At 33.7% G+C, this 66221-nt stretch overlaps 2 protein-coding genes across 5 annotated transcripts; both read left to right on the top strand.

The window, feature by feature from the left end:
• The first annotated feature begins 17121 nt into the window (after positions 1–17121).
• LOC117917995 (CBS domain-containing protein CBSCBSPB3) lies at positions 17122–45755 on the top strand. Its single transcript, XM_034834502.1, has 14 exons — positions 17122–17605; positions 18320–18488; positions 18583–18715; positions 21067–21237; positions 30515–30593; positions 30699–30812; positions 30970–31036; positions 32172–32277; positions 32347–32405; positions 39222–39328; positions 39412–39542; positions 42020–42102; positions 42172–42261; positions 45210–45755. The coding sequence occupies exons 1-14, from the start codon at positions 17472–17474 to the stop codon at positions 45384–45386; spliced, it is 1620 nt and encodes a 539-aa protein (XP_034690393.1). The 5' UTR covers positions 17122–17471; the 3' UTR covers positions 45387–45755.
• A 10114-nt stretch (positions 45756–55869) lies between these two features.
• LOC117917867 lies at positions 55870–61624 on the top strand. 4 transcript variants are annotated; one of them, XM_034834311.1, is made up of 4 exons: positions 55870–55922; positions 57648–57766; positions 58841–58918; positions 59099–61624. In XM_034834311.1, exons 2-4 carry the CDS (start codon positions 57665–57667, stop codon positions 61550–61552), a joined length of 2634 nt encoding a protein of 877 aa, XP_034690202.1. In that variant the 5' UTR covers positions 55870–55922; positions 57648–57664; the 3' UTR covers positions 61553–61624. The 4 variants fall into 4 exon arrangements, with proteins under 4 accessions (XP_034690202.1, XP_034690204.1, XP_034690200.1 ...); XM_034834313.1 differs by having other exon boundaries at positions 55890–55922; positions 57639–57766; XM_034834309.1 differs by lacking the exon at positions 55870–55922 and adding an exon at positions 56465–57515.
• The last annotated feature ends 4597 nt before the right edge of the window (positions 61625–66221 follow it).

Here is a 66221-nt window from a genome sequence, read left to right as displayed (position 1 = left end):
AATTTAAATTGAAAATTTATGATTGAAAAAACCTTTTTAATGATAAGAAAGCATGTTAAACATGATTTTTAATCTTGTATGAATTAAACTCATTTTTAGTAAAAATCATCAATAATCTATAAATGAGTTTTTTTAAAAAGACTTAACTTTTAAAGGTTAATGTTAAGACATATTTATATCCTCATCGAATGGCACCTTGACCTAACCTTACAAGAGAATCTACACATAAAAGCTTTCTCTTTACCTACACGTCCATTGACTTGTGTAGCTTGTTCTTGATTGGTCTAAGGTTTTTCTTTCCTATCAAACTTGAAATTAAATATTAAGTCCAAACATTGATTTTGTTAAGTTTAACCAAACCTTAAGCTAGCAAAATAGTTAAGAAATTGAGTCTACTTGACAATTGCTTTTAAAATAATTTTCTATTGTTTAAAACATAAGACAATTTTCCAATTTCAAAAATTAGTTTAAATTTTTTTTATGAGAAGCAATTTTTTAAAAAATTTTAGAATAGAATAATTTTTCAGAATAAATTTGATTTTTTTAATAAAATATTAGAAAGAATAAAAAACACAAGTAGGAAGCCGAGAATATCATATTTGTACATAAGAGCAAAATGCCTCGTATGAAGAATAAATTGAGAAAACTATTTTGAGAAGTAAGTTTCCTAATATAATTTTATTTTTTAAGATAACATAAATCTTTTTTTAAAACTCTTATCAAAAAATTAATTTTTAAGAATAGTTTTAGAAAATATTATCTAAATTATTTCTTGGAATAATTCCACCTCAATTAGGTAATTGGATTTTTCAAATACTAAAGAAAATTTTTGTTAAGCTTTGGTGGATAAATCTTAAAAAATATCCTTGAAATGATATCTAATTAAGCCCAAGTATCATTTGCATTCCATCATAAAACATTTTTAATATCCCATTTATTTATCCCATTTTTTGTTGCTAGGTTGGCCCATACTTCATTAAATCATATTCATTCATTTCAACATAACAATCATAGGATTCATATTTTATTATTTGAATAATATGAATCACGTTTGATTGACAGGATATGACATGAGATAGGATAAACGAAAGGATACTATATCATATCCTATGTATGATATTCCGTCAATCAAACATAGCCATGAAGCTTTATTATCTAACTACCATTAATATAATATGTATAAATGAGGGAATAAAAAAAATCTACTCAAATTAAAATTTGCAATAAATACAAATATAAACTAATTGATAAATGCTTATATAAATATAAAGAAAATTCTAGGATTTGGGACAATTTCAATAATAAAAATTGGTTTAAGGAGAGGGAAAATTTATTGGAATTGACCCAACAAAATGGAATAACATCACCTCTTGTGGTGTCCAAGTTGGACCAATAAAGCGTATTTTTCATGTCAAAAGATTCCTATTCATACATCCCTCTCTTCAAAGGTGAAAGCCCATCATTCATTAGGTCACTCAGCAATGAACCCAGGGAAAAATAAATAAATTTCCCAAAGTCAGGAGGAATCCACTTGAAAGAGTCAACTTTTCTCCACAACCTAACAAACCATCCAGTAAAAAGGGTAGATGCATGTTCATGTCTTTTTCAGAATAAGATTCATCCTAGTTTATAGAATCATTGCCCCTGTGGGGCTGCCTGGGAAAATTGTGGAAAAAAGAGAGGAGTTTTGGAATCTTTTTCCAGAACAATCCCCAGCTCCCACAAGTTGTGAGATTTTACACTTGCGTTTCTTCCTTTTTTTCCTGGCAGCCAAACAGGTGCAAGCTGTAGATTTCCTTTCTTTTTTTAGTTACTCATGTTGACACGAGCCCTAGTGGGTAGCAGTTGTCAGCAATTACAATTGTCGGGTGGGTGATGCAAATTTGAAAACAAAAACAAAAACAAAATTATCCTAAAACTATTTTCTAAAAAAAATTCAACCAAACATGCCGTAACATTCTAATTTTAGTTTTCCTGTATTTTCTTTTCCCCAATTTTCTTAGAGTTGACCAACCGGCCATGTCCAAAGTCTCTAATTTCAGTTTTCTTGTGTATTTTCCTGCCAACCAACCGGTTTCAAGCCGTAAATTCCATTTTATTTTGTATTCTTTTCCTTCATATGTATGGGCTTTGAGTTTAAGCCCATTAGGGCCCATGGGCTTTGGGTTTAAGCCCATTAGGGCCCATGGGCTTTGAAGGAGGGCAAACATGAAACATCCCAAACCCAAAGAAATTTAGACCAACCATTTTTGAGAAGTATATAAATAAAGATATTTTTTGAAAATATTTTCTGAAAATGACAACTTTCTAGAAATATCAAAAGTAGAATCAATTTTTATATCATAATAAAAATAAGTGTATGTTTGGTAAAATAATTTCATGGTATGACTTAAAATAAAAAATAAATTTAAATAATAAATAAAAATAATTTTTTTTAAGTCCATATCTTGATTTTATTTTATTTTATTCTCATTTGTCTTAATTACTTGCATGATCTCCTTTACAATTTCACGACCTCCATTATTACTTGACCTATTTTGCTATAAAATTAATTTACGATGATAAATATGTCAATTTAATAATTTAGAATAAATTATAAGTTAATTTTATTAAATAAATTTAATATTTAAAGTAAAAATTAAGTAATAAGTTTTAATTCAATAACTTAAGGATAATTTAACTTAAAGTCAACTTAAATCATTAAGTAATAAATATTAAGTTTTATTAAACACCTCCTAAGTATGTTGATTTTCCTTTTTCGTGTTTTTATTTTCAAAATAAAAAGCAATATACAGGCCAAAAACTCATTTTAAAATTGTTTTCAAAATGATCAACATTTTCATTTTTATTGCTTTTAAAAGGGCAAGTATTTTATCCACCAAAAATAATTTTTAAAAACAAAAGATATACTTCTTAGTAAAAGAAAAAAAATAATTAGAAACATTTTGTTGCAACCAAAACCCTACCAAGCTAGGCTCAACATCACACTACATTCGCTTATTTGACCCAATCCCATTCCGATAAGAACAACATTACTATTGTAATTAACATTAACAGCAAAGAAATACACTAATTACAGGTTTAATAGAAAGCAATAACACTAAAAATTTAACTAAATGTTAAATTTAATTTACTTTCAAACTTTAATTATTTGTTTTTTACTTTTCTTTTACTTATTATTATTATTATTATTATTATTAATTTTTTAAATATTTTGACTGAATAGAAAATGTAAAATATTTGACATTTCATTGAATACTAAAAATAATTTTTTAAAACAACTAAAACATGATCCTCATCTTATTAATACTTAATATGATTAAGTTTTATTTAGAGTTAAGATAAATTAAATTCTATTTAAACTTTGGTAAAACAAACAAACATCATCTAGTTAAACCCTTAAAAACATATTGGTTGAGAGAATAGACTTTAACATGGAAAGAATAGAACACAATTGAATAATATTAATAAAGCAAATACCAAATTCACAATGATGAACCCTTTTTTTTATCGAACCAATTAGTCAGACTAGTCAAACCGTCGAACTGCATGAATCGGGTGGTTCTCCAAGAACTGCTCCAACTCATTTTTTCAAAAAAAAATTTAAAATTTGACTACCTTATAATTGGGCATATTGCTTCTACCCTATAAGAAGAATAGGTCAAGCCTCATTTTGGTGTATTGCTTTTGACCCATAAGCTTTTTTTACTGCATCAATGTTCCAAGGGTATTTATATCTGTGTTTTCTGTTGCATAGCTTGTCACTTTTCGATGTAGGATTTGTGTAGGAAGTGGAAAAATTTTGTTTACCCAAGGGAATTGTGAACCATATTTTTCATATACATCTCCACTTGATGGCAAAACTTGTTTTTTTAGTGAAAATCTAATTTTTTTTAAATCGGAGTTGCCACTTATTTTTATTTATTTTTTAAAGGGAAAACAAAATAATAAATAAAACCCTAAAAAATGACTTCTTATTTTGGAAAAGCGTGTCTTTAAAAACCAAATTCAAGTGCATGGACAAATTACTCTTTAGGAAAGTATCATAAGGTAGCACCCCTTTAAGCCCTAAAATAGTCTCTACTAAATAAGTCAATGTAATTATAACAATTGATTTATAAATCGATCGATACAATAAATCAAGAAATATATCAAAATAATAGTTAAAGCATAACCAAGAATATCCAAACAAACCATACACATTTAATAATCAGTAATTAAAGAGAGTGAAGAATGCACCTTATTAGCATGTTAAACGCTTCCATAATACAAAAAAGTTAATTCACAATCAACAATCTCATTATATACACAATATGCATTGCACCCAATATCAGGAGTGTAGATACAACAACATAGAAGTCAAGGCAAACAAGATGGATCTATCACGTAGAATTAAGCATGCCAATTAATAGAGAGAAGGAGATAAGAAAGTATACCTTGATAGCATATAATAGTGTTTGCATAGGATGAGGTTAATTCATAAATAATGATAATAAACTAAAAGAAAGAATCAAAGGCTAAACCTAAATATGCATAACATGTCTCAAATCAAGGAAATGAAATATGACAAAGAATAAACTCAAGAGAATAAGGTGCACTAATCGTGTCTTCAAATTCAAAATTTACTAATTCAAATATTTCAATAAATAGTAATTCACATAAAATGCAAATGACTAACTTTAATCTAGTGAAAGTTTAACTAATATGTATAATTTATCCTTAATATGAATCAATAGTCATAGGAAATCACAAGCATATTCAAAAGGTATCCAAATTATTACAACATGCAAATTAACATTAATTTGGCAAAATATTAGTCTTCACAATATAATTCACAAATAAATACTTAAAAGAGATTATTTCATAAAAATAAAAATTAGATGATTTTCTTAACTATGTATCAATTAATTCTAAGCTGAATTACAATTGTGTCCTTATACAAAATAACCAGCATATGACCAAAATCAGGAACTTGCATAATAAATCTTAAAAAATTATTTAGAGATGAAATTTTATCATAAAAAAAAAAAAAATTGAGAAGCCTCTCCTACATGTCTATATTACAACCCAATAAGCATAAAATTGCAATCAATTGGTAACAGAGTATATTTTTGCAACATGCACTGATTAATTCCAATCCATTGATTGGAGCTTTGAGCTTAATTTGTGTATCATAAAATCAAAATTCATTTTAAAACCTTTGAAAGATGCATACCAAATGAAATATGTTGTATTATCTTTTGGAAAATTGAATTTTCTTTACCTAATTGATCTAAATAAATTTAAATACAGAATTTAAGGATTCATTTTATTTTAGGAACAAATAAAAACATTTTTAACATCATTAAAACACATGGAAATAATTATTTATTTAAGGATTCAGCTGTGAACCATCCTTTACCGCACTAATCCATTTCATACCTTGCAACCGTTTGGATCCATTACACGACTACCACTTTCAGCTATTAAATTCCATACAATTCGACTATAGCAAGAACTATTAATTATTTATTTTCTACTAGCGGCAGCTGCAACTTTCTTCTAAGTACTAAACAATGACACAACTACAATTTCTCCACTTAAAAGCTTCCATTAACACACAAAAGCGGCTGTCATTTCCTCATTAAAAAAGTCCCCATGAATTCATGCTTCTTCACGAATCAAAGTGGTCAAAAGTGTGTTTGAGAGTGATTCTAAAAAACGTTTCTACTATTTTAATACTTGAATGATAAAAATTTTCAAGTATTAGAAAAATTAAAACGTTTTCTAGAATCATTGTCAAATGAGTTATAAATATCCTCAACTTTAAAGTTTACTGAAGATGGCTAAAATTTTCATAAAAAAATATGGCTGCATCTTTCATGAATTATTTTCCATTAACATGACACCAAAGTGGATGCAATTCTCCATTTGAATCTGCATAATATTCAACCACTACATTCAACAAACATAACCATTAAAATTAGCATTTCTCCACTTGAATCTACATAATATTCAACCATTATATTCAGCAAGCATAGCCATTAAAATTCAGCCATGAAAATCCATTAATAGGGCCACTTTTCTCCATGATTTCTCTACAAAATTCAGCCATAAAAAGGAAAAAAAAAAAAAAATCCATTACAAGGCTACTTTTCTTTATGATACCTCTTGCATTTTCGGCCATGAAAACTCCATTCACGACTTTCCATTAAAGCTCATCCACAACCAGCCACCATCCATGAATTTCTCCTTTGTCATTGTAAAGAAAAATCAACCACCACAAAATCACAACACAACCATGGAAATTTCAATTAAAATATTCAAGCTTAACTCCACAAACCAGTTGCCATATTAGAACCATTCATGGATGCCACTAGAATTCATTTCTTACTCAAATATAGAATGTATTCTTACCAATGTTCACAGATCTCCACACTACTGAAACTTTTCTCCATTAAAACACATCTGCTGCCACTTTATAAAATTGAGCACCAATATATCTCAAGTTGCCGAAATTCTCTCCATGAATCAAATCCTATGTGGCATTAAAGTGGCTGCGAATCCTTTCTTTTCTTCACTCAAATTTATCTCTCTGAGAACTTAATTTCTCACTTGCTAAACAAGTCTTTCACTCTCTAGTCTCTCTCAACTCTCTCCCAAAATTCTAGAGGATTCTTTTCTCTCAAACTCCTTCAATGGCCAAGACAAGTTCTAGAGAAATCTTATAGTTTCCCATTTTAGCTTCTTAAATCTTCTAAAAAAAATTCTAGAGACTTTTAAACTATCTCATTTAACTTAAAATTTTCTCCAAAAATTATTCTACTTACTTCCCTCAAAATACTCAAAATTCCTTCCAAAAAAGATCAAGATCTCTTAATTTAAAAAAATGCCCCTTCTAGAATATTCTCTCAAGTTGCCTTCAAGCTCATATGATCTCACATTAAAAAAAAAAAAAAAAAAAAAAAGCACTAATAATAAAAATATAAATTACACATTAAAAAAAAAATTTAAGCTAGTCACATGCAAAAATAAAATCAAGGTTGATTCTCATGCATTTCAAAACTAAAAATCAATCTCATGTAACTTAAAAAAAAATCTAAAACTCAATCTCATGCACACACAAAATAAATAAATAAATAAAATAAAAATCAAAACTCATGAAATTATAAATTAAAATGCCAATCACATGCATATCTAAAAATTAAAAAAAATTAAAAAAAAAAAAACAATCACATACAATCAAATATCAAAATATGTCAATTCATGCAATCAAGATCAAAATATCAATCCAATACTCATCCAATCCAACAATCATGCAATGGGAAAACAAAGGTCAAACGTAAATGCACAAAAGTCAACAAAACTAACAAAATAAGGCCTCACTAAAACAAAACAAAATCCTAAACTTAAAAAAAAAATAAAAAATAGAGGTGACTAATTATCACACTAGGGATCCACATAATCCTTGCAAGATATATTTCCAAAAGAGATCCAAAAACAGTGATCAGGTGAGTTATAGTGAACCACCAATGGAGACTTAATAATAGCTCGAAAAATGATACTAAGTGTACAATGAGAGAACAAAGGACAAATAAGAGCACACTCTAAATAGCGTATTCCAAGAAGACAAAATTGAAAGTCTATAAATATGCCAACCAAGACTTCAAACCTAAAAAGTAAACAGTTCAAGACTGACATGTCAACTGTTAGAATAAAAACATCATAATAAATACATTGACAATCTAACAAGCCTTACTATCATGGAAGATGTTGAACCCAAAGTCCAAAAAACATATGAAAACTTGACTAAAAAACCCGGGACTAGTCTACATCATCCTCTAATAAAAAAAAAGTAGGATACAGTCAATGTGTAATAGTGAAATGGGATAGGCTTAATATCAATCAGGCTTTGACATGATGGACATAAGGGAAAAGAATTCAAGGTATGAATGTCTGTGTGTGTAACATTAGGTAAATGGGTATCCAAATCGAACTAGATATGTTGAAAAACCTAAACCTAAAGTATCATCATCTCTATAATCTATCGAAAGCAACAATCATAAACAAAAGGTCTAGTCTCAATGTAAAAAATCATCAAGGTGACTATGTCCAGTATGAATACAACCTCTCAAAATGGGTAGGCTTCGAATAGAACAAACACCTCCAGAATTAATCATGGATGAGAAAATCATAACCCAACGTAGGTGAAAATGTAGAATGACCATACCCCATCTAAGATAACCTCTGGAAAGTATATGTCTGGTATAACTTGTCATCTCAAAAATCCATCATTGATGAGTGGACTATATTTCAATATAAGTATCTCCAGATCGAGCACAAGTGAGAAGTGTATCACCCATCATACGTCATGTGATCAAAATAAATCTCCACTCCTCAAAGTCGCCATTGTAACATGAAAGTAGTATCTGATCTTGTCTAAAGAATGAGCATGCCTTAGTGTGAGGAATCAAACAAAGTGGCATGTCTCAACAAAAAAATGCTCTCTAGCATGGTCATGCCCCAATGTAAACTAGTACTTCCAAGGTCAACCATTTATGAAAGGGTTTTGCCTTAGTATAGGGCAATCTCTTAATTGACTAAAATCCACTAGAAGCTTCCACAAGTGTCTATGCCATGATCCAATCATCTCAAAAAATCAATTAATACCGATGAGAGGGTTATACTCATGTATAATCATATCAAAGGAAATCACCTAATCATATCTCATACTCCAATGTGAAATGCAAATCTGATCACCTTTAAGGAATAACTATGCCCCAAAAATCCATTATCGACCAAGAGGAAAAGGAATATGCTCCTATGTAGAGTATATCAAATGAAATATGTCAATCATGTCTCATACTCCAATGTGAAAAAGATTGTCCAATCTCCTCTAAGGAATGGTTATGCCTAAAAAATCCATCATTGACTGAGAAAGGAATATGCCCATGTATAAGCACATCAAATGAAATCACCCATTCATGTCTCATACTCCAATATAAAAGGAAATATGATCACCTTCAAAAAATGATCATGACTCAATATCCATCATCGTCTGAGAGAGGTATGCCTCTGTGTAAACACATTGAATGAAATCTCTCATCCATGTCGCATACTTCAAAGTGAAAGGAATGTTTGATCACCTCCAGAGAATGGCTATGAATTAAAATCCATCATTGTCTAAGAGAAATATGCCCTTGTGTAAAGTTGACCAAATCAAACTATCCAACCACACCTCATACTCCAATGTGAAAGAAACATTTGATCACCTCCGGAGAATGGCTATGACTCAAAATCCATCATTCTCTAAGGAGGTTATATCCCAATATAAGTAATCAAGAATGAATCAACACCAATGAGGGGTATGTTCCAACATAGTCATATCAAATGAAATCACCCAAACATCTCACACTCCAATATGAAGGTAGTGTTTGATCTCCTCTAAAGAATGATCACGTCTCAATGCAAACTATCATCTCAAGAATCTATCAATGGCTGAAAAAGGTATGCCCTAGTGTAATACATCGAATAGAGTCACTGCATATCCAACAAAACTCTCTAAGGTGGCTATGCCCTAGTATGGAGTCATACCACAACTCCTGATCCATCACAATCAAAATGTTCTTTGACCAATCTCAAGTATTGCCCACATGAGAGCTATTAAACACAATGCGTGATGTCATGGCCTTAGGGTAGACTTAAGACACGGGACAAAATGTAGGCTAGGGTAATAGGGTGAAGAAACAAAGGGAAACTAGGCTGGAATAGTATCTAATTGACAATGGGGTGTAAGAATAATATGAGGGAATATCAGACACAGAACGTGAAAATATATGAACAAAGAATAATGTAGATAAGGCGACTTAAATATCATAAGAAAAACAATGAAATCAAAGGAAAGCAAATGAGCATTGATCCACTCAAATCATGATATGGAGAACAGTCAAATCAATAATGGATAAAATGATGGAGAAGATAATAATCCGGAGTCCCTAGGAAAAGGTCATCTATCTCTCACATACAAAAAATATACAAGATAGACCTAAGGGAGGTGAGAGACTAGAAAGCTCACATATGAACTCTCATTAATAATTGAACTCAACGGAATAACCCTTAATGGAGTAATACACTACATAAACACACACATGTGCATTTTTTTTTCTTAACTGCGCATACTTTGAATATTGATTGTTTCTAAAGAGACTAAGTCCAAATATACAATATTCCCAATTAAACTTATGGTATGTTGGTTTCGAAATGTAGATATTTTAGAACTTTAAACTAACTGTTTTTTGTAAGGTGTTACTTCCTTTACTATTCTTTTTAATTTTTCTTCTACAAATTGTTTTACATTATCTTTAGTGTTAATAGCTTCTACTATTTCCATGGTTTTATTGCTAAACTTTTTGGTTCAAAATGATTTATTTTTCGTTTTGTCTTAATTATTGGTTTTTCTCCTATACTAAAATTTTCAAATCGTTTTAAAAGGTTATTTCATTTTAGTTCTTTTGATGGTCCTGTCTTTCTTTGTTCTAGAAGTTTATCTACTTTTTTATTAACTTTTTCTAGTATTTCCTTTAAGTTTTGTTGTTCTATCTTTATTTGTTAGGAAAATTGTGTTTTGGGCCTAGTTGGGCCAAAATATTAACATTTGGTCTATATATCATGCATATTTAAGCCCAAGACCCAAACAAAGTATGAAAATTAAGATGAAAGATATTGTTTTTCATTAATACTTAAAATACCCTTAACCATTACATAGACACAAGTAAGTGTAAATTTCAATTTTTTTGTGTTTTTTTTTCCTTTTCTATTCCCTATTAAGTATTACTCATTTCTAACTTTTTTTTTTCTTTTTCTTCCAATCTATATTTCTATTTTATGTCAAATAAAAAGAAATAATGTTTTTTTGTTTTTCATTTTTAAAGATATTGAATCTTTTTGCTCTTACTATAAGCAATGATAAAATTTTTGGGATTTTTCATCCAAATATTTTTTATCTTTTTGTATTTATCTTTTAGTTTAATTTTTAATTTTTATTTTAAATTTTTATTGCCCTTTCATTTATATTTTTCTCTCATTTTTAATTATTTTTTATATTTTCTACATTAACCATATTTTAAAAAATTTAAAAATTGACTATCACTTCACTTTAATATATATATATATATATATATATATATATATATATATATATATATATATATATATATATATATCCTTTTAGCTTTTTAATTTTTAATGTTTTTATTTTAAAATTTTTAAAAAGATAAATTTATTGAAAAAAAAACTAAGATATGAAGTTCTAATAGTATATTAATAATTTTTCTTATCTAGATAGACTATTGCAAAGTATTTTGACTTATAATAAGAAAATTGTCAATATAATTTTTTAGTTAAACTTTAGAAATTAAATCTCAAATAAAATATATTATATAAAATTTTATCTAAAAATTATTAAAAGTGGTATTTAATTTTTTTTATTGACTTTCAAATTTATCTAATTTTTTACTTGAAAGGTAATAAAATATGTTTACAAAAAAAAAAATTAGTTTTTCATTTTTTAAATAAATGAGTATAAATATATTAAAAGAATTAAAGATAATCTTAGTAAAAATTTTGATAAATATGATTCTTTATTTCAAACTTATATTATTTCTCATATATATTAAATAATTTTTAAACACATCATAAAATATTAGTATTATTTGTTTGTTCTAACTTGTAAATTAGGTATCATCAAATATTATAATTTTTCAAATTTATAGAACATATAATAAATACTTTTTAAATACCTCATAATATTATTATTATTATTTTTTTCTAACTTGCAAATTAGACACATGGTGTTTATTATTTCCAAAATAATGGAAACACTCACATGCATATATATATATATATATATATATATATATATATATATATATATATATATATATATAATATTAATCAAGAAGACAATATTTTTAATACTAATTTAACCTAATTGCTCTCCACACTAATCCTAAATATTTTTTAATAAAGATTTAAATATTTAAAATCATTAAAATAAATATTTTCTTATTAAAGCAATTTTTTCAAAGTAATAAGATAAAAATCATGAAATCTTCAAAACTATAATTACAACAAATATTTTGAATTTTAAAACTAATTTCATAATTTAAATTAATGATTTAAAAAAATAAAATGTTATAAAAATAATTTTTGTTTATTTTTAATTCCATTTAAATATGATTTTTTTAATCTCTATTGATAACAATGAAATTATGTTTATAAAGGTAAAATAGTAAAAATATATATTTCATTTAGTTTACTTATAATGAATAATTCAAACATGATTGATTTTAATTTTATTTCCTATGTGTTAATATTTGTAGGGAATGTCTTAATGACATAGTTTGGTAAAAAAAAAGAAAAAAAAAATATCAATAATCATCTTAATGTCAAATTCAAGTTTAAAAATTGTACAAAACCTATTAGGAGTCTTGTACACCCTTGTACACTTAGCACATTTTCCTTGTACAGTTAGTGTAATACCATTGTACAATGACACAAATTTCATATTTCTCATAAGTTATATGTTCATGTAGGTGTATTAATAATATTTTCAATGGTTTGATTAAGAAAATGGTGAATGACTTAGGATCAATTTTTTTCTCCCCAAATATCATTGTTGGGGAAAATATTAGAATTTTCATGTGAAAGTTAAATAAAATGCATGACATAGGCGTACAATCCTTGGGTGACAAGGAAAATAAAAAAAAATGGTTTAGAATTGATTAAAATAATTCACAAAGAGTAATCTTGTACACCTTTGTACAATTATTACATTTCCCTTATACAGTTAATGTAATACCCTTGTACAATGTCACAAATTTCATATCCCTCCTAAATAATGTGTTCATGTCCACGTAAGAGTGTTTAACCATATTTTCAATGATTTAGTTGAGAAGATGGTGGATGACTTAATGTCAAAAAAAATTTCCCCAAATATAATTATTGGAAAAAGTATTGGAATTTCCATGCGGGAATTAAATAAAGTGTATGACACACATGCACAATTTGTGAGTGATAATAAAAATAAATGAATGTCTCATAATCTATTATAATCTTTCACAAATGATAGCCTTGTACGCCTTTGTACACTTAATACATTTTCCTTGTACAGTTAGTTTAATACAATTGTACAATGGCGCAATAAATGAATAAATAAATTTTTTTTCATATAAAAAAAATAGTACTAAACAAGGTTTTCAATTTTCATTTTTAAAAATAGTTTTTATTTTTTAATTAAACGTATTTTCAAAAAGAGACAATATAGAAAATAAAAATTATTTAAAAAAAAAAACTAGAAAAATATTTAAAACCAAACTCAAATATAACCTATATAATTTTTAGTTACTTGTTTTCATCTAAAATAAGTAACTATATCTTTCAACCCTTTTATATAAGAAAAATTCAATCCACTTCTAAAATTAGGTCATATGAAAACATTTTAATTGAGTACTTAAAATAAAAACTCTCCATCCATCATCTTTATTTCTTTTGCTTTTTCTTATTTTAATAAATTTTCAATTAATTCAAATCATTAAAAAAAAATCCTTTATAAACAAATTTGTAACATTTGATATAACTTATTACTAAAAGTCATGTTCAAAAAGTTATTAAAATAAGGAATGAAGAAGATTAAAAAAGAAAATTAAACTTTTTATTTTATAATAGTAAAAAAAAAACTTTAAAATACTTTTTAGTATAAAAAAAATTTAAATAGTGAATATATTTATTTTAAATGGTATTTTAATCATTAAATTATTTACTTCTAAAATGTAAAAGATAAAAATAAATGTAAAAGATAATTTTTATTTATTTAAATTAATATTTTTTTAGAAAGTATTTTCCAAAATAGTCTTTGAATCATTAACATAATTTTTGTTTATTAATAATTTAAAAATAAAAAATAATGTTAATTTTTGAATTATTTATAAAAGAGTTTAAAAAAATAATGAAAAATCCAAAAATGGTTAAATAAGAAAAAATAATGGCAAGTAGTAGAATAAAGACAAAAATGAGTCAAGTGGATATTTTTGTCGATTACTATCTCATATCCTTATCATCAATTATGGGTGATTGGATGACCTAATCTTAATTATGAACCCTATGTGGGTTGAAAACACAATTTTCCCTATTTGTTTGATTTCATTTCTAACAAATTTTGTTTTCTTTGACTAATTGTTTTTTAATGTAATCTAGGTTACTTCTGAATAGATTATGGTTTTTAAAGTCTTCTAGCTTATTTCCTAATTTCTAGGATTGTATTTAATTTTTCTAAGGATTTTCTTTGTCTTTTTTGGATTTCTTCTAAACAATTTATACTATTTTGGTTTTCTACCTGAATTTGTTCTTTATGTCCTCGTAATACTACGTTTATTATTGTTAGTTGTGTTTCTACCAAATATTTTAATTGTTTTACCTCTTGGGTTTGTAGATGAGGGTTCATGAGTTTTCAATATTTATAATAAGAGGAGCTAGCATACAAATTATCAATATAATATTTTATAATTTTTTTTTTAATTAAGGTCTTTGTAGTAAAAAGTTCATCAAAGGTTTCTTTTATAGCTATTTCATATTCACGCAAATATTTAAAAGAGGTTTAGTTTTTAATATCTCTAGTTAAATCTCTAACAGTAGTCCTTAAAGTATGCAGTCTATCACAGTTTTCTCAAAATTATTTATGTTGAACATACAACCTATTATTAAGTTCTTTTACACGACCATAATCTAAATTATATATACTAGGAGGATAAGGAATAAAAGACATTAATTTATATCAAATCAGCAGGCTAAATAAACAGATCAAGTGAGTATAATCAAACTTTTAACGGTGTAAGATAAAGTTCGATACTCAGAAAATTAAGTTGAATCAAAATTAATTTTCCTAATTAATACTTTAACAGTACACATAAAGCTCTGATACCAATTTTTTACATTCAAACAACATTACATTCCATTCGTAGAATCCATAAGGACATGAAAATGTTGTCCAATGGTTTGTTGTCTTCTTCTAATCTAATTTGCCAAAATCCAATTTTACAATCTAACTGAAAAAAGTATTTACATCCTTGAATAGAATTAATTAAAGAATCTTTATTCGAAATCTTATAGGCATCATCATATGTATTATCATTTAATAATTTATAATTAATAACCATTCTAAATTTTCCTATTTTTTCTTCATTATGGTTTCTAACTAAAAATGTTGAGGATCTATAGGGACTAAAGCTTGGTCTAATGATGTTATTTTGTAATAATTCTTCTATTTGGATTTAAAGTAAAGGGGGTCTTTTAATAATTTTTCTTATGAATAATATTAGCTTGATTATAATACATGTTAGAGTGAGTAAGTGACACAGGAGGAGATTCTTATTGTTGATATAGGAATAGGAATTTTTGGAGTAAAATCGACACTATTTAAATTTGTATTTGAACTAGAAGGTTTTGTAGAAAGAAAATCTTGAGTAAATGAATATTTTGAAGCTGGACGAAATTCTATTTGGACAGTACCATTCGTATGTTGTATAATTATTTAAAGAGTTGTTAGAGGTTTAATTGGTTTTGGATTTGTTAACTCTTATAATTCTCATTGACCTTCTTAAGTAATTTCATTCAATTTAAGTTTTTTAGGAACAAAGACTCAAGTATTATTAGGATTATATTGTAATAATAATGTTTCATCTTTGACAGATTAACATACAACTCTAGGATTTAATTGAGTAGTCATGACTTTATAATAAATCCTATAAATTATTGCTATTGTATGAACTTCTTCTACAAAATTCATATTTTTTGTTTTAATTTTTTAAGGTTGGACTTAACAAAATACTTGGATCATTTATATTTATGGAAAAGTTTGAAAACTATTTCTAATTGTAATACCACTCGATTCTTAAGCAAGTTCTTCATATAAGTTAAACATATTTGCAAATACTAAAGAATTACTAGCTACATCATATAATCAAATTTAATTATATTTATATAGGATTAGTTCAAGTAGCATCAAATTATACCTTGATTACAAGAGAGGGTTGTTGATTAAATCTAAATTAACAGCATAACCTTAGTATTACCTCAACTTATCTTATACCTACCATAACATTAGAAAACCTTGAAATACAATATAGTTTTTATTTTAAATATTGAAAAATAATATATATTCAAATTTTTTTTTTTTTTTTATGTTACAAACTAAATATAAACATAATTTAATATACCTAATTAAATATGCTACTTTAAGATATGATATTTATTGAATTTAAAATTATGTCCCATTGGAAATCATATCCAACTTGTTGGTGGATGATTGATATGTACGAGCGCCTCCACGTTGCACCGCGCATTAGCAACAAGGCTCATTATTGATGCCTATTATACAGTCCTAGACATGGGCCTTTCTTTCGATAGGTCAACTCTACTCTAGCTCTAAGATAGCTATTTCATTCTCTTTTTTTTTGTCTCGAATGTTTGTTACGCTGTTGAATAGATTGTTTGATCGTCCGAGACCCAATCGAACTCATGCACTTTACTCTAGCTATGACATGGCTTGCACCCATGGGTATGAGAAGTCCTACCACACCATCTCCTCAAGTAGGAAGTTATCTATCTCAATAAGGCCATTGCGTCACCCAAATGTATTTTCTATCAAATGAGATATGATATCTTAATATATATATATATATATATATATATATATATATATTTTGACAATCAAATGTAGCCTTTAATCTTATACGACTCACACATAAAGCATGATGTAAGCTAACGATAATTAAATCCATTTTGTAAACACGCTGCATCATCTATGTAAGATATGTAGTAACCGAAAGAGTTGTTACTATGCTAAAGTCAGAATTCTCTCTCTTCCTGACTAACACTTCTAGAGTATATCTTTTGAAAATCCTTTTGGATATGGAACATGGAAGTTTGTGGATATGGAAGGTGGAAGTTTGTTTTGCTTGCATCATCCCAAACAATATTGATAAGGTTTTGAGTTTCATTCTTGCAAAACCTTAGGAATTTTTTATTTTACCTAAATGCTTTATTTTTAAAATAGTTGTAAACTAAAATAATATTTAGATTCAACAATCAATATTAACTTTCAATGAACGAATTAATTTTGATAAAAGAAAAATTGAAACATGAGGGCTCAAATTTAGGAAAATAAGATGAGTCCTTGAGAAACTTGGGTGAAAGCCATTGATTCCATTCTTAGGAAGGACGTGACGCTAAATTTTAGCATTTTCGCCCTTTTCCTTTCTAATTTAAATTCAAAGGAGTTTCAAATCTCATCTCAGGTGGGAAACAGTTCGCCGCAGCGAGGAGAAAGAGAGACAGGGGGAGAGGAGGGGGGCCAAAACCCTAATCTCTCTTTGCCTCTATCGTCTACGGTTCCTCAGAACCCTATCCTCCCTGTTTCCAGTTGATTTTGATCCAAGATGAGTAGCCAAGTCGCTGCTCCGCATCCCAGGAGGACCAGCCTCTCCCAGAAACGAGGCCCTACCACCGCCTCCAAGAAGGCGGTTCTTGCCGAAAATGGAAGCTCCAATGCCAAAGCCTCATCTCCTACCCAGTAAGTTTTTTCGTTTTTCTCTTTGTCTAGTCTTTGGGTAAAATTATAGGTGTGTCCCCGGAAAACAAACAGGGTTTTAATGAGATTATTTGGGTTAGGTTGGGTTTAATTCTTGTGGTTGGTGGGTGCGGGGAATGTTTTTCAGGGAGCTGACGGGGCGTTTATGAGATTGGTTTGGGTCGGGTTCAATTGTTGGGGTTGGTTGTGTACAAACTGTTTTCCCAGGATTTCTTCTGACATTTTCTGGGTTGGGTTGGATTATTTATCTTTTGATGGGTCTGGGTTGGGTTGGATTGTTGTGGTTGCCGATATGGAAATGTTCTCCCGGGAAACGAAAGTGGGTGTTTGTATGGTTTTCTGTGTTGGGGTGGTCATTGTGACTGGTGATGTTTTTTTTTCCTGGAAAATGTTTTACCGGGAAACAAATTGGGCAATTTTGAAATCATTTGGGTTTGATTATTGTGGTTGGTGGTGCGTTTTTGTTTTATGGAAAATGTTTTCCCGAGAAACAAAGGGATTGTTTGCGAGATGTTCTGGTTTGAGTTTGATAACCGCGGCTGGCGGTGAAGGGCTTATATATATAGTAATTTTTATATTTATTTCTCTCTCTCCTCTATGGAAATGTTTTCCGGGGAACAAAACGTATTATGATATTGTATGGGTTGGGTTTTGATTGTTGTGGTTATTGGCTTTGTGGTTTCGGATAATTTGCAGTTTGGTTGATGGCGTGAGAACAGTGAAGAAGCTGAGATTGTCCAAAGCCCTCACGATTCCTGAAGGAACCACAGTGTCTGATGCATGCCGAAGGATGGCAGCTCGGAGAGTGGATGCTGTTTTGTTGACAGATTCAAATGCTCTGCTCTCTGGAATTGTTACAGACAAGGTTTGTAGAAAATGCTAGCCTTTTTTGGATGTTCTTGTAAATTCTTGATCATGTGACTTACTGGTTTTTTTTTTTTTTCTTTTGTTGTGGACAGGACATTGCCACTAGAGTTATAGCGGAAGAATTGAGGCCAGAACAGACAGTAGTTTCAAAGATTATGACAAGGCATCCAATTTTTGTTAACTCAGATTCGTTGGCTATTGAGGCTCTTGAGAAGATGGTGCAGGGTAAGCTGCATTTATTTCCTGTTGCATGTAACTGTGGAGCTTAGGTGAGCTTGGTAAGACCTTTTGGGTTACTGGTAGGATATGCCTGACCAAATTCATTAATATAATTGTGTGCAGATGAAATATCCTATTTTGATCTCGTCCTTTTTGTGCGTTATGTTTGATAATAGGAGAAACCTAAAAATGGAGAGCAATTCCACTTTATATAACTTTTTCATAAAAGAGTTTTACAGATGGGTCGTGTATGAAATGAAGTGGAAAATTGTGACCTTCCTTTTTCATGTAGCGAAATAGGATAAAAATTAGCCTAAACTTGTTTATTTTTGCATGAATACTAGATATTTGAGTCTTATTTATTTCATACATGAAGACCAAGTGCAAGGAAAATTAAGCGAAAGTTGGTGCTGTATTATTGGCAAATGACTTGATTGCCATAGTGATGCTGCATTGCCTTTTTAATTGCTGCATGAAGAGAAGATGATGCTTAGGAACTGTGGGAGTTTTGACATGTAGGCTTATTGGTTTTATGACTAGCTCATCTTTTTCAAATAGCATGGTATAATGTATTCTGATAAATACATCATTAGATGACATAAGCTGATCAGTTCTCTTTCGGCAGATTCTGTCATTGGAGGAATATATTGCTTTTTTATTGCATCTAATTGATGCATCCATTATTCAAATAGCATTTAGGCATCATATGATTAGCAGTCTCTCATCCCTTTAACAAACTAGTTGACTGAGGCCTGATGACAAGAACCAAGGTTCAAAATCTCGGCTGAGTCATATCCACCTTGGCTATGGTTGGTATTGTACCAATAGTTGTGTAAAAAATGGTGGAGAAAATCAAAAGCCATGAAGTTAAAGAACTCTAGATGGAAAGTTCAGAGCCTATGTCTTGGTTTGCTTCTTCATCCTTCAAACCTAAGCTTTTGCATCCTTGCACGGCTGATTTATCTCTGGTTTAAAGCCATCAAACCTCTGAGATGATGTAAGAAGTTGTTGGTTGAGAGGTGAAATGGGTATTGTGTGGAGAAGATGAAATGGATTTTTTGCATATAATTGTGTATCGTAGAGAGAAAGGTGCTTGATTGGGCATATGGGTTTAAAAAAATGGTGATAGGTATTTGGGTTATTTCCCAACATTTGTATTTAAATAGATAGTTTGGATGATGTGAAATGATAATAAGTATTTAGGTTTATATGCAATAAATAGGATATAAGTATTAGTATAAAAATTTATTTAAAAATATGTATTTATTTTTTAAAATTTATTTATTCAAATGAAAATAAAAATTAATAAAAAATCTTGTTTTTTTATAATGGTTTTATTTAGAATATATTTGATAGGAAAAATGATATTTATATTTTTACTAGTGATTCATGGTTGTATTTTTATAATTCTCAAAATATTTAATTTAAACAAAAATATTATAAAAATAAATTATTTTTATTTAGTAGGTTTATCTGATATTTAGTATGAGGTGATTAAATAAAGAAAGTTTTAAATCTATTTATGTGTGATTCTATCTTTATATGGATAATGTTCTCTCTCCATATTATTAATTTATTTAGTCTATGTGATTGTATTTATTTTTTTGATAATTTTAGCAATTCTCTTTAAAAATTTGGAGTTTTTAAATTAACATAATTTGCATATTGTTTGATACTGATCCAAGATATAGAGACCGGTGTGCCTCAGGGCCTACTGAGTCATAACCAATACTGTGACTTTGAACCATGACAAGAACTTGTTGCTTAAGAAATTGCAACTAACTTGACAAGTCCTATCCCTGCATTGGCTTCCTAGAATGTATGAAGTCCTGGAAAACCCTATTGCACTACTCTTGCATTTAGCTTCATTTGAATTTGCTTTTCAATTTTGGTGATATTCTGTTGAATACTTTTGGTAGGAAATTCTGTCAGGCTCAGTTACCAGCTGTTTAATATTTCCTTTAATACTTAAATCTGTTTGGAGTTGTACTGGGGCACCAAAATGTCCATATGTTGGTAATTTATCTGATTGAACTTTGTGGTTGCAATTTATTTATTTTTTAATTTTTTAATTTTTTAATTTTTAACCCTTTTTTGGCTATTTGTGTTCCCAAAACATTTCTCAGTGAGAGACCACAACAACCTTCCTTGTTTTCATTATCTAGACCGTCTTATTTTTTTTTTGTTTGTCTGAAATACTTATGCCTGCTATTTTTCTGTGCAAGTTATTTTTTTCCAATTGAAATGAATTTGTGCCCTATTCATTGTTTTCATATATGCACTTCATTTGAATGAATTCTTTATTACTTATTAGCCTAATATTTGTTTTATGGCATCTTGCTTGTGTTGGTCAACAGGCAAGTTTAGGCACCTCCCTGTTGTAGAAAATGGTGAAGTTATTGCCATATTGGATATTACAAAGTGCCTCTATGATGCTATATCTCGAATGGAGAAGGCTGCAGAGCATGGTAGTGCAATTGCGGCTGCTGTTGAAGGGGTGGAACGCCAATGGGGAAGCAATTTCACTGGTCAGTTGATAATTTCCTTTGGACTTAATACCATATAGAATTGCATATTTTTGAATGGATATTTTGTCCCACAGCTGTGCATGCATATATGAAACAACTTACTGAAAACATATTCTATCTATTTTTTTTTTTGATAGGTAAAGAAAATTCATTAAGAGCCAAAAGGCTAGAGAAAGGGTATACACGTAGTATACCAAGTACAAATCAGCAAAAAACAAAAGGATGAGCAAGCCTGACCCTTACTTGGTGGCTAGCCAGTCAACGAAATCTATCAAAGACAATGTATGATCCTCTATGTATACCCTAACCCAATTCACAAAAGTGTACAAAAAAATGGATTTAATATCTTGATCGTTCCTCTCAATATCGTCGAAAGCCCTTCTATTCCTTTCTTTCCAAATGGTCCACATTAGGCAGAGGGGGGCAGCTCTCCAAGCTTTCTCTCTTTTCTTGCCCACAAAAGAACCATGCCAACCCAGGAGGTTTCTTTTCACAGAAGAGTGCATCACCCATTGCACCCCAAAAAGGGAGAAGATCAAAAGCCATAACATTCTAGCTTTTTCACAGAATAGAAGAAGGTGATCTGTGGTTTCCTCCTCTTGTTTACACAGAAAACATCTGTTGGGAATGCTCCAACCAAATCTCTTCAGGCGGTCAGTGGTGAGAAGCCTGTTCCAAGCCGCCTCCCACCCAAAGAAGCTAGCCCTAATTGGAACCCAAGGCGACCAAATAGTTCTAGCCGGGAAGGGGGGCTTGGTGTCCCTTGAAAGTGAACTGTAAAAAGACTTGACAGAAAACGTCCCATTCTTGTTCTCTTTCCACCAGAGTAAGTCCTCTACACCTCTTCTAATGGTCAAAGGATGAAGCTTACATAATAAGCTTTCTACTTCTCCCACCTCCCAATCATTAAGGTGCCTGTTAAAACGAAGTCCCCAGCTTCCCCCAACTTCATCTTCCTCCCAAGCCTCAGCTACCCAACCTTCTTTGTTGACAGAAAGATTAAACAAGATGGGGAAAGCTTCTTCCAAAGCTTGATTTCCGCACCACAAGTCCTTCCAAAATTTCACTCTAGTGCCATCCCCTATGGTGAAGCGGGAATGAGAGCGAAAGTTCTCCCAACCATTTCTAATAGCCTTCCAAACTCCCACTCCATAGCGGTCTCTCACTCCTTTGGAGCACCAACCCCCCTCTTGGAGGTCATACTTACTAGAGATAATTTGCTTCCAAAGGGACTCATTCTCATTAGCTAATCTCCACAACCACTTCCCAAGGAGGGCCTTATTAAAAGTAGATAGACTGCGAATGCCCAGACCCCCTTTCTTTTTAGTAGCACAAATAGCCTTCCAACTCACCAAGTGGGGTTTATTCTCTAAGGCACCACCGCCCCATAAGAAATCCCTTTGGATCTTTTCAAGCCTTGCGCACACTTTCTTGGGGATCACAAAGAGGGAAAGGAAATAGGTTGGGAGACTAGAGAGAGTGCTTTTTAGCAAGGTGAGGCGACCACCTTTGGAGAGGTATTGTCTTTTCCAGAGAGACAACCTTTTCCTGAATCTTTCTTCCACTGCATCCCACACCCTAGTAGATTTGTAAGGGGCTCCAAGGGGAAGACCCAAGTAGGAGGTAGGTAAACTCCCTATCTTACATCCCAAGACCGACGCAAGAGTCTCCATAGGGATGCCTTCCCCCACTGGGATGGCCTCCGTTTTGCTCAGATTGACTTTTAATCCTGAAATCGCCTCAAACCACATGAATGTCCAACTAAGATAATGCAACTGATCTGCTTCGGCGTCACAGAAGATTAAGGTGTCATCGGCAAACAAGAGATGGGACACAAGCAGCCCCTCTCTTCCTCTTCCTCCCACTCTGAAACCCGAGATAAAGCCCCCATTTCTTGCACAAGACAGCAATTGGCTAAGGGCTTCCATGGCAAAAAGGAAAAGATAGGGGGATAGGGGGTCTCCTTGTCTCAATCCCCTAGAGCTACGAAAGAAACCCGTGGGACTTCCATTGATGAGGATTGAGAAGGTAGCCGTAGAGTAGCACCAATTCATCCACTTTTTCCATCTATGCCCAAATCCCATCTTAGTCATCACATCCATGAGAAAGTCCCACTTGACATGGTCAAAAGCCTTCTCTATGTCCATCTTGAGAAGGAGGCCCGGATTGTTGCCTTTCAATCTAGAATCAAGGGCTTCATTAGCGATGAGAACAGCGTCCAAAATCTGTCTCCCATGAACGAAAGCATGCTGTGAGTCTGAAATCACCTCCCCATCACTGATTTTAGTCTATTGGCAAGGACTTTGGCAAGCAATTTGTAGACACTCCCTACTAAGCTGATTGGTCTGAAATCTCTTAGGTCTTCGGCCCCCTCTTTCTTAGGGATGAGCAAGAGGAACGTGGAATTTAAGCTTCTTTGGAAAGTCCCGTGGAGGTAGAACTCTCTAAAGAGGCCCAAAATCTCTGGTTTAACAACGTCCCAACAAAACAACCAGAAAGCCATTGTGAAACCATCCGGTCCTGGGGCTTTGTCACCACAGAAGCTGCTTAGGGCTGCAAAAATTTCTTCCTCTGAAAACATAACTTCTAGGCTGCTGGCCGAACCTTCTCCCAGCTCCTTGAAGTTAAGGCCATTGATACTAGGCCTCCAATCCCCTGAATCTGAGAGTAAGGCCTGGTAGGCCCTACATACACCTTCTTTTATATCATCCAAGGAAGAGAGATTCACACCATTCACTTTTATCTTAGACATGAAGTTTCTTCTTGCCTTAGCATTGGCCATTTTGTGGAAATATTTGGTGTTTTTATCGCCTTCTTTTACCAGATTTCTCTTGACTTTTGTCTCCAAGAGGTTTCTTCCAACAGGGCCCATTTCTTATAGTCCTCAAGAGCCTTGTTTTTGGCCTCCACTTCTCCAGGAGACAGAGGGTTCTCATTCTCCTTGGCCTCCCATTGCTGCAGGCGAGAGAAGGCCTCTGCTCTATTAGAAGAAACGTTGCCTACCACCTCTTTGTTCCAGATTTTAAGGTCCTTCTTAAGAGCTTTGATCTTCTCAGCGATGCAATGGCTACTATAGCCTTCGACTGAATAGCCATTCCACCAGCTTCTACTAGGTCTTTGAACCATCTAATTTCAGCCACATATTTTCGAAACGGAAGGGACTTTTGCCTGACGAGAATCCACCAGCTTCTAGAATTATGGGGCTGTGATCCGAGACCAAGCGAGGGAGAGCTGATTGAGTGATGGCAGAGAAGTGGTCCTCCCAAGGTTCTGAGATTAGAAAGCGATCCAATCTAGAGGCAGCTTGGGAGTTCAAACCCCCTATCCAAGTGAAAGGACCTCCAGCCAGTTGGAAATCCCTCAGCCCCAACTCCTCAATCACTTCAGTAAATCTCCTCATTTCCGTTGTGAATCTAGGGGCATTTCTTCTTTCCTCTGGAAATCTTACAGCATTAAAATCCCCCCCTATGCACCAGGGGTCTTCCCAGAGGCCACGGATGGCTCCAAGCTCCTCCCAAAAATCTTCATTTTCACTGCCTATCACTGGCCCATAAACTCCAGAGAAAATCCAAGAGAATCCATCAACGCAGTTTCTAAAGCGAACAGAGATGGAGTACCCCCTCTTTCTATCTCTAACTTCTCCAAGACTCTGTTATCCCAGAAGAGAAGGAGACCTCCTGCCGCACCCCTAGCGTCCACTGAAGCCCAATTGAGAAATCTTCCTACTCCCACACTTTTAACCAATTGCGGAGAAACTTCTTTCACCTTCGTCTCCAAGAGGCAAACCAAATCTGGTTTTGATTCCTCACCACTCCCTTAATCAGATTTCTTTTTGCACAATCATTAATCCCTCGGACGTTCCAACAGAGAATTTTAATTCTCATTAATCAACTGGAATCAAATCCCAGGAGCTATGACCGGATCTTTTGGTTATCCCGGATGTCTCCCCATAACTAACAGAGCATTCCAATCTTTTAACTCTCTTTCAAAGCGGGTGGTGCAAGATTTTTCTTCTTCCTTCTCTTGCAGAGGGAATTATTTCCAGTCCTCAGCTTCAGTTTCTTAAGCAAGGCCAGAATTTCTACTTCATGCCCTTCAACAGGCATTCCCAATACACTACTAAAATGAAAAGCTTGGAGATCTCCTCATCTGACCATCCTTCTTCACTTGGATGAGCAACCGACATGTCTCTCTGCTTTGCCACGTCAGTTTCCGGATCAGAGCTCAGTGCTTCCGTCAGAACCACTGTCGACCCGTCTCTGAGCATCATGGACAGAGGGCTCGGCGTCGCTTCCACTTCCCTTGTCGTCAATTTCCGCTGACTAGAGCATCGACCCTTACCCCTCTCAAGCCCCGAATCCCAGAATGGAGTAGAAGAAGAGGATGGCTCCCCTCTCGAGGAGATCTGGGGTAGAGAAAGGGTACCTTGTGGATCTCGAGGTTGGGCAGGAGAGGAAGGCTCCTTCACAGGCGGCGACTCATCCGAAAGGGGCGACGCTTGCCTTTGGGTGCTTTGCAATCTTCGACGGCGAGGGAGGGCTCGATCGCTGACGTCGACGCATCCAAAAGGGGCGACGCCTGTCTCTGGGGAGATTTGCAAGCTTCGGCGAGGAGGGAAGGCTCAGCCGCTGGCGTCGGCGTGTTCCAGCGGGGCCATGCTTCCATCTGGGGAGGAACTGCGAAGGTAGGAGTCGGAGCGGGGGCTTCTCTCCACCGGCTCGACGAACACTTAGGGCTTCCTCGCCCAAAGTCGTTAAGATGGGCTGGACCGAGGGGCTTAGAGGAAGACCCCAAATAGGCTGAGTCTTGGGCCTTCCCTAGCCAAGGCCCAAAGGAAGCGCCACGAGTCAGGCCCGAATGGACCAGGGCGTCCAAACATTGGCCCGTCTCCACATCACGGCCAGGGGACAGCCGGCCCGTCTCATCTTTGTGGGCTGGGGAAGGGGTAGCAGCTGCATCAGTCTTGTCCGAGGTAGGGGCACCACTTCCCATGACCGGCGAGGGCAGCTTTTCAGACTGCGGGAGGACAGAGGAAGAGGGCCGGGAGTCCACGCTCCCTTAGCGCGTGAAGGGCTCACTTCGTCTTCCCCAATCTTCCAAACACCAGACCCGTGGGAGGGGATCACAGGGGAGAAGCAAGGCTCATCTTCCCACCATAGTTGCAAAGCAAAACATGAGGTTCTAGCAACCACCTGCAGCGAACTTGGGTGTTGCCATCCTCTGGTTTCGACGAGGACTCTTGCCCACTTGAGGTTCCGACGATCAGCAGTGTTTTCGTCCACGGCCACGAACCTCCCACAAGAGTCTCCAAATTTCTTGAAGAGACTTCTGCCCCAGAGATGCAGAGGAAGACCTAAGATTCTGACCCACACGAGGCGCACTTCCCCTCTAACCCCCTCAAGGCATCCCACGGATGGTTTCCATTTTTCTAGGCAGAAGCTTCTACCTCTGAAGCATCTCGACCCTGAGTTAAACACTCTCTCTGCTTCGTCCTCAATTCAAACTCCAGAAGCAAGAGATTTGCTCTCATATTTGACATCCAAAGATTCCCTTCCAAGAACCATGAGTTCTTCGCCCACGACCCGAAAGCAACGGGGTCCGGAAGACGATCAGAGTCACCTTCCCAAGAGCCCACAAGGCATCTGCCCAACAATTCCTTGTTCCTATCCAGAGTTTCTTTCTCCATTTCTAGCCAGATGGCATCGCGAGGCGCGGGGCAATCCCTAGGGGGAGATGTGTCTCTGACTACACTGCTGCTGGGTGAAGCCTGAGAAGGTAAGAGGTTTTTCAGCAGGGCTCCTTTCCATTGAAGGGGAGAGACTCCCAAACTTCTCAGTTTGCTAGCAAGAATTTTCCAGCCTCCTACAAATCCTCTCCCTTCAGGAAAAGCCAATGAAAATCTTTTGTTCCCCGCGTCTCTTACAATGCAAAACAAGAATCTCCCTGCTCTATTATTTCGGATCTCCAGGCTGTATTCTCTATCTCCTTCCGACCATAACTTCCTGAAGGGGATTCTTTCCTTTAGCCCACAACATGACTCAACCCCTTCTAGCAGCAGAGCTAAACTTTTCCCTCCAAATTTGACCCATGAAGAAAACTTAGGGCTTCTTTCACAGATCTTACCACTCACTTTTCCTTTGTGTTCTTCTATGCTAATCTCAAAAGTCTTCAACTCCACACCAAACCAGCACCTACCAACAGGGGCTGCTACCGGCATTGTTCATCTAAGGATTCTATCTATAGATATCAATTAAAATTTCATATTCATAGTAATGCTGAGTATACTATAAAATAATTATGTTTTAGGAGGTTATCTTGGGAAACTTGACATACATGAACTGGACATAAAATTGGCTATACACCTGTGTGCAGATACAAAATTTACAGGTTGTGAGTTTTCCAAATACAAGCGTTGGCATATGTTTACTGAAAAGGTTTTTAAACTGACCCAGACTGGTTACTTGACTACGATGAATCAATTTGGTTGGGTTTTCCAGTTTATGAGCCCTTCTTCTTCTTCTTTTTTATTTTTATCCCCCTTTCTTTCCACAATGTAAAAATCTGATCAAAACAAGAGAAGGGACTCCTAAAAAAGAAGCCATACAAGCTGGACAACTGAGGAAGATTACAAAAATCTAACCACAAATTTTCCTTTTTCTTTTTTTACTTAAAAGATCCACTTTAAATGCTCTGATGATACTTCTTTGCTAATAGCATCTGAGTTAAATATGCATAAATATGAAACACTAGTTTATGTACTTTGGTGATACTTCTTAATTATATGATTTTGTTAACTAAGAATAAATATGGAACTTGCAAAAACTTCCTTTTTATGGGTAAATATGGATGGATATAAAAATGATGCATCGTGAAGTGGATGAATCTAGTATTCAGGTTGTATACAGGGAAACATGAGAAAATAAATATGAACTAGGCCACTGCTGATAACTTAGGACAAGCACCCCATCCCCATTCACAACATACACCATACAAATAAGGACTCTAAGCAGAAATTTCTGAAATGAACTGCTGATTGTTCTGAACCTTCAAAGGTGGTCCTGTTATGCTTCTTCTAAACATGCTGAAACACTGCGTTTACACCAACCTCTGCTTCTTATAAGCCATGACACAATGCCAACAAACTAGAGCTCCCTTCATAGGAAGAAGCAACACCCATGATTTACCACATATAGAGAAAAGTGAAGCACCAAAGAACCAGCCAACTTCTTAGATGTGCACCTCTAACAATATCTAGAGTAGATAGTTTTTTGCTGCTTTTTGCCAGAGCTACGTAGTTGTGCTTGGGGGAAGGATTTTTCATCCTTCTTTGTACTTAAATCCATGATGATCAAATGTTTGTTTCTGACTAAAAAAAAAAGGAAGAAAAGAACCAGCAACCTTACAGTGTATAGGAGAGCATGAGATGCAAAAGAAGTTCTACTTATCATTCTATTATTATTACCATGGGAAACTCACTCTAATTACTAGAACCTGTTTTCTGGTTTATGTCTCACCCCCACATCTCTAGAGCATGAGACACAAAACACTTCTATTTGGCATCCTATTATTATCACTATTCTGGTGGGAAATATCTAATTACTAAAACTTGACCTCCAGTTAACCGGAGCTTACCATGTTGGGTTACTGACTTTTCTAAAAGGTTAACTTGGCAGGATTTGAACCCCTATAATATATATCATGCTCTAACAGTGTTATCATTTGAACTATGCATACTCCTGTGAAGGAATGTGGGTTGCCTAATGTGTCGAACATGGATACACGATGCATTTGGGAATAATTAGGTTTAATTTTTTATTTTTATTTTTATTTTTATTTTTATTTTTATTTTTTCTGCTGTTAAGAAAAGGTTTGGAAGATTTGTTAGTTGGTGGGGAGAGTTTAGGGAGGTTTTCAATTAATGAATGCATTGGATGTTTAAATTCATATATGTGTGATTATTCATTGCTGACTGTCTACATTGTCTGTTAAGTATTTGGCATATATGCACCTTGTTGCATTAATGTCTGGTATCCTTATCTGTGCTATATAGTTATTCTCTTTTGGCCTAGGTCACATGGATAGTTTACCCAGTGGTATCTTAGACAGATTAAGAGGAAATTCCTACCATCCTAGCGATGTGCACTTTGAAATGATGTTCTAAAACATGGTACACTTATATTTTAGCAATCAGAAAATTCTCTTGTCTTTCTTCCCTTTGAAAGACGAAGCATCAAAACTTGCAAATATAAGCCTCTGGGTCTCCAGTTGATAACTCAGCCTATATCCACTAAAGAATAGGTCATGTATTTGGATGTAAATTTTCTTTGTTTCTCAGGATCTCCAGCAACTTCTTACTTAAAAAAGGTCTAAATAATTGGGAAATCTAGTTATATGTCAGCTAACTGGTAAATAAACTTATCTGGGGAAGATTGCAACAAAAAATCGGATAGAAAATCTTTTGGCAGGTTGGCAATGAAATTTTGAAAAAGAAAGTTAAGTATTTTGTTTTACTCCCTTTCTATGAACTGTATATGAGGTTGCTTCCCCCATGCTTTATTTTTCATATTATTGCTTCAACTCAAAAGTTGCAGCAGTATTTTGTATTTATATGTGATGTTCTAATTGAAATTTGAAGTATAAGAGCTTTTTTATTTTGGCTGCTTGACGGTTACTAAAGTGGGCAGAACAGTATGTATGCTTCTTTCTATATAGTGTGAAGGTGAAGTAATGTGATGGTTTCTAATTTTCTTCATTTCTATGTTATTTTGGAATTGAGCTGAACCTTTGCTCTCTCACCTAACACACTAATATTTAAATATGGTTAGACTATTTCAGAGTTTTGTTGGTTTCCAGAACTTGCCCTTGAACTAGAAAGGGTAATGCTCTGCCTTGATAGGTTTATAAAAGTTCAGGACAAATAAACTAGATGATCCCTTGAGTTGCTACTTGTACCTGTATCACTGCCTTTGATTCTAGTTAGTTTTTGTTTATATATTGGCACTCATTATGTTTTGTTTGTTTTGTATGGTTGTGAAGTTGGAATTCTGACATAAGAGGTTCTGCGGATATAAAATTAAGGCTTGTAAGGCATGGATAAGCCTATTCATCTGATGTTTTTCTGCAGTTCCCCCCTTTTTTTTTTCTTTTTTTTAAATTTTTTTATGGTTAATTGCAGCTTATTCTTTTAATCCATATTGTATTTCATCAATTTCACTTTAAGTGCAGTACATAACATAGAATTTCATTCTCTCTTTTCTTCTATGGTCTTGCTTGCCAGCTCCATATAGTTTTATTGAAACGCTTAGGGAGCGGATGTTCAAGCCTGCTTTGTCAACTATCATTGCGGAAAATACCAAGTACTTTTAACCTTGGCTATTGGTCTGCCTTTCCAATGATATGCATTTTACAGTTTTATCAGTTGGTTTTTTGTTACCAAGTTTTGTAGCTTCTTTTGTTTCCAGGGTTGCAATAGTATCACCCTCTGATCCTATCTCTGTTGCTGCTAAAAAGATGCGAGAATATCGGGTTAATTCAGTTATAATCATGACTGGAAGCAAGATTCAGGGGATATTAACGTATTATTCATTTCTCTACTGGCTCCTATCTTTTCTGACTGTAACTTTGTATCAACAAGGTTTTATTTTTGCATTAGCAGCATTTCAGGAGGTGTTTTGATGTCTGTTTATATCTACTGGTGGTTACTTATGTCTGTTTGTTTCAACTAACTTGCAGTTCAAAGGATATTCTTATGCGGGTTGTGGCACAAAACCTTTCTCCTGAGTTGACTCTGGTGGAAAAGGTTGTTGTTGTGAAACTACTGTTGTATAACTGATCATTGTTTATATGTATGTGTTTTGAATGCATATAGCCCATTATTGAGAATATTTCATAATGCCTGACCATAAATTCATTGCAAGTTGCAAAGTTGAATATTCTGGGAATGTTATATTGTTGTATACTGAGCTTTCCACCTTTTTATTTATGTTCTGTTTTGTTGTTAAGTCCACAATGTTTGGTTGGATATGCAATGTTCTTGTAATGGAATTTCATTTTGGCATGAATCAGTCTTCCTGTTTATCATTTTGTCAGGGAAAGTTGTGTTGATGTTTTTCTTGATTTTTAGTCCAGCATGTTGTCTACCTATGCCACCTTTTAATAAACTTTGAGATCCATTTCAACTGAATACAAGCAGATAGAGATTGCAGTGATTGAGATGTGTTATTCTTCTTTCTGCTAGACCTTATATGCCTATTGATATGTAGTTAAGTTGTTTGTGGAGGTAAATTGAAAACCCTTCAAGGTTGTCATGGGAGGGCTGTGAATTTTACATGTGGATATATTTTGTGCATAGATGTGAGTGGAATAAGTGATATTTAAAATCTTGTGATTCATGGACTGTTGGAATCGCCTCTTTGCATATGCAAATTTAGTTGGCCTTATAGAACAGTCTTGTAGGTTTGCATTCTGCAAATGACAAAATATGTCTGAATTGGGCTGTAGGGTCCACCACTGACTATGTACGTGGAAATGTTGTAGTGGCTTGGGTACTACATTTATACAAAGATTTTTTGTGCAAGATTTCTATTCTGTCTCATTTTGGTGATTTATTTCACTGATTCTAGTCCTCTTTAATAGCACTTACATAAACTATTTGTTTGTGGCTGGTACTGCTTGATTTCTTTATTTTTATTTATTTTTTCTTTTCTTTTTTTCCAAAGTAAATCTAATAACTAGCACCTTATATGACAGCAATGGTTCAGATGAATTTGATAACTGAACTGTTTTTTCCTTTTAGTTACATCGTTTGTGTAATGTATAATTCTCCTTCTCATACCTTGAAACAAGAGACCTAATGGATCTTATAGCTTTCTCTTTGATCATGCAAGTTCTTGTTGTACTTAGCATGATTTCACTTGTGTTTTTTCCTTATCTAGGTGATGACTCCAAACCCTGAATGCGCAACCTTGGAGACAACAATCCTTGATGCGCTACACATAATGCATGATGGGAAGTTTTTACATCTTCCTGTTGTAGACAAAGGTGAGCATTATCTTCTTCATGCAATGCATTTTTCTCATGATGAAATATTTAACATCATCTGTTGGGCAGATGGAGGTATTGCTGCCTGTGTTGATGTTCTGCAGATAACTCATGCAGCAATTTCAATGGTAATACATTTGTTTCTGATGCTACAGTTATTTGGTAACAATATGCACTTCTTTGTTGCTTTTCATAGCTTTTTGTCTCTTTAAAAACTTTCGAAATCTAATATGGCCTCATTTGTATATAATCTAATATTAGGGATTACAATGGGGCGGGTTTTTTCGGGTTGCCTCTAATGAGATGGATTTGAAATTTAAATAAACGGGTTAGGGGTAGGTTTGAGATTTTTTTATATTTTTTTTAAATAAAAAACTTGGGATAGGTTTGGGTATTGCCTTGTCCCACCTTGCCCTGCCTTGATTATATATAAAATTAAAATTTAAAATTAATTTAATTTTATTTTTATTTTCCTACTTTTAATATATCTATCATAATAATAATAATAAAATAATTTTCAATAAAATAAGTTATAAAAAATTATAATATTTTAATTATTTATAAAATATATTTATTTTAATGGAATTAAAAAAATTTAAAATAATTTCTTTAAAAAAAATTTAAAAAATTTTCAAACATATTTTGTTATGAAACTATACTTGTATTTGTTAAAAAAGTAAGGTTGTGTACAAAATGAAGAAGGATGAGAAATCCTTCAAAAAGGGAAAACTAATTGATATAAAGTGAAAAAAAAAAAAAAAAAAACTTTTTGGTGGAAAGCATTGGCTACCCAACTCTAAGAAGGTGGAGGACCAAAACTCAAGGGGGGCATTAGAGCCAATTGAAAATCAACTCGAGAAGAGGCTCCTCTCTTAGTTCTTGATTAGCTAATTTAGGCTTCCATGACAAGGCAAAACTGACACCCGTACCCAAGTCAACCAAACAAATTTTGTCTCTAAAGAAAAACCCAAAATGTTATGTGATAGAATGTCTAGTCCAAGAAGAAAATGTTTTGATTGTAAAATTACCATGACCAAGTTTTATCAAAATGAGGCAATAGTAATTGATTAAGCTTTGAATGTAGAATAAGAGATACCAAGTACTTTTTCATACATAAACTTAATATCCTCTTCTATTAATAATGTTGCTCTAGATATGTTCAATTTTACTTAATATAACCCTTAAAGAAAAATCTCTTTGTTATTTTAGCTATACTTGATATTTTCATGTGTGTTTGTTATTTATATATATATATATTAACAACTATGAATTTATTAAGTAAAGCATAAGGAATAAGAAGGCTAGAACAATGGAAGGTCCCTCAAACAATACAAAACTATGAAAAGAACATTGCAAAGAAAGAAAACCCTGAAGCTCACCTTATCACAAAAATATTTATATGATGCAAAATTCAATGTGACATACTATCTTTCAAAAAAATGGATGAAATGCTTTAGAGAAAAGGAAAAGCATAGTAAGAGGAGGTAGGAGTTGGTTTGTCGTGGATTCGTAATCCTTCGAAATTTCTATTCAGGAAGTCAAGGGAATGCCTAAAGGAAAATTTTTGAAATGAGTAGAGACTTTTCTAGTTTGATTTATGTTCGGGAGTTTTAGTTTGTCCTTGTTCTTGGAAGAATGGAGGCTTGTTGTAGGGATGTTGTAGGGAAGAAGATGGGATGATGTGTTTCAAGGTTTGGGATGAAGGGGGAAGGACTGTCAAGCCAGTGCGTCGTTCCAATGTGGTTGGGAGGTTCATTCTTTGTTTGATTAGCTCTATAGAGGTTAAGAGGCATACTTTGATCTTCCTAGTAGGTAGGGGTATTCTTGGGGCCTGGCCCATTCTTGTTGAGAAGCTCCCATGGCTTGGAGTGGTATCCTCCTTTGGTCCAAAGAGTATCCTAACCCTAGTTGCAAAGAGACCTTCAGAGGGCACAACAACATAGTTATTGTCCTTCATAGAGATGGTAAAGAAGGCCTAGGGCATGGAAGTTGAAGCGGTCTACATTTAGCTAGGTGAGAAAGAGGTGCAACTTAGGATGGAACATTTGAAGTGTTGTTGAGTTGGGAGATGGGTGGGGTTCTTAGATTCGACTCCATTTATCTTTGTTAAGGACGTGGGTTGTTTAAATTGGTTTCTAAATGGTGGTGTGAAGATTTCCTTGTTAGAGGTTGCCCTCTTCATATTTGATTTGGAAGAAGTCTTTGACGCAGAGTTGGTACTTGTTGAAGGTTTAAGGAGGTATGAGGGCAAGATGCTGCATTTGGATTGGTGGGTTCTAGAGATAGGGTGTTTTCGAAGTGGTGTGCATGGAAAGGAAGTGTAGGTGAGGGTGATGGGACTCCCATTACAGTTGTGTCAGGAGGTGCTAAAAATGTTAAGGGACCTTCTATAGTGGTTTTGTTGCAATGAACAAGGATACAGCTCTTCACCATAACTTGCATGGGTGAGAGTTTTGGTGAGATTAGATAGGAGAACAACACCATGATTGGTGCAAGTGGTGATGGGTTTGTTGTGCTTCACAATAAAACTATGGTGGGGAAATTCCACTGTGACTGTCACAGGTAGCCCTAAGGAGTGGGTGCTTTGGGCTAGAGGTTAGGGGTGAAGGTGGTTTGTTGTCACGTGCTGGTGAGAAAGTGGGGGATTTTTTCATTTTTATAGCATGGTATAGAACATCGTTGCCTAATGACTTAAGGGGAGAGGGGAAAGTAGTGGTGATCTTTTTAGCCTTGAAGAGGCTAGTTTAAGTTGGCTAGGTGAGGTAGAAGTAGGTGATGGTGGTGGGCTTGCAACAAATTTTGGTTTTGAATGTTTGGGCAATGTATGTGGAAAAAGAGCCCAAAGTAGTGCAATTAGTGGGCCTAAGGGGTTAGCTAGTGGATTTGATTGAGGCCCATTACAAGAAAGGTGGGTATGTGAAGCGGGTCAAGTCTTTAGGGGCCATTGAAAGGATTAAGCAACCATCATAGAACCCACGTGAATTGTGTATTGGGTCGACGACACCTTAAAGGGGATAGACTTGGACTTGGGCTTGGGTTAGTGAACTGTGTGGATTAGGCCTCTTTGGATTTGAAGGGCTATTTAGCCCCTTTAATAGTAGGTTTAGATTTGTCAAGGGGTTGTATAGTAGGGGAAAAGTAAGCTAATGAAGGTGTCTTTGTCGCTGGTGAGGAGGCATCATTACAAACCACGTCGGTGCCTTCATCGTCTAGGTTCCGTTCCTTGTTCATTAATGAGGCTTGATTGGCCGAGGTGTTTAAATTTTCATGTTCTCCTCCCTTTCTCATCTTTGTGGGGTTACGGCTTCTTTGTAGTCTTCCTTTTTTAGGAGTGGTCGTTGTATTGATGTCTAAGGGTAGGGTAGTGAACCAAAGGGCTATGGAGGTGTGGTGTGGGCAAGCATCTCAAAGCATGGTTAGATGTTTATTAAGGATAATTTTGGAATAAAGCCCTTAAGGCCTGGCTCAAGTGGTAAAGGGATGGGGAGGGCTTGTGGGAGGTTCCACATTCAGGTCCTAATAGGGAAAAAAAATTACCTATAAAAAAAAGGATGATTTTGGAATAAAGTAGCTTCATGGAGTTACTAGAGAAAGTGGAGAAAAAAAATTGTAGCCTCAAATGGGGAACATGCTTGCGGAAAAGTTGGTCTTCAAGCAGTTTGGCCACCTTCAGTAGGTTTTTGGTCATGCCCATGGAGGGTTTCAAGGTATGGATTTTGGCTCTCCTTAGAAGGATGAAGTTAAGGAAAGAGCTGAAGGGTCAAGCACATGAGAGGAGAAAATATGGCTTCAAAATTTGAAAGTGAGCTAAAGAAATTGGAGTGCTTAGTGAACTACTTTGGAGCAAGAAGAGGGGGTGGAACTGGTAGGTAAGGATGGGATCTTGTAACAATATGCAAATGAAGTTAAAAATTTTATCTTGGAATGTGAGGTTATCAAGTCTTTGATTAGATTATCAAAATTGGATTTGGTTAGTTTACAAGAAACAAAAGTCCGAAAGATGTTGTTGGAGTTAGTGAAAAGCTTAGGAGTGGGTGAATGCTACGGTTGTTGCTTGCTAGGTCCTGGTTTTTCGGGTTAATAGGGTGCTGCAAATTATTGGCATGGAAGTGAGCAAGTTCTCAATCTTGTGTCGTTTTAAAAACTATGAGGATGACTTTGGTTGGTTGGGTTTTCATGGGGATGTACAACCTACTTTAGGGAGGGATAAAGATGGCCTATGGGATGAGTTGGGAGCCATCAGGGGTTTATGGGTTTTCCCTTGGTGCATTGGAGGGGATTGCAACATTGTCAAATTTTCAAGGGAGCGAAGTAGAAGTATTAGGTCGTCTTTGACATGAGAAGTGAAGAATTTCTGAATTCCTTTATTAATTTTTTAGGTACACACCATACACATATATATACACAAATGATTGAATAAGAAAATATCAATCTAGCTTGATTCTCTCCTAAAATTAGGAAACTGAATCATCCTAAATGATCTCTCCTTTTTTATTCCTAAAATACTTTCCTAAATTAAAACCTTGACTTTGAATGCCAAATTTCAACAAGAAGATTCTTAGATACTATCAAGGAGCTTGAGTTGGGAGATCTTCTCTTTCTTTGAGGTCCCTTTACTTGGTTGTGGTGACTTGAATAATTGGTCCCTATCAAGATTAGATCACTTCCTAGTGTCCGAGGAATGGAAAAGTCATTTTAGTCGAGTGGTGCAGTGTAATATTTAGAGACCTATGTTAGATCATTCACCTATTCTATTGGATGGGAAGGGATGAGGAGACGCTCTACCCTTTTTAGGTTTGAAAATATGGGTTTAAAAGTGGAGGGCTTCAAAGATCTGCTTAAGAGGTGGTGGATGGGGTATGACTTTAGAGGTGCTTATAGCTTCATCTTGGTTGTGAAATTGAAAGCCTTGAAGTCAAACTGGAAAAAAAGGAACAAAGAGTTGTTTGACAATTTCATAATGAGGAAGCAGATGACCTTCAACAATGTGTTGTTTTGGGACACCAAGGAGAGGGTAGGTGTACTATCTCAAGAAGAGGTGGTAGCTAGAAGGGTGGCAAGGGAGGAGTATAAAAAATGGGCTCTTATGAATAAGTCTTCTAAAGATAGAAATCAAGGGCAGTTTTAGCTGAAGGAGAGTGATAAAAACACTAAATTCTTGCACAAATGACTAATGTGCATAAAAAATGAAACTTTGTGACCAAGATTAAAGTTAATGGGGCTTACCTAATTGATGGGAATGAGATAAAGGAGTGACATAGACTTAACTTACTATCTGATTCATGGGATTGGAGACCAAGAATCAATATAATGTCTTTTAACATGCTAGACAAGTAGGAAATAAAATTGGATGTGTTGTTCTTGGAGGAAAAGGTGTTCAATGCTTTATTGAACTTCAATGGGGGACAAAGCCCCAGGCCTAGATGGGTTCTATATAGCCTTCAAGCAGATAAGTATGTATTTTGTAAAGGAAGAGATGATGAGTCTTTTTAAAGAGTTTCATGATTAGTGTAGGTAAGAAAAAAAATCTTAACACCACGTTTCTCAAAAAAAAAAAAAAAAGGGAGAAGAGGCAAGGGAAGTTGCTGATAGCAGAAGATCTAAAGGATTTTAGGCCTATAAGTTTTGGTGGATTCTCTATATAAGGTTCTAGTAAAAGTTTTAGTCAATAAACTTAAAAAGGTCGTGGGAAAAGTGGTATCCAAATCCTTGAATGCTTTTGTTGAGGGAAGACAAATTCTAAACGCGACGCTTATAGCTAGTGATGCTATTGACTCTGTGTTGAAAAGTGATGTCTATGGAGTTATGTGTAAGCTAGATATTGAAAAGGCATATGATGATGTTAGTTGAGGCTTTTTGCTAGCAATTCTTGGAAAGATGGACTTTGGGTAGAGATGGATCAGATGAATTAAATGGTGCATGCCTACAATAAATTTCTTTGTTTGTGTTCATAGCACTTGGTTGTTTTCAAAGCTCTAGAGGCTTGAGACAAAGGGACTCGCTTTTATCATATTTATTTGTATTAGCCATGGAGGTCCTTAGTTGTCTTCTTAAGAGAGCTTGGGAGGGAGGCTACTTGACAAGGTTTAGGGTAAGGGGGTGGAGGTGTCCCATTTGTTGTTTATTGATGATACTATTGTTTTTACGAGGCATTGTGAGATTAGATGCTTTATTAAGTTGATTGCTTATGTGGTTTGAAGCCATCTCAGTGAATTATAAACTTAAAGAAATATGAGTTGATTCCAATAGGAATGATGGGCGTAGGGGAATTGACCTCTAAAATTGTTTGCAAGGTGGGAGGGCTTTCCTTTACTTATGTTGGTGATATGGAAACGACAATACATTTTTTAAAGCAAGGAGCCTCACTTTGATGAGGAGCACTTTATTGAGCTTGTCATATACACTTTGTCCTTGTTTAGCATTCCAAGGAAAGTTAGATTTAGGTTAGAGGCTTTGCAAGATTAGATTATTCATTTAAGTTGGTTGCTTTTGTGGTTTGAAGCGATCTTGAGGTTGAAAATAAACTTGAAGAAAAGTAAATTGATTCCAATAAGTAGGATGGACGTGGAGGAATTGGCCTTTGAAATTGGTTTCAAAGTGGGTGGGCTTTCAAAATCCATTCTGCATTCAATGGGATACAGCTGGAAACTCATAGAACCTAGGTAGCTAACTTTGAAGAGAAATTAAATTATGTGCATATTTGTTTAGTTTCTTTATGCATACTCCAATTCTTTGAAATTCATAAGGTATATATATATATATATATAGTTCATACCATTCACATGCTGTTCAGGCCACAGCCCCCTCTCCTATTTTGTTTTCCAAGTTTATACTAATCAGAAGACATGTCGGACACTGTCAACTTGCACGCATTAACAAGTGCCAAATCATTTCTGTAGAGGAGTGTCCCACATATTCTAGTAACCAGATATATGGTTTTTCAGGTTGAAAATAGCTCTGGAGCAGTTAATGAGGTCACAAATACGATAATGCAAAAGTTTTGGGATTCAACACTTGCTCTAGAGCCACCAGATGATTATGACACCCAGAGGTATCTCTTTTTCTACCATAATTATTTGTTATATGTTGGTAAACTGGTAGTTCAATAACTAGTCCTGTTGATGTTATGTACAGTGAATTGTCTGCATTGATGGCGGCAGATGGGGCTGAACCTGGGAGGAACATGTATCCATCTCTTGGTCTTGGGAATTCGTTTGCCTTCAAGTTTGAAGATATTAAGGGTCGTGTACATCGATTCAATTGTGGTGAGTACTATCAAAGTCTATACGAAACCCTGGGAACTGAATGTGTCCTCATTTACATTTAATTCTTCTTTCTAACTATGAATTGGTTGAATATGCTTTCTGGGAGAATTAGAAACCTTGGGTGATATCATAAGGAGTTGTTATTTTATATTCATCCATTTTTTCCTTTTCCTTCTTCTATTGGTTTTTTCTTCTTTTTTTCTCTTGTTTTTTGTGGGATTGGGTGGATGGGGTTGGGTTTTCAGTTTGGCATGGTGGCAACAATGATTGTGGCCTGATGGCAATAATGATTGTGGCCATGCGGAGATGTTGTCATTGGAATTTGTATGATGGTTTTTGCATGTACAAGTAGTAGGTGAAAGTGGACTCTCTAGGTGGTGGTGGTGTGTTTTATGGTGAAGATGTTGGAGGTGGTGCTGATATGGTGATGGGCGAATGTCTTGAGTGTGGAACGACATTTTTGGAGCAATGGAGGTTTTGGTTGCATAGTAATTTGGTGGTGGTATTCAGGGTTGATAGCCACATTATAGGTGAATGATGGTGTTTTTAGGTGGTGGAGAATCAATGAAGGTTTCATATTGGTTCAGGGTTTAATGAAGTTACTGTTAAAAATCGCAATAGCCTATGGGCCAGAATTCTGGTAAGATCTAATGGAAGGACAGTGTTGGGCTGGCTGCAAGTTGTTGTAGGTTCTGTTTGCTTCGCTGTGAAGTTATGGTAGGAAGTTCCACCATGGATGTCTCAGGTAGTACCCGAAGGATATGTGCAGGAGGTTAGGGTTGAGGGTGATGTCAGTGCACATGGCATGAAACGAAGGGGAGATTCATCTGGGAAAAGTCAAATTAAAGAGAGTGAAGTGGCTTTTCATGAGTGGAGGCAAAAGGTTGATGTGAGAAAGGGGGCAATGGGTGCTGATGGTGTGCTTTGGGGAAAATCAGAAGTGAACAGACCGTTTGGTGGCTGATGGGATGCCTCTAGACGACTCTACAGCAAAAGGAGTGGGCGGGGTGGCTGGTGGTGTAGCCCAAAGTAGGGAGGACAAGTCTTTAAATGGGATTTAGGCCTTTAGTGGCTCTAAAGAGGACCTTGGGCCTTCTTCTTCAACCCAGCCCACTAAGTCTGGGGACGTTTATAAAAGCCCTTGTGTTGGGCTGTCAGGGAATTTATTTAAGGTCTCAAAAGAGCCTCTGGAGCCTTGGGGCCGCTGTGCTTGTGGAGAACGTGTGCTGCAAGATGACGAGAGTAGATGTTGGGAAGTAGCAGAATGTCAAGTTCCTGCCTTGCTGCAGGATGGGGGGCCGCTGTGGCACGACATTCGCTCAACTGAAGGGCTGTCACTCTCTGATGAAGCTTCTATTGGAAGAAGCTGGCAGATTCCCAGGTTGGGAAGCTTTTATTGGGGCGATAAGAGAGTCATGTGATGCAGGTGGGGTCCTTTCCAGTAATCTCTTGCCTTGCATTCATTAACGAGACCCTTTTGGCGAAAGTGTCAGGAAAGGAAGCCTCCGGTAAGTTTTCCTCTCCCGTCTGGTTCCTTGGAGGGAGGAGGACGTGGGTCTTCCAACAGAGGGCAACAGTAACGTTAATAGGCCTCTGTGTGTGATTTCTGGTGAGGGCTTGGTAGTGAAATCCCCAGAGAAGCAACCTAAGGATACTGAGAAGGCGAACCAAGAAGTGTGTAGTGAGGAGGGGAATTCGGGTTGCAGGAGTCCTATTAGGGGCTCATCGGTAGCAGAGAGCCTCTCCAGTCCTTCTTTTCAGAAATTTCTCTCTTTTAGTAAGTTTCTGGGATTGCTAGTGGATGAGAATGAGAAGGAAATTGCTTCCCTGTTGAGAAAGATGGAAAGCAGGAAGGGTCGCACGGTTTCAATTGTGAAGAAGAGGTCATCCTCCACGCCCCGATTTGCTAGGGTGCTGCGAAATTTAAAATGCTCGGTCAATTACTGCAACTCAAATAAAAAAGAGGAGCTGGAGTAGTGGGTGGGAGATGGTTTGTAAGTGATCGAGTCTTGTGATTATAATTCTTGAGGGGTTGAAGGTGGTGGGTTCAGGGAAGGCTAAGAAGAGGGGCTATGGCAGTTTTCACCCAAGGGTTAGCTATATCTGGTGTTTTTTGTTTTGTTAGGCTGTAGGGTGAAACCTTTAGTTAGGGGCGATGGTTTGTTGTTTCTCTTCTTTTTCACTTGCATTAGGCTGCTTCTTGTATATTCTGTGTGTACTCTATGCATCTTTTCCAAGCTCTTTTAATATATTTGCTTTGTTTACCTATCAAAAATATATATATATATATTGGTTCAGGGGCTTAATTAGTTATGTGTTTTTCAAGAAACATTTCTTGCTTTTGGGGAGGTTTTTTCCTTTTACCTTTTTCTTCTGTGCATGACTCTCAAGTCAAGTAGTCCTCTGGAATTGCCATCCAAGTCAAGTGAAATAAAATATAATAAAATAAAACGTTCACTATTTTTTTATTTCTTCAGGCACTGAAAGTTTAGATGAGCTGGTATCCGCTATCATGCAGAGGATAGGTGCCAGTACCGACCAAGATCGTCCACAGATTTTGGTGAGTTTTGAAGATTATTTGAAATTGAGTATTTTCTTTTGGCATAACCCTTTTTCATGTTTCTTGTAGTATGAAGACGATGAAGGGGATAAAGTTCTACTTTCAACTGACAGTGATCTTGTTAGTGCCGTCAGTCATGCTAGAGTAGTGGGACAGAAGGTAAATTTTTTTTCCTTGTGCTGACATTAGGGTTGGATATTCTCTGTCGAACAGTGAAATGCAACTAGAAAAATTCTCTCACAGTTTCATCTGCTATATGAATGTACTTTCTTAACTCCATACTGTTGGCTTTTCATGGAGTAGAAAATTTTTGTAAAAGTTTGACATAGGTGTTACATTTTCCATTGATGTTTTTGGTCCAATTGTGTGTCAACACTAGTTTAAATTCTCACAACATTTTCCATTCTTGTTTATTGTCCAATTGTGTTGACACTAGTTTACATTTCCACTTTTGACATGATTAAGTATTCATGGATACTGAGAAATTGCTCACTATGTTTTGCTATCTTCTATTGTCAATTTAGATTTATTACAAATAGAAATTTGTATCAGAACATACTGACTATAGTGGTGATACAATTCAGGTTTCAGATCAGATATGACATCATATAAGTTAGGCTGCGCCTGGACTAGTTTAAAAAACCCAACCCTCTACCACAAGGGGTTAGATTTGGGATTTGATACAAGTAAGATGGATCAAGGATGAATAGGAACTTATTAGAAAAATGCGTTGAGGATGATTAGAAGTTGATTACTGTGGAAAGGTGTTGGGAATAATATTAGCCTTGTTGAGCTGTTTTAATGGTTTGGGATATCTTTTTGTTCCACATAGTAATCAAATTCTGGTAGCAAAAGTTTTTAAGGGGAAAGTACATCTCTATTGCATCAGGTCATTCTTAGCATATACGGGACACACTCAAATGGTTGGGATGCCAATACTATAGTCAGATGGTCACACCGCTGTCCTTGGAAGGCCATTGCACAAGGCTTTCAGGATTTTTCCAAGTATACTCGGTTTATCGTAGGAGATGGGGAAAGAATTCGTTTTTGGGAAGATTTGTGGTGGGGGGACCAAATTTTAAAAGACCAATATCCAAGACTATTTCGAGTGGTAATGGATAAAAATATTCCAATATCTTCAATTCTCGGTTCGTCTCGCCCTTTCTCGTGGAACTTTAATTTCCGTCGTAATCTAACCGATTCTGAGATAGAAGATCTAGAATGCCTCATGCACTCTCTAGATTGTATGAACTTATCCACTTCCGCTTCAAACACGAGATCATGGTCCTTATTGTCTTCAGGTTTGTTCACAGTCAAGTCTTTCTTTACAACCTTGTCCCAAATGCCTGATTCATCTCCATTTTTCCCCACTAAGTTTGTATGAAAATCTCAAGTCCCTTTCAAAGTTAAGGCCTTTGTCTGGCTTGTGGCACACAAGAAGGTAAATACCAATGACTTGCTACAATTGAGGAGACCCCACAAAGCTCTTAGCCCTGACATATGTAAGTTGTGTATGGAACAAGGAGAATCAGTAGATCATCTCTTCTTCCACTGTTCAGTAACGTTGGGGTTGTGGCACAGACTTTTTCAGCTAGCCAAGATGGATTGGGTACCTCTGAAAAACATTTCAGACATGATGTTCATCAATTACAAAGGATTTGGCAAGTCCAAGGGGGGTAATTCTATGGCAAAGCCGAGTATAGCGTTAATCTAGGTTGTGTGGCGGGAAAGAAATGCTAGGATATTTGAGGACAAAGCTAGGAATTCAGGGAATCTTTGGGATTCCATTCATTTCCTTGCGTCCTTTTGGGCGTTTTGTTCAACGGGTTTTAAGGGCATCCCTCTTAACGTATTACAACTTGATTGGCTATCAGGGTGTAGATCCAATAGTTCCAATGGGTCGGCCTAGTGTATTGTTATTTTTTCATGTTGTTTAGTTTTACTTTTGGCGGGAGGATTCCTCATCCTCCTATTGTACTTCTTTTTCTATCAATATATTCATGCGTGGTTTCCTTTAAAAAAAAAAAAAAGTTTTTAAGGGGAAAGTATGAACCCATAGATGAGAAAGAAGTAGGGAAAGTAGAAAATCTAAAAAAACCTTGAGTTACATTTTCAATTGATCTCATTTACAAACTCAAAAAGAGAAATTTACAACCCTTACACAACCCTCTTTAGAATAAAAGGCTGTAAGATGTACCATTGGGATCAAAACTAATTCCAAACCATTAATTGATACAGTAGTGTAATCAATACTTACTCGCTAGGTCTCCTACTGTAAGGTTGTTCACTGCTGCTATGCCACTTGCTACAGAAACTTGGATGTTTTTTTTTGCTTTTTTCTGACTTTAAATTCAACCTCAATGATAAACCTTAATTTCCAACATCTATTAAATTAAATACCATCATAACTTTTCTAGACATATTGACAAAATTCTTTTTACTCCTATTTGTTCGTCAAAACCCATGAACTTTGAATCAGATTACTTCTCATTGGCCCATCATATCTGGTTCTCATTTCACATTTGCAAACAATCTCAAACAATTTTCATCCTATCCTCAATTTGGTGTACCTCCAGTCTTCCTTTTATGCATTTGTCCCTTGTGGTCATCCATCTTGGAATCTTCATTTAGCTACACTTGTTTCATGAACAAGTTTCTTGAGTTCCCGATGTTGTGGGAAGTTGTCCTCTAAAAAAGGAAATGTTGAATGAATTGATCATAAATTATGAGATTTTTCTAGTTCTGTACCTTCTAGGGAAGATCCTAATCATAGGGAAAATAGAATTTCCGCAAGGTCTACAAATCTCATAAGGCAAGATCAATTCTTTGGTTGTCTCCTGATTTTTCTCCCTTTGATTTGATTGAGTATACAATGATCACATAATACTGCACAATCACTTTCCCACACCATCTTTTAGTCAAATGTCCTCTTGAATCTCCTCTTTATAGTGAATGATTGATCTCAAATAACAAAAACAATCACTTTCAGTATCTTCTAGGGTCCTCTTCTGTCCATTCTTCTAATTTTACTTAGAGTTAATGCCATATGCTCTGTTGGCATGCTGCTTTCTAAAACTATTCCTTCTAACTTCTTCCCTACTTTCCAGGTTTTAAGGTTGCAGTTGGACTATTCTGAGTCCATCCAGGAAACAAGAAGACCCCAGACGGGCACAGACACTGTCCAAGGTACTGGAGGGGTGTTTCTCCACTCTGGGATTTTGGCAAGTGCAGTGATCATAACAGTTGTTGGTTTTATGGTCTACTTAAAGCGTGCCAAGTTATGATGTTCTTTCATTTCTTCAAAGAAAATATTGACTTATGGAGTTGAATATAATCGAATGTTCTATCCACATCTGAAGTGAAAACCAGCTTCACACCTAATAATCAATAGAGGTAGAAAATTGTGGTGAAATGATGGGCACTTAAAGAACTGTGGGGGGGATTTCTGGAGAATATTGTTTACATGTTTTCTCTATTGTAATTGAAAAAAAACTGAAACATTGACATAGATGTGGCATATAAACTTGAGTCCAGTGGTGTAATTGCAAAACACCATACTTATACTCTTGTTACAATAGTTGACGGTGCAATATAATTATTTTGGGGGAGGCATGATCTCCTCATGGGTAAAATTTTTCTGGGAGCTGTGCAAATCATATTTATTTTGCTTCTCACAGAGCCAAGTTTTTTTTTTTGTTTTCCTTCTATAGTGCATGGAATGATGTTAATATTAATCATTGTTGTGAAGACTCCAGTTTTAACCTTCAAAGAAGGATTCTGCTGGCATTTTGTGCACTTGGCTTAGCCCTTGGGCTAAATTGAACCTATATGTGAAGTTTATTCTACTATACTCGTAGGGCACGTTTGTGATCGAAAAAAGAGACTCATTTGCTTCACTTATTTAAGAGGGTGTTTGTTTTTTTTTTTTTTAACTTTTTATTGAAACTAATTTGTTTATAGTTTTTAGTTTTTTTTTTTAATTTTTTTCTTGACTTATTACTTATTTAAAAGTTTTTTGATTGAATAGAAAAAGTTAAAATATTTAATCTTTTTTTTTTAATGCTAAAAAGTAACATTTGAAAAGCTAGATCTCACCCCTTACCTTTAATCCTTACCCTCACAATATGAAGGTTTAAAGACCTTCACTCTCACGTCACAAGCCGCTGTTGCATTTGCAACATTCTCAGGTAGATTTCTTCATTTTCTTTCTTGATCTAGGTTTTCTCAAGGTAGATTTCTCATCCATTCCTGGTATTTCTCCATCAAATTTGTGGACTTTATTTTGTTTGTGTGTGGGTTTTTTTTATTTTTATTTTTGGTTTATTTGGTTATTTGATTGTTGTGATTTTTGTTTGTTGCTTACATTGTTATTTAATGGCTCATTAGGATGGTTTATTTTTATTTTTTTTTGGATTTGATATCAAAAAGTTTTTGGGTTTTGTTTGTTTTGAAGGAAAATAATTCTTGAAATTTTTTTCTTGCTAATTGCTTGCCTTGTGTCTGGTTAATTGCTTCAATGTCCATTAACAAAAAACTTGATTCTAACATTAGAAATTATGTGCCATTTTTTTTCTCATGTTCTATTTTTTGGCTCACATTTCAGGATCGATCTTGATTTTCTTTACTTAGGCCATTTTGTGGAGGTGGGGATTTTAGGGTCTTGTAATTTTATTTTATTTTTATAACCAAGAAACCTTTCATGATCAAGTCCTTGGGACTCTTTATGGAGATCCAAACCTTGGGGTGTTGACCGCTTTGCAACAATCAGCATTGGGTGCATTTAGGGTATCATCAGTGACAAGATTTGAACTCAGGACTATGTGTCACTTATCAGGATCACATTTTTCAATATTCACCTTAACCAATTGGGCTACTTTGTTGGATTTTAGGATATTGTAATTTTGTTAGTGCTTATTGTTTGTTTTGGTTTTGGGACCTGTGTTTGTGAATATTTCAGATGATTCGAGTGCTTGTTGCTGGTTTGGATTTGCTGGGTTATGGGATCTATGTCACATCCCATTTTCTGAAATAGTAATTTCTTCTAAATTCACTATGTTACGGATGTTATTGTTTTAGATACAAGAATTAAAATTAGGTTGTTAAGGATCAACCGTTTTGTAAAATCCATGGTTTTAGTTTCTTTTTGAGGCCTCTGTCAATGGTTGCATCAACACGAAAATCATTAGAGACTACATTGGTTGATGAGGAGTTAGTTCCTACAACAATTGATGATCAATGAGGACAAGAGGATGATTATGGTCGAGAATATGATTGAGGACATGGTCATCAAGGACATGGGGAGAGGGAGCACACATGTTAGCCCCATAGAGCCAATAGTGGAATATGCATATCATCAACGTCCACAATGGAAGAGAAAGGCTCCTTCATGCGGTACACATTGAGGATGTTACTATATATAACTTGTATTTTGGATATTGTTAGTATTTTGCATGTCATCATTTTGGACAAATAGTCATGATGTATATTTATATTTGTTATATTTTGGATTTACTAATTGTTGATATAAGTTCTATAGTATTGTACCTATTTCAAAATTATTTTGGACAAAATATTATTACTACTATTTTGGAAGGAGTCTACTTAATTGACATTTGGTTTACTTGTTTTGATTGATATTGGATTCAAATATTAAAATATTGATTATGATGTATATGCATGATAACATTTAAACATTTGATTGTATTCAAGATAAAATTAATTAAGAGATAGATTTTAACTTCTTTTTTTTAAGTTGTCTTTTCAAGAGAAACCTTTAGTATGAATTCAATTTTTTTTTTTTTTAACATGTATAACTGATAAAAAAAATTGTGGAAAGGTGTATCTTTTGAAACTGTAGGAGATACCTTCGATATAAATTCAATTTTGTAAAATTGTGAAAGGTATCTCTTTGAGAGATACCTTTAGTATAAATTTGATTTTTTTTTAATGTGTCTGATTGATAAAAAAAAATTGTAGAAATGTTTCTCTTGTGGAATTGTATGAGACATCTTCAATATAAATTCAATTTTGAAGAGATACATTTAGTATAAATTCAAAAAATTTCATTATGTGGTTGATATGAAAAATTGTGGAAGGTATCTCTTCAAGAGATACTTTTAATATAAATTTAATTTTATAAAATTGTAGGTCTCTTGAAGAAATATCTTTAGTATAAATTCAAATATTTTCACTGTATGACTAATATGAAAATTATGAAAGGTGTCCCTATAATAAACACCTTTAGTATAAATTCAATTTTATGAAATTGTGTAAAGTGTCTTTTCAAGAGATATTTTTAACATAAGTTCAAATTTTTTTTCATTGTATGGCTAATATGAAAATTGTGGAAGGTGTCTTTTAAAAAGACACCTTTACTATAAATTCATTTTTTTATTTTATTATGTGACATATATGAATATTGTGGAAGGTGTTTCTTCAAGAGATATCGAAGAGATATATTTAGTATAAATTCAATTTTGTGGAATTGTGGAAAGTGCCTCTTGAAAAGACACACATAGTATAAATTCAAATTTTTTTTTTTTTATTTTACCGTGTGATGGATATGAAAATTATGAAAAGTGTCTTTTGAAAATATATTTTTAGTATAAATTCAATTTTATGGAATTCTAGAATATGTCTCTTAAAGAGACATTTTTAGTATAAACTTGATTTTGTCGAATTTTGGAAGGTGTCTATGGAAGAGACACTTTTAGTATAAATTCATTTTTTTTAATGTGCATGATTAAAAAAAAATTCTGAAACTGTGTCTTTTTTTTTTTTTTTTAATGTGTATCATTGATATGAAAATTGTGGAAGGTGTTTCTTTAAGAGACACCTTTTGACATGACAAAAAGTGTTGTAAATTTGTTAATATTTTTGCAACTTCTATTTTTTAAGAATTTTTTTAAAAGTTGTTATAGAAATTAAAAAACCCTAATAGTGAAGAGATAACAAGAGAGTGGGAGAGAACAGAAAGTGAGAGATGGGAGAGGGAGTGAGGCTATGAGATGGTATGAGGTTTTAGGGGTCTTCAATAGGTTGTTTTTATTAAATAACCTAATGCTCTATAAAAGATAGTATAGTGTTTCATCTTTATCAGACTTCTTCCAAAAACAATATTAAAATGTGAAAAATATAAAAAGTACTCAATTTAATATAATGAAAAAAAAAACTAAGGGTATGTTTGGAAAGTGTTTTTGAAAAATAATTTTTTTTTGTTTTTAAGAAAAAAATTATGTTTGAAAACTAAATTCTAAAAAATAGTTTTTTATTCTTAAAAAAAAAAAAACATGTTTGGTTGAATTAGTAAAAAAAATTACAAATTTTGTTTTGAAAAATTATATATATATTTTTTTATAAACTTAATATTTAACTATAAATAATTTTAGATAAAAAAAATTATATCCATTTTTATATAAAATTTGTTTTTTTTTAATCATTTTGTTTTAAACCGTTTGCATTACCCACATCACCTTCAAATATTTTTTTTCTTGACCTTTCTTCTTCCCTTAAAGATCTCTCTCACGATCTCTCTCCCTCTCTCTTCTCTCACTTCTCTCCATTGGCATTACCACTACTTCCACACTCCTTTCTTCCTCTCTTTTCTTGTCACCTCCATTTCCCCACTCCTACATATTTTCTCATCTAAACATAGCCCATGATCATATCCACCTCTCATTGCCCCATCTATGTGAAGTTCAAATTACAACACTACCACCATCCTCGATGACCAATATTGTCATCGGTCTATTCTCTCATTTAGAGAAGGAAACAGGAAAAAAAAGTTCAAGAACATAAATTTGATGGTTTGTGGGTTTGTTTTCTGTGTATGTATTTGGGATTTGGTTGAATTTCTTTGATTTAAGGGTTTGAGGATTTGTATCTCTTTGTGTGTTTTTCTTGTGTTGTCTATGTTTTTTTTGTTGTTGTTTTTTTTAGTTAATAGTGTAGGAAAAACAAAGAAAACTTTTGCAAATTGCTTTCCAAAAACATCAATTTGAAAACACAGAGAACAACTTTGAGAGCATAGAGAATAATTATTAAACTTTTTTTTTTAGTATTTTCTATTTTTAAGAACATAAAACAATTTTTGAAAAGAGAATTAAAAAAAAAAAAATGAGACAAAGAATTTAAGAAGGTTTTCTTTCCTCAGGAATGCTCCTTACATAGGGGATGAGAGGCCTTTTTATAAGTTTTCTAAATGGCTTCCATTAATGTTGAATTAATGGAAGTCATAAATAATGTCCAATTAACATTTATAATAATGTGGTGGCATTCACCACTTCATTTATAATGCTCCTCATTGGATATCCACCACATTAGAAGAATATGTTTCATTAAAACCTTGCTATATTCTCATAATTATTTAAGTTGTTTTTGGTATTTTAGTAGTGCCTTGTTAAAAACCTTGTTAGTAAAACCTAATAGGACAAAACCTGGATGAAGAGAAAAAAGTACAGTACACTAACATTCTTTTACAAGCATACCCTCCTCATGTCAATATCCTTGAGTTGACGTATTTTAATTTTGTGTATTAACTTCTTGAATGTTGAGGTTGACAATGACTTTGTGAATAGATTTGCTAGATTGTTACTTGAGCGTATTTGTTGAACATCAATTTTACCACTCTTCTGGAGTTCATTGTATAAAATAATTTTGATGAAATGTGTTTAGTTCTATATCCTTTAATATAACCTTTTTTTTTATTTGTGCAATGCATGCAACATTATCTACAAACAACATTGTCGGGTGACCTTTAATAAATGAGAGTCCATATGATTCCTGAATATGTTGGATCATAGATCTTACCCATATACATTCACGACTTGCTTCATGAATTATAAATATTTCTAAATAATTTCATGATGTGACCACCATTATTTGTTTGACAAATCTCCATGAAATAGCAGTACCATTGCAATTAAACAAATACCATGTTTGTGACTTAGCTTTATGTGGATTTGAAAGGTATCCTACATATGCATATCCAAGCAATTGTTACTTTGATTCCCTTGAGTAAAATAGACCTATATCAGTAGTTCCATGAAGATAGTGTAATATATGTTTGATACTATTCCAATATTTTCAGGTTGGAGCGAAACTATATCTTGCTAATAAATTAATAGAAAAAGCAATGTTTGGACGTGTACAATTGACAAGATACATAAACGCACCAATAGTACTAAGATATGGTACTTTAAGACCAAGTAATTCTTCACATTTTTTGCAAGGATGAAATGAGTCATTTTTCACATCAAGTGATCAAACAACAATTGGAGAACTTAAAGGATGTGCTTTATCCATATGAAAACGTTTCAAAATTCTCTTAATGTATGTTGATTGATGTACTAAAACTCCATTTGTAAAATTCTCAATCTACAGGTCAAGACAAAATTTTGTTTTTTCTATATCTTTCATCTCAAATTCATTTTTCAAATAAGTTTTTGTTTTTGTGAGCTCTTCAAGAGTTCCAACAAGATTTAAGTCATCAACATACATTATAATAATTACAAATTTGGTTTTTGATTTCTTAATGAAGATGCATGGACATATAAGATTATTCACATATCCTTCTTTTAATTCGCTAAGGCAATTGTACCACATGCATCTGAATTGCTTTAATTCATATAAGGATCGTTGTAACTTGATTAAGTACATGCTACAAGGCTTTGTACTATTTGCTTTAGACAATTTAAATTCTTCAAGGATTTTCATGTATATATCATTATCCATGGATCCATATAAATATGTTGTAATAACATTCATGAAATGCATATCAAGTCCTTCTAAGACTGCTAAGCTAATTAAGAAATGAAATGTGATTGCGTCCATGACGAGAGAGTATGTTTTCTCTCGTAGTCAATACCATGTCTCTATGAGAAATCTTGTACTACTAATCACATTTTTATATCTTGTGATCTTATTATTCTCATTGCACTTTTGTACAAATACGTGTTTGGACTACAGGTCTAAAAACATCTCGTTTTGTTAATGAGTTTAACTTTGCCTACATAGTTTCTTTCCATTTTGTCTAATCATTTCTATGTTGGCATTCTTCCACATTTCATAGTTCAAGATCTTCATCATTTCTTATGGTATCAAAGGCCACTTGGAAAGCGAAAATATTATTAATAACAATATTATTTCAATATCATTTTTCTCTCGTGTGCACATAACTTACTGAAATCTCATAATTTTTCAGGTTCTTAGACCTATTCAAAGGCTTCTTGTTTAATATGTGCCTTTTAAGGGCCTTTTGTTCAATATGTGCCTTTTTAAAGGCTTTTTTTTATTTTTTTATTTATGTTTCTTCGAGGGTTATAGATTTATCAATTTTAGACCAATCAGTCATTTTCATGCCCTTTTCTAGAGTGTCAAGTTTTCCTTGTATTCTCCTATTTCGGGAAGTTACATCCTTTGAGCCGACAAGTCTACCATGCTTCAAGTGTATCTTAGAGATTCATTTGTTAATAGTCCTACATGGACATCAATCTGTGCTAGAGTATTTGCAGTCGGGATATGTGACTTTGTCACTTTCTTTGTATATATGAATGTGTTTCATAATTGATTTGCAAGTTTTGCAAGTTTTTGCAAGTGAATGATCCTTTGAACTTCTAGTTCACATTGATTTATACAAGGATCAAGATAAGACATAATAGATGCATTCTAAGTAATTTTTTGTCGTTTTTCTATAATTGACTTTTCTTCTCTTAGTAGCAAGAAAACACTCTCTTAAAATGACAATTTGCAAAGCGGACTATAAAAACATCACCTATCAAAGATTCAAGATATCTTATGACAGATGGAGAATAAAAAACTACATAAATCCCAAGTCTTCATTGGGAATCCATTTTAGTGCGTTGGTAGGTGCAATTGGTTCATATACTATACAACCAAAAATTTCTAAGAGATATTTGATTGTTTTCCAAGTACAAGTCGTGAATGAGAGTATTCATGGTAAGTTGTAAGTCGAATACGAATTAAAGTTGCAACATGCATAATAGCATGTTCCCAGGTAGAAGTAGGTAATTTGGTTTTCATTAGTAATGGTCAAGCTATTAATTGGAGACATTTGATAAAAGGATTTTGCTAAACCATTTAGGATATGGGTATGAGCAACAAGATGCTCAATATTTATCCCTAATGACATGTAATAGTCAATGAATGTTTGAGAAGTAAATTCATCAACATTATCAAGACATATTGTCTTGATCGGATAATTTGGAAATTATGTTCGTAATATGATCATTTATGCAAGGAGCCTAGTAAAGGCAACATTACATGTAGAAGGAGAAAAAAATGTGACCACCTAGTAGAGGTATCTATTAAGATCATAAAATAAAGAAATGGTCCACATGGTGGATGGATAAGCTCGCATATGTCCCTGTGTATTCTTTCTAAAAATACTGGTGATTCGGATATGACTTTAGTAAAAGATGATCTAACTATCAATTTACCTTATAAGCAAACAACACATGAGTATTCATTGAGCAAAAGAATCTTCTGGTTCTTTAGTGGATGCCCATGTGAGTGTTCTATTATTTGACGCATCATTGAAGACCCTGGGTGACCTAACCTATCATGCCAAAGGATAAAAACTTTTGGTTTTTGAATTTTTGGTTCATGACAACATATGATTCAATAGACTTTATAGTTGTATGATATAACCCAAAGGAGAAAGCTGAGAGTTTTTCCACTCTAAGTTTTGGCCAAATATAAAAGAAGTAATGTAAAGATATCCTAGATTACCTTCATTCATAGTTTCAATATAACATCCATTTTTGCAGATATTTTTAAAATTGAGCAAATTTCTTCTGGATTTGCCAGAGTATAAAACATCATTTATATGAAATCTAGTTCCATTTGGTAGCGTTATGTTTGCTCTTCTAGAACCTTTAACCAAGTTTCTAATACCAAATATGGTACTTACATTAGCTTTTATTAATGTCAATTTGAGGAAGTATCTTTTATCTCGAAGAATTGTGTGCCTGGTTGCATAATCTGTAAGATATACATCATCGTCATTCATCTTGTGACTAAATAACAAATGGATTTTGATTATAACTAATAAAATAAGGCATAATGTAAATAACAAAAGAAAATAAGATATAACTATACAACATAATAATATATTATTTGATATAAAAAGTAACATCAATCAATGTTAGTATTCTTATCATTCATTAAGTGGTCAGTTTTTTCACTAGGAATTCTAAAGAAATCGATGTCATGATAGGTTAGGTCCAATCCATCACCATCAGTAAAGTTCATCTCTATCTCTTTTTTTTCTGAGAATTTGAGAAATTATTACCATAAGAACCATGGTATCAAGGATTCCTTTCATGACCATGTCCTCGTCCACATCCACGAGTTTGAGACAATATTGCATTCACTTCAGGGAATGGTTTAGATCCGGTTGGACAAGACTGGTGATTTCTCATCAAAGGTTCATTATTTGTTTAGCAACAAGAAGACATGATATTAATTCAAAGTATTTTGTAAATCAATGCTTTGGATATTGTTGTTGTAGGAGCATATTCGAGGCATGAAATGTAGTAAAAGTTTTTCTAACATGTCTCCTTCTATGATTGTTTTTTTTCCACACAACTTTAATTGAGAGCTAATTTTGAACAATGTGGAGTTATATTCACTAACAATTTTAAAATCTTGCAACTTCAAGTGCACTAGTCATATCAAGCTTTTGGAAGAGTCATAGTTTTCTATTGGTTATATATTTCCTTCAAATCACTCCATAGAGTAAAATGGTCCTTTATCATAAGATACTCATTTTTTAAACCTTCATGGAGCTAATGGCGAAGGAAAATCAACGTTTTTGTGCAATCCTACAAGGATGCTTAATTTTCTTCTTTGATCTTAGCTCCAAGATTCATTGCATGAAGATGTGTTTCAGCATCAATGATCCAAGACAGATAGTTCTTTCTGAAATGTCGAGTGCCACAATTTCAAGTTTTATGAGATTCGACATTATCGTAGAACTTCAAATAAATAATATTATTATAATTAGTTACAATAAATTTATGGTATTGGTATAACTTTTGATTATACTCAAAATCACATAATTTGCTTATAACTTTTAACAATATATAACACAAATTAAATGAATAAAATCAATAGTAATATAAATACGTAAAATTTGTTTTATCTAAACAATCTCAAGTTTAAGATACGAGAACTACCTTCAAAGCAATTCATGTTAATAACGTGCTGTAAAACGAGAATAAATGCAATACAAATAAAATTGAGACAATATATATATATATATATTACTTTAAAAATATATAATAGGGAGGAAGGAATTAGAGAATAGAATTAAGAGAGTTAACAGAATGAAAAAAATAAAAATGAGAGAAAGAGTGAGGAAGAATTCAAGAAGGTTTTCTTTTTTTGGAATGCTCCTTACACGAAGGATGGAAAGCCTTTTTATAAGTTTTTCAAATGGCTTCCATTAATGTTGAATTAATAGAAGTCATAAATAATGTTTAATTAACATTTATAATAATGTGGTGACATTCACCACTTCATTTATAACAAATTGAAGAATTTAAATTTTTTTATTATATCAAATTTAATGAATTTTTTATGTCATTTTTTAAAAATTCGAGTTGAATTTTTAAAATTTTTAAAATTTTTAAAGGGGTCTCACTTCAAATAAAAACCAGTTTGGGGTCATTTAAGAAATACGAAAACGTATTCCCACATCGGGAAAAACCGTTAAGACAGACTTACAAGTGGGGGAGGGGGGAGTAGCCCGGAGAAAGAGAGGGAAAGGACAAAACGACGCCGTTTAGCTGGAAGGAAAGGTGAGTTTCCTCTTGACCCCTGTTTGGTTGCTAGGAGAACGAAGGAAAATGCAGAAAAATTGTAATCTTTAATTTCAACAAGCAAAGAAATGAGGAACTTGCTTCAATGAAAGTAGAACAGTTACATCTAGGCAGTGTTCGGTGTGAGATTTTTGTTTCTCTGGTTCTGAATAATGAAAAACGAATTCCTCGCTTAAACCACTCTTTATTTACTTGGGAAATGGAGGAAATTGGAGAATTGTAGATGTGTTTGATTTAAAGAAAAATGACGAACTTACAATATGTATATATATATACACTCACGTATGTATATGAGTGGAAGTATTGCAAGTTCAAGGCTATGTATGTTGGATTGGGAATTGACATCAGAAAAAAAGAAATAGAGGGAGACAAGTGCATTATGTATAAAAATAGGAAGAACAACGCAAGTTTTTCACTTAGCCACTTGTTTGGTTACTAGGAAAATGGAACATTATAAATGTACTTAATTTAAGAAACTGATGAACTCACGTAAAGGAAAGCCTGAAAAGTTACATTTAGGCTCTTATTTGGTGGATAATTTTGTTTTTTGGGATGCACATGAACTCCCTTCAATGAAAACCCAAAGAGTTACATTTGGGCTCTGTTTGTTGGAGAATTTTGTTTTATATACACCATTGCAAGGAAACGCATGGAGAAAATTGGAAGAAAGTTGCTAGATGACATGATCCAGTGTACCAAATTGCTTCTCAGAATAGGTACAGTGGTGTAGATGCGATTGTTTGAACAATTGGGGATGATTGGATTTATTCCGAGAAGCAATTGGGTGAACCTGTTTGTGGGATTTAGCATTACTCTAATTGGGATTGGCATGATAAGAAACAAAGAAGACACGAGTGAATTTTCTATCAGATTAGGCATTGCATCAAGATTTGAAATGCAGCCTTTTATCTTGCATCAGTATGGATTACAATCTTGTAAAATAATGTTAAATGATGCTAATAAACTACCTTGTTTGCTTCTTGGATTACACATGATGGCATGAATGTAATTTTTCTTCTAAAAACTTACAGGCAATTGTTATGTGTATCTAATTGGAAACTCATTCAGAGAGGCCATTTGTGTCATTTTAGCATTACTCGGTCTAGAAGGGACAAAGTTCAGTTATCTAAGTAAGGAGTATTTGAAATCAATAAGTGTTAGATAAAGAGAGTCAATAGGGTATTGAGAATGTGATTTTAGCTAAAACAAAAATGAGAAAGAAAAAAATCCAAGAGTGCAAAAATGAGTCAGTCGGGTTTAATAGTAAATATTGATGGTTAAAAGATGTGCGGGAGCAACTTGCTTCACTGTGTGTATGAAGACAGTTGTTGGGTTTGCAATATTAGGGGACAGTGAAAATATCCTTAAAATAGAAAAGACTTTAAATAATGCTGCTAAGTACGATGATTAATAGAGAAGTGGGTGATAGCATTTGAAATGCATTCATTAATGGATATGATACAGCTGCAGTTCTGAGGACAGTTGGCTGGTGTGGCCTAGTCATGTTGAGAAAAGTGTAAGTGCTTGATATTGAAGGAAAAGCAAAGCAAATGGAGACACCATAATTCAATTGTGAGTTGAGGTTGGAATGAATGACTGATTTTTAATTCAACAAAAAAATATAACTACAGAAATGATCATGACACAACAAATCGAATCTGTAAATTAAGTGGAATTTGAACTTTATATAATCAGTTTTTTCAGATTGTCAATGCAAAGAAATGGAACTTGAAGATGTACAGTCAGATCTCCACTCACTGAGACAATTATATGGGCTGCTCCAAACTAGTGGAGATGGGCTGCAGAGTGCCAGTTCTGAAAATGTAAGTCTTCTTAGCAACATGACTTCTTTATTTTAGTGGTTTTACCTATGAAAGCTGCATGCATAATTTAATGATTCATATTTGAATATATAATTATAATAAATAACCAAGTGAGGAGTTTGGTGTGTCTGAACTGATGCCTATTAGGCAAAAGGAATGTTTGTCATCTCTCAAGACAAAAGGTATTGTGGAAATTCATCTGTTTTGTCTTTTGAATTGTAGAACTACATTGTGTAATCAATAGGAATTCTCTCTGATTATCCTTTCCCTTTTTGACTTTCCATGCCATGGGATCTGAACTAGTCAGTCCAATTTTCTCATCAGCATGGTTCAGTGGCTCTCAAGCAATTTGAATAATAAAAAAGTTCAATCAAATGTCAAGCTGAAACGAAACAGTTTCCAGAAATGATAAACAAACTACAAGTTGTATGCTTAACTCTTTTATTTGCTTTTCTAAAACTTTTTATAACCATGACAAGTTTGCCCAAGTTTGTGAACGACCTGGAAATGTATCTGCTCTCTCCTCTTGACAAAAATGTAAATCCTTTTTAATATGTAACGAAAGGACAAAAATACAAATTCTTTTTGGTTTAACATATGCATGCTGGTTTTACCATATACATTTGGACACATTGTAAAATGGTTACAAATACACATTTTTTGAATATCATCATAATATTCATGATTCTGTCAAATTATTTTAAAAGTTTTTGGTTCAAATTCCCTGCGAAGCATCATATTTTCCTAAATGATCACTTAATATATGTAAAACTATTTTGAAGTATGAAGAATACAGAATGAGAAATACCTGTATCTATTTCAAATTATTTTTTTGAATGATGTTCTTAGCACTTATTTCCTCGCTTCCTCATAATATTTCTTGTTTAATTCCTGCACTTTAAAATGTTCCAACAATTTTCCATACCTGACCCAGAAAGAAAAATTGAAAAAAAATATGTGCATTATATTTTGATACAAGGTTTTCCTTTACACTGACTACTTGAGTTAATGTATATGTTACTATAGAAGCCTTTTTGTGTTATTTTGTCATCTGACCTTTTCTTTTATAAACAGTTGGATGAGAAAGCACGAATGCTGCTGAAGAATCTGCTGGATTGTGCTACAGAAAGGGTTTTTGAGACTTGTTCAAAGGTACAATCAGCTTCAATGGGTTGCCTTTGGTTCTAGATTCAGTTATTTGATGAGGTTAATTTCAATAACTGTGTTTGGGCATCTAAATTAAGATTCCTGGGTTCCAGCATAATACTAGAATATTCAAATATAACGCTGATTTTAAATTTCTGCATTCTAATATGATTCAATTCTGTTCAGATTATAGCAGCTCAATCGGGTGGATTAAACACGCCTCATTCTATTCAATCAGAACAACCCAGGGGCATCCCAAGGTCAAAACCTCCTGTCTCACCAAACACATTGAATATTTCACAGTGTGCAGTTCTGAACTCCAGCAAAGATTTGAATTGCCCTGAGTCTTCCCAAAAGAAGAAGCGGTCACTGACAAAGCCAATCCCTCATGAGATGGTTTTGGAGCAGTCAAAATTCACCATTTCTGCAGCTGAACCTGAAAACAGAAAGAAATTTTGTGGGTCTCACAATCAAAGCAGCATGAAGCAACAAAATTTAGCTAAGAAGATGCAAATCTCGAACAGGAAAGCTGTGCCTACAAAAGATGTTAATAATCGAGTTCAGTTTAGCCACTTTCATGGATCTGATAGAGGGGCAAAAGGATTAGATTTTAAAGAGAAGTCTGTTGAGCCATTAAGAGGTCATGACAAGCCATGGCAGAAAAGAAATCGTGAAGTTCTTCGATGTGATCCAAGGAATATTGAATTGCTGGCAGCTTCATCAAGGACCCTAGCATCAGGAGTTGAATGTAGTCTTGGCACTGAGACTGAGAAAAAACCAGAGGATGTGGATTATATATCCAAGGAAGTTGCTGATACCATCAAACGAATTGACTCTTACATTCGAGTTGTGCAGCTGATTGATGATCCTGTGGACCTAGGTGGGGATAAAAATACAGCTCAACTAGGACTGTATGAAAAGAAGGCTAATTCAATTCCTGTTGCAGATTCAGATAGCCTAAAAGTAATAGAGAGAAAGAAGGGGTTGGTTTCAAGGGCTGACCTGAGTCAGGCTAGCAAGTTAGGTCTAGCTCAAAATGATTTACCGAGTCAGCAGGGGATTCAAAGGCTTAGGAAGCCTAGTGACTCAAGTATGTTGCATCTAGTGATGAATCCAAGTCAGAAGTCCACTTCAGAAGGAATTGACTCACTCGATCTGAACAAAGACAAGCCTAAATTGCCAGATTGGGGTGGGATTCAGACTTTCAAGCCTCTTCAGAAGAGCAATAGCCAACTCAATCAGTTAGTGAGTCGAAAGGGTGGGCAAAGCAAGGGTTCTAATTTGCCAGCCAATATGCTGAGCCCATTTTGGAGTCCCAGCACAGGAATAACTAACCCACTGAGTCAGAAAATGAGCCTGGTCCCTGGACAGAATGCCAAGGCAGTTGTAGAGAAATTTGAGTTGGTGAATCAATTGGCAAGTCAAAATGATCCTGTGGCAAGTCCAGTTTCTGATACTATTCAGGGCTTCAGGATTTCTCCAAGTCATAAAGATGAGATTGTCAAGGAGGCCCCTTTACCTGTGAAGGTATTGAATCAGATTCAGAAAGAGAATCGAGACCAGAATCTAATGGCTACGAAAGGGACCATCAGAAAAGGGGTGACATCAAGATCATTAGTGACACCTCAGTCTGTTGGGTCTGCCAAAAAAATTCAAGCTGCTCGTACTGATCAGAATCTGAGTCAGACTGGAACCAGAGAAATGATCAGCAAGAAAAAGAATCTTCCACCTCAGATGATTGTGAGGCCAACTCTGCTGGATCATTACCCCAGCCAAAGAAGCCTCCTACCTTCAACCTCATATACAGATCAGGGAAGTGGGAAGCAGAAGCATACTTATGTTAGCCCACATGGAAGGATTATGCAGCCTCATCACCAACAATCTGAGGAAACAACTTCAAGCTCATGCTCTTCCTCAAGCTGGACAACACAGAAAACAAGCAGTACCTGCAGTGAGAGTAAAGGCAAAGAGCCACTGCCTGGTCAAGCACCATTGCAGTTGAGGAGGTTAGGACATGCCACACATAGGAATAGATTGGAGGAGGACAATTCAGGTGGCATTTTGCCCCAGTATGAGCATCAGGATTCTTCACGTAGAATGACAGGAATCAAAACCTACAGATCAGGGTATCAGGTTAACTCGAAGAAAGCAGTTGGGAGGCTGAGGAGACTCAAAAACAAGCTAGCAATCATCTTCCACCACCACCACCACCACCACCACCACCATCACCATGATGATGAGAGTGAAGATACTGAAGCAGGCCATTCCCGGTCCTTGTGGAAGTATGTACAGAAGATGTTTCATCCTACAAGCAAACAAGAGGCATATGAAGAAGCAGTGGAGAAATTCAGAAGATCAGCTGTCATCAACGCCCCGCATAAGCAACAGGGTAGGCATCATCTTCATGCCATGGTGGAGGGTCTGTTGAGGCACATTCGGAACTCAAAGAAATCAAAGGCGGGCAGAGGTGGCATCAGCCTGGTAGGGAATGGGCAGCATGGGAATAAGAAGATGGGGAAGAAGTTGCACTGGTGGCAGAAGATTGGCGGCCATGGAGGGGTGAAGCTGCCTAATAGAGGTCGGATTAAGGTAGCATTTAGGAGTAAAAAACCACAGCTGAGAGCTGGTAAAACGAAGTAGGCTGGAATATGTGGTATCAACGTAACATGACTCCATATTTCTTTATGGCTTAAGCCTTAAACTTTCATTTGGTTGTTGTATATTGTATTACTAGTACAACTTATTTTAAACCAAAATTTTAAATTGCTTTTTCAAAATACAATTCCAATATGCAAACAAAAAAAAAAAAAAGGTGGTATTTTCTTATGTTTTGTTTGGAAATTTAGGATTTGTTTGACAATATTTTTTAAAACAATTCTTAGAAAATTAGAGTCTATTTAGCCATATGATTTAAAAACCGGTAAAAACAACTCATACTTGTTCTCTAAAAATTGTTCTCTATTTCATTTTGTTTTTAAAAATTGTTTCTAGAGAACAACAATATTAGAAATTTTTAAAAGCAAGTAACTAGGTTCATGAATTATGGTCAACAAATAGTACGAGCTACAAGGTATATTGGTCAAAGTTTCGTGATTACCTTGTCCCACGCAAATCATTTACTTGTAACCATTCAATATCCTAATGAAAAATTAATCACATTGGAGCGCTTCCATGGTCGAATCCACTTTGAATTTGATAAGTGCATTACTTTGTTTTTTAAATTTTCTAACACAATTCTGTCATTGTTCTCTGAAAAAAAAAAATTAAAATAAAGTGGAATAGGGAACAACTGTTTTTCAAAATTTTCTAATACTGTTTTATTGTTGTTTTTTGGGAATAATTTTTAAAGACAATGTGTAATAAAGAACAATTTTTAGAGAATAAGTAAAAGTTGTTTTCACCGGTTATTAAAAATAAAAGGAAAACACGATCCGTTTGGCCATGTTTTTTAAAACTTATTTTAAAAAACCATTTTTAAGTTAAAGAATAAAAATTAGTTTTTAAAAACAAGTTTCAGAAAATATGGTCAAACAGACCCTTAATTTTTTAACATAGTCTTTAAGAACAACTTTCAATTATTTTTTAAAACAAAATTTTATTTGAAAACTCAAATATGGAAAATATCTTTTGCATCTTATGTTCAAGGAAAGTACAGTGTATTTATGTGTAATGCAAAAAAATTTAAAGTATTTTTCATATTTTAAAACATTTTATTAAAAAATATTTGAAATGATATTACATGTGTTTCAAATTCAACTTGTCTTTGGAACAAATTTTTAGAAAGGAAAAAGAAAAGAATTTGTTAAATTTACCTTTTTAAGTTAGACAACAATTTCATTTACCCAATAAACTTTATTCAAAGTTTCAAACAAATTACACCTAATAAAAGAATAATAAGGAAATTGAATTGAAAATTTAAAAGTATAAACATATCAACAATCCATTATAATTGCACACCATAGATAAAATATATATATATATATATATATATATATATATATTTAAATAATACTATTATAAACTGCAATAATAAGTTAAGTTGTTATAATCCATGTCATATACTAAATGGTCCATGCCAGTTATAATCCGTGTATGCTATATTAGTTTTATTTTGAGATCCTATTTAATGTGAATAATGTACATTAAATTAATAATACAACCAACAAATATTATATACTATAGGTGTTTAATATAGATTTATTTAAAACTTTTAATTTGATTTAATTAATTATTAATTTGTTAAATTAAAAACACTATATTAAGTACATACTTAATAGATATTGTATATGATCAATGTTTGTAGATAACTTCCTATTTGATTCAATTTGTTATCAATTTTTCAAATGGAAAAACGTGAATGAAATTAGTCTAATTTCATTCTATATTTCAAAGTTATTTTTGTTGGGAATATATCTAGTTTCTCCATTTCCTATCCAACGATCGGTTAGGGTGCATGCAATGCTTTCTAGGGCTTTAGATCTTAGCAATAGAATAATAGATATAAAAAACAACATATGATTTAGAGATCAATGTCATACTTGAGATATGGATATTCGTAAATCAAATCCAATCTTTAAAGCAAATAATCGAAACCATGATAGTCATCATAGATCTTGTGAACCCACGGATCCTTCTGTCATGATGAGTCTCTCCTCAAATCTCAATGCTAGAGGAGTGGAATCCTCTATAGGATTGATAGCTAGATGTCACGGACTTAGTCTTTCCCTAAGCTCATGCGGCACTTAGACAAGTTAAGACACTTGATCTTGCTAAGTTAACCTATGTACAAGTATTTACAAGATATGTTTAGAAGTCTCTAGAATATCTCATAGGCTTCCTTTGTCTTCCACCCTTGGTGTAGAGATGTGTGAGTGTCTCTAGTCATCCCTAGAACCTTCCACACTCTTCCCACAAATGGCTAAGTGTAGGTGGCTCTAGGAATCTCCATAAGCTTCATGCCCCTATATAAGCCCATGGAGGAGGGTCATTTGGAGCATCTTGTGACATAGAGCTCTCTTTCTCTCTCTTTCCCCCTAAATGAATAAGAAGACTATCAAAAGATTAAGGCCCTAACCCTTAAAAGGGGTATTTATAGGTTTTCCATGGGCTTATGTGGCTTGAGCCCACCTTGGACTTAGGTCACTTAAAGAATTGATCAATTGACCCAATTAGACTCTAATTAATCAATTAGCATAGTCTTAAGAGATCATTCACAAGCTCCTATGCAACTTTGCATATTTATCAAAATGCCCTTATGCACATAAGTGAACTAAAAACTCAATCAACTTTCATAAACAATGTCATCAAGGAATATAAGCTTGAGCAAGAATCATTAGGATCTATAGAAAAATACTAGCTCCCTTAGAATCCAATTTTGAGATTAACTCAACATCCCATTATAAAGATTAACTACACTATAGTATTCTATGTATATTATACAATGAGATATAAGTGTTTAGGTTTATGACTTACTATCCACTGTATGTAGACTCTCTATGAATTGGTATTCATAATCTAACAAGGTATATGTTATCAACCACTGAAGATTACCTCTTTAATCATTGAGTTATAGATACTCTTATTATGTAATCAATTGACATATTCTAACATATGTAAATTTTATTCAAAAATTACTATACCCTAAAATTTATCTAAAGCCTTTTTACATTAATTTTTTACCTACTCATACCATTTTAATCCTAACCCTTTTTTTTTTTTTTCCTTTTTTGCCTTTTTTTTTTTTCCTTTCCTTTTCTTTTCTTTTTGTTCCTCTTATATGGAATATATGATTATCTTAGGGTCTCATTGATACATTAAAACCACTGAAGACTTTAGTACAAGTTTAGTACCTTGTCAAGGTTGAAAGCTTATACAAAATAATAATTTCGTATATTTGGTTATTTTTCCTTGTCAAGGTTGAAAGCTTATACAAAACAATATAAAGCTTATAATACGTAAATGAGATAGAGAAATGAGAACTAGAACAATCCATTTCTTGTTACATTATGTCATTATTTTAGGTTATTTGGTTCTCGAAAAATGCTAAGGAAAGAAAAAAAAATGCTAAAGAATATGGTTTTCTTATATTTGGTTTCATTATAGAAAATACAAAAGAAAATCAAATATAATTAAAACTAATTAAAATTTTATACATTTTAAAATGATTTAATCTTTATATAATGTAAAAAAAAAGTTAAATGAATTTTTAAAAATATAAAAAAAATAATTTATTGACTTTGAATTTATTTTTTGTTTTTCTTGGCATTTTCTTTCTTTCCACTTTTCCTCTTTATTTTCCCCACACATTTTCTTTTAAATTTTTTAGGAACCAAATATAGCCTTAAATACTATCCCCAACACTTTTCTATTTAAATAAGGAAAATATATATTCTTACAATTGAAATATAACTGTCAAAATAAATAAATAAAAAATGATAAATTTAATAACTAAAAAGGTAATTATTAAGTTTGTCAAGAAATAAAATGAAAATTATCAAATATTATCTTTTAAATTTCTTTAAATACCATTTTCAACTAAAGAATAAATTTTAAAGGACTAATACTACCACATATGGCGGAATTAGAAAATTATTGAAATGTAGAGCTTTTAATCCTTATAAATATGTTCATTTCAAAGCTTTCAAGACTCAATTGAGAATGCAATTATAAAGAAGACCATTTTAGAATATTAATCAAAAGGCAGAAGTTGGATAGGAACCATTCAAAGAGTTTTGAAGCTTGATTTAAATTATTCTTGAATCTTCAACTCCTCATCAATGCTATTAAAGTCAAAGAAAGAAGCAACCAAATTCTAAGTCAAGCCACCATTCAAGTTAAGTGTAGAGCCAAACCACCGTTCAAGTTAAGCGTAGAACCAAATCAAGCTAAAGACTAAAGGAATTCAAGATTTAAATCATATGGCTAATTTCATTCAGCTTCTGAGGTTTTAATTAACCCCCATAAGTTTGAAATTTCATTATGCACTTCTCTTATTTTGAGTGAAAGATAATTTGAGTGATAGACTATGTGAGTGAAAATAAGAAATTAAAATAATAAAGAATATATTTGATGAAATTTTAAATATATCCAGATTATATGTATTTAATCAAAATCTTAAGGAAATACCATTTTAATTTGACCATATAAATTTTTCTTTAAGAGAAATTTATGCATAGTAGAAATTACTCACTAATGTCGCAATTTAGTTCTCAAATACTTTGAAGTAATATTAATTTTAAACTTTAAGACCTAAACCTTAAATCTTAAAATCCAAAACAAATAAATAAATTGTGTTTATTAAAATCTTATT

Source organism: Vitis riparia, chromosome 7 (assembly GCF_004353265.1).
Source record: "Vitis riparia cultivar Riparia Gloire de Montpellier isolate 1030 chromosome 7, EGFV_Vit.rip_1.0, whole genome shotgun sequence".
Classification (NCBI taxonomy): Eukaryota; Viridiplantae; Streptophyta; class Magnoliopsida; order Vitales; family Vitaceae; genus Vitis; species Vitis riparia.
Note: the sequence above shows the minus strand (reverse complement) of the source record. Positions and strands in the feature narration are given on the sequence as shown.

What these genes read in the sequence shown, in the direction of transcription:
- LOC117917995 (XM_034834502.1), top strand. Translation starts at nt 17,472, where the DNA reads ATGAGTAGCCAAGTCGCTGCTCCGCATCCCAGGAGGACCAGCCTCTCC. An exon ending in ATGGGGAAGCAATTTCACTG is followed by an intron (nt 21,238 to 30,514) that starts GTCAGTTGATAA and finishes CTTGCTTGCCAG; the next exon opens with CTCCATATAGTTTTATTGAA. An exon ending in GATGATTATGACACCCAGAG is followed by an intron (nt 39,329 to 39,411) that starts GTATCTCTTTTT and finishes TGTTATGTACAG; the next exon opens with TGAATTGTCTGCATTGATGG.
- LOC117917867 (XM_034834311.1), top strand. Translation starts at nt 57,665, where the DNA reads ATGGAACTTGAAGATGTACAGTCAGATCTCCACTCACTGAGACAATTA. An exon ending in AGAGTGCCAGTTCTGAAAAT is followed by an intron (nt 57,767 to 58,840) that starts GTAAGTCTTCTT and finishes TTTTATAAACAG; the next exon opens with TTGGATGAGAAAGCACGAAT. An exon ending in TTTTTGAGACTTGTTCAAAG is followed by an intron (nt 58,919 to 59,098) that starts GTACAATCAGCT and finishes AATTCTGTTCAG; the next exon opens with ATTATAGCAGCTCAATCGGG.